The sequence below is a fragment of the Narcine bancroftii genome, chromosome 8 (genome assembly GCF_036971445.1).
Source record: "Narcine bancroftii isolate sNarBan1 chromosome 8, sNarBan1.hap1, whole genome shotgun sequence".
NCBI lineage: Eukaryota > Metazoa > Chordata > Chondrichthyes > Torpediniformes > Narcinidae > Narcine > Narcine bancroftii.
Window position 1 is genome coordinate 60,624,880 of NC_091476.1, and position 72,089 is coordinate 60,696,968.

At 40.8% G+C, this 72,089-nt stretch overlaps 2 long non-coding RNA genes across 4 annotated transcripts; one reads left to right on the forward strand and one right to left on the reverse strand.

The window, feature by feature from the left end:
• Positions 1-9,633: 9,633 nt before the first annotated feature.
• Positions 9,634-43,287, reverse strand: LOC138740753 (uncharacterized). Of its 2 annotated transcripts, none has more exons than XR_011343149.1 (5): positions 43,147-43,287; positions 16,700-16,763; positions 14,987-15,129; positions 13,859-13,899; positions 9,634-10,776 (listed from the first exon to the last, which is right to left on the reverse strand). It is a non-coding gene; the product is annotated as an uncharacterized lncRNA (long non-coding RNA). The 2 variants fall into 2 exon arrangements; XR_011343150.1 differs by having other exon boundaries at positions 9,634-11,445.
• Positions 43,288-43,811: 524 nt separating this feature from the next.
• LOC138740757 (uncharacterized) lies at positions 43,812-57,462 on the forward strand. 2 transcript variants are annotated; one of them, XR_011343155.1, is made up of 3 exons: positions 43,812-44,019; positions 44,946-44,989; positions 54,933-57,462. It is a non-coding gene; the product is annotated as an uncharacterized lncRNA (long non-coding RNA). The 2 variants fall into 2 exon arrangements; XR_011343154.1 differs by lacking the exon at positions 54,933-57,462 and adding an exon at positions 53,177-53,319.
• The last annotated feature ends 14,627 nt before the right edge of the window (positions 57,463-72,089 follow it).

Genomic DNA, 72,089 nt, shown 5'->3' on the forward strand with positions numbered 1-72,089 from the left:
AGATCTTCCCAAAATATTTTCACTTTCTCACATGTCCAAATTGCATGAATTGTTGTTCCTGTTTCCTTTTTACAGCGAAAACATCTGTCTGATACTGTTGGGTCCCATTTATTTAACTTTTGAGGTGTGATGTATAGCCTGTGTATCCAGTTATATTGTATCATGCGTAACCTTGTGTTTATTGTATTTCTCATAGTTCCGGAGCATAGCTTCTCCCATGTTTCATTCTTTATCTTTATGTTTAGATCTTGTTCCCATTTTTGTTTAGGTTTACCATTTGTTTCCTCGTTCTCCTTGTCTTGCAGTTTGATGTACATGTTTGTTATAACTTTTTAAATTATCATTGTGTCTGTAATCACATATTCAAAATTGCTTCCTTCTGGTAACCTCAGACTGTTTCCCAATTTGTCCTTCAAGTAGGTTTTCAGTTGGTGGTATGCAAACATTATATTGTGAGTTATATTATATTTATCCTTCATTTGTTCAAAGGATAATAATTTATTTCCCGAAAAACAATTTTCTATTCTTTTGATCCCTATTTCTCTCCCATTCTCTGAAGGAAAGGTTATCTATTGTGAATGGGATTAGTTGATTTTACGTCAATATTAGTTTTGGTAGTTGGTAATTTGTTTTATTCCTTTCTACGTGAATCATCTTCCAAGTGTTGAGCAGATGATGCAATACTGATGAATTCCTACGTTGCACCAATTTTTCATCCCACTTATATAGTATATGTTCAGGTATCTTCTCCCCTATTTTATCTAGTTCTAATCTGGTTTTTGCCTTGTTTGATAAAAATCTGATAGGTATCTTAATTGTGCGGCTCTATAATAATTCTTAAAGTTTGGTAGTTGTAAGCCTTCTTGTTTGTACCATTCTGTTAATTTATCTAGTGCTATCCTCGGTTTCCCCCCTTTCCATAAGAATTTCCTTATTATTTTCTTTAGCTCCTTGAAGAATTTCTCTGTTAGGTGAATTGGTAATGACTGAAATAGGTATTGTATCCTTGGGAAGATGTTCATTTTAATACAGTTTATCCTTCCTATCAGTGTTAGTGGTAAGTCTTTCCAATGCTCTAAGTTGTCTTGTAATTTTTTCATTAATGGATGATAATTTAGTTTATAGATGGCCGAGATTTTTATTTAGTTGTATACCTAGGTATCGCATTGCTTGTGTTTGCCATGTAAATGGTGATTCTTTCTTAAACTTTGTGAAATCCGCATTATTCATTGGCATTGCTTCACTTTTATTTGCGTTGATGTTGTACCCCGATACTTCTCCATATTCCTTCAATTTCCGCTGTAATTCTTTTTGATATTTCTGGTTCTGTTAGGTATATTATAACGTCATGTGCAAATAGACTGATTTTATATTCATTCTCTTCTATTTTTATTCCTCTTATTTTATTTTCTGTTCTTATCAGTTCTGCTAGTGGTTCTATAGCTAACGCAAACAGTGAGGGAGATAGTGGACATCCCTGCCTTGTTGATCTGCTTAAGTTAAATTGTTTTGATATGTATCCATTTACTGTCACTTTCGCCAATGGCCCCTTATATAATGCTTTAATCCAATTAATATATTTCTCTGGTAGGCTGAATTTTTGTAGTACTTTGAATAAATAATTCCATTCTACTCTGTCAAAGGCCTTCTCTGCGTCTAAAGCAACCGCTACTGTTGGAGTTTTATTTCCTTCTACTGCATGAATTAAGTTAATAAATTTACAGATATTGTTCGTTGTTCATCTTTTTTTAATAAATCCAGTCTGGTCTAGATTTACTATTTTTGGTACATAGTCGGCCAATCTGTTTGCTAATAGTTTAGCTATTATCTTATAATCTGTGTTAAGTAGAGATATTGGTCTATATGATGCTGGTGCTAGTGAATTTTTCCCTGTCTTTGGTATTACTGTAATTATTGCTGTTTTGCATGAATCAGTTATGTTTTGTGTTTTATTAATCTGATTGATTACTTCCAGGAGGGGAGGAATTAATAAATCTTTAAATGTTTTATAGAATTCTATTGGGAGTCCATTCTCTCCTGGTGTTTTATTGTTCGGTAGTTTTTTTTAATATCTCCTGTAATTCTTCTATTTCAAATGGTTTTATTAATTTATTTTGCTCCTCTGTTCGTAATATCGGTAGTTCAATTTTAGTTAGAAATTCATCTGTTTTGTCTTCTTTCCCTTCGTTTTCAGTTTGATATAGTTGTTCGTAGAATTCCCTGAAGTTTTCATTGATCTCTGTTGGATTATATGTAATTTGTTTGTCCTTTTTCCCTAACGCCAAAACCATTCTTTTAGTTTGTTCTGTCTTAAGCTGCCACGCTAGAATTTTGTGCATTTATTCTCCTAGCTCATATTTCTGTTTTGTCTTCATTATGTTCTTCTCCACCTTATATGTTTGTAAAATATGTTTCATATTTTATTTTTTTGTCTGCCAATTCTCTTCTTTTAGTTGTATCTTCCTTTATTGCTAATTCTTTTTCTGTATTTGTTATTTCCCTTTCCAACTGTTGTTTCCCGATTGTAGTCCTTCTTCATCTTAGTTACATAACTTATTATTTGACCTCTGATGAACGCTTTCATTGCATCCCATAGTATAAACTTATCTTTCACTGATTCCGTTTTTATTTCAAAGTACATTTAAATTTGTCGTTCAATTAATTCTCTAAAATCCTGTCTTTTAAGTAGCATGGAGTTTAATCTCCATCTATACATTCTTGGTGGGATGTCCTCTAGCTCTATTGCCAATAACAGGGGTGAGTGATCTGATAATAGTCTAGCTTTATATTCCATTTTCCTAACTCTCCCTTGAATGTGGGCTGATAACAGGAATAGGTCTGTCCTTGAGTATGTTTTGTGTCTACCTGAATAATATGAATATTCCTTTTCCTTTGGGTGTTGTTTCTTCCATATATCCAAAGGTTGCATTTTTTGCATTGATTTAATTATAAATTTGGTTACTTTGTTCTTTCTGTTAGTCTATTTTCCAGTTTTATCCATGTTTGAGTCCAAATTAAGGTTAAAATCCCTTCCTATTAGTATGTTCCCCTGCATATCTGCTATCTTCAAAAAGATATCTTGCATAAATTTTTGATCTTCTTCATTAGGTGAGTATACATTGAGTAAATTCCAAAATTCTGAATATATCTGACATTTTATCATTACATATCTCCCTGCAGGATCTATTATTTCCTCTTCTATTCTGATTGGTACATTTTTCTTGATTAATATAGCTACTCCTCTGGCTTTTGAATTATATGATGCTGCTGTTACATGTCCTATCCAATCTCTCTTTAATTTCTTGTGTTCCACTTCAGTTAGATGTGTTTCTTGTACGAATGCTATATTAATTTTTTTTCTTTTTTCAGTAAATTTAAGTTTCTTCCTTTTGATTTAGTTATGTATTCCATTAATATTTAAAAGTCATATAGTTCAACATAATCATTTCATACTTTGTTTATTTTTCCTTTCCGTTTCCTCATCACCACCTTCCCTTCTTATCCATTTCTGCTTTCGTTTTTCGAACACATTATAAGCAACATTTCTAAAACATAAAATATTTCCACTATTCTCATATCTAAAATTCCTTTAACCCCAATAGTCCCTCCCCTTTCTGAATTGCCCTTTGTCCCTTGTCGGGCAACCACATCTCCCCTCTCCATTTGGATTTGCGAATCCGCTCGCAAGCGTCAACTGATTTCGCAGTGCTGTTATTCTTCCCCACCCAGCCCCCCCAGAAAAGATTTTAATCTTCATATATAACAAAGGTCACTCTCTTAATTCCCTCCTTACTTCCTTTCTTCCCTTTCTTTCCCATCTTTATATATATAGTTTGTTGCCATTTTTGTTCTTGTTACATCTCTTCATCTCTGTCTGTTTTGTAGTTGTTCTGCAAATTTTTTTTAAACTTTATTTAAGATTTTATAACATGAATAACATATAGGATTACATTTAAAAAAATTAGGAATAAAATAATAAAATTACAATACAGTATCTAAATAAACTATACCCTCCCCAATAATTATTACACATTAATAACCCAAATCAAATTAGTCCAACCCCCCTTTTCCCACCCCAAAATAAAGAGTGAAGAATTAATAAAGTTAATAATATATGTGAGAAAAAAACCCACTTACAAAAAAAAACAAAAACATAACCGATTAAAATACTAACAAAAAGAAAAGTAATTAATACTAAGATATCAGACTTAAAAAACATATTTAAATCAAACTTAAATGCATATATTTAACAGAGTTAAGATGAAACATATATTTAACTCAAACTTAATATAAAAAATTAGTAAAGTTAGTAACATTATCTATCAAAAATTCTTAAACAATAATCAATTCTTAAAAAAAATTGTAGCATGAAAAAAAAGATGGAAAAAAAACTTTCTCTACAGAGATAAACCTTCACCAAATATCAACTAACTTCACATCTATCATCATATTAGTCACATAAACCACCATCTTAAAACAAAATTCAAACCTCATTAAGCATTGTACAATTCAATTTTAGTACTCTTCCACCATTTTTCCCTTTTACTCTTGAATAGTTATCCAATAAAAGCTCCAATACCACATTTAAATATCCCCAATCATTACGTTAAAATTCAGATATCCAAATAATAAAAACACATCTACAACAAAATTAATATCTTCAACAAATGGAGCATAAACCAAACAAAATTCAAGCCTCATTAAGAATTGTACAATTCAATTTATAACTTTCACCATTATTCCCTTCGTTCTATAACTAAAATAGCAAAATAATATACATTTATAACTTTCACCTTAAAGAAAAAAAAGAAAAAAAGCTTATCCATCCCATTCACATTTAAATTCAGATATTCCTTATCTACTGAATAAACTTTACCAAAAAAAACCACATCAATTTTTAGTTTTTTAAACAATCAAATACTTTCTTATGCTTTTTTTTATATTACAAAAAAAAACCCTTCACTCTTTAATCTCATAATACAAAAAAAAGGAAAAAAAATGGGTAGGAGGTTAAAAATACACCCTCCCGTCTAAACCGCACAATGCGGTAACTCCCAAAAAAAAATGGGTGTGAGATAACTCACACGTAGCAGATGACTTTCAGAAAATAGTGCCTATCCAGTTCTCTCCCCCAACTCTCACTTCATCTTAAACTAACATCATCATTATTTAATATCCCTTTTTTAAAAAAAAAACATTAGAAAAATGTTTGATCATCTGTTGAGAATGTTTGGTCTGATCAGGAGCACTCAACATGGATTTGTGGGAGGAAGGTCATGTTTGACCAATCTGATTGAATTTTTTGAAGAGGTGATTAGGAATGTGGATGAGGGTAGCGCAGTGGATATTGTCTATATGGACTTCAGTAAGGCCTTCGATAAGGTACCACATGGAAGGTTAGTTAGGAAGGTGCAGTCTTTAGGTATAAATTTTAAGATAGTCAAATGGATTGAACATTGGCTGAAAGGGAGAGGCCAGAGAGTGGTAGATTGGAGGCCAGTGACCTCAAGGATCTGTATTGGGCCCATTGTTGTTCGTTATATACATTAATGATCTAGATGATGGGGTGGTGAATTGGATTAGTAAATATGCAGACGATACTAAGATAGGTGGAATAGTGGATAATGAAGGTTTTCAAGGATTGCAGAGGGATTTGGGCTGCTTAGAAAAGTGGGCTGAAAAATGGCAGATGGAATTTAATGCTGATAAGTGTGAGGTGCTTCATTTTGGTAAGAAGAATCAGAATAGGACATACGTGGTAAATGGGAGAGCATTGAGGAATACAGAAGAGCAGAAAGATTTAGGAGTAACGGTACATCGTTCCCTGAAGGTAGAAACTCATGTGAATAGGGTGGTGAAGAAGGCTTTTAGTATGCTGGCCTTTATCAATCATTGCATGGAATATAGGAGTTGGGAGGTGATGTTGAGATTGTATAAGACGTTGGTGCGGCCTAATTTGGAGTTCTGTGTGCAGTTCTGGTCGCCTAATTATAGGAAGGAAATAAACAGAGTGGAGACAGTGCAGAGAAGGTTTACCAGAATGTTACCTGGGTTTAAGCATCTAGAGTATAGGGAGAGATTGGACAGATTAGGTCTTTATTCTTTGGAGCGTAGAAGGTTGAGAGGGGATTTGATAGAAGTATTTAAGATTATGAAAGGGATAGACAGAGTGGATGTGGATAGACTATTTCCGTTAAGAGGAGGAAAGATTAAAACAAGAGGACATGAGTTAAGAATTAAGGGGCAGAGGTTTAGAGATAACATGAGGGGGAACTTCTTTACTCAGAGAGTGGTAGCCGTGTGGAATGATCTTCCGGGAGAAATAGTGGCGGCGGAGTCAATTGTATTATTTAAGAAAAGGTTGGACAGGTATATGGATGAGAAGAAGATGGAGGGTTATGGGCATTGTGCAGGGAGGTGGGACTAGAAAGGGGTGTTTGGTTCGGTGCGGACTAGAAGGGCCTAATGGCCTGTTTCCGTGCTGTAATTGTTATGTTATGTTAAAAAAAGGACAACTCTTCTTTTAATCAGCTCCAACTGCCGAGTCACCATTACAACCATTCCTTCTTGGAGCACGGCTCTTTTCTTCCATCTCTTGTCTCCTTAGAGATCGCGGCGGACTATGTCTCTGTTGAAACTGAGTAATTGGCAGCTCTTGAGCAAATGCTATAGCTTCCTTTGGAGAATCAAAGATGGTTGATCTTGAAAAACCTTCAAAAGAGCTGGATATCTAAAGGTTGCCTTGTAACCTTTCTTCCACAACAACTCTTTAGCAGGATTGAATTCCCGTCGTTAGAACATAACTTCTTGACTCAAATCCGCAAAGAAAACTCAATTATTTTGAATAATCAAGGGTGATTTTCTCTGTTGTGCATTTGTAATAGCCACTCGTAAAATTATTTCTCTGTCGTAATAATTCAAGCAATGAACCAAAACAGGTCTTGGACTTTGACCTGAAATAGGCCTTCTACGCAAGGCTCTGTGAGCACGTTCCAGTATTATACCTTCCGGGAAATGTTCTTGACCCAGCACCTGTGGAATCCATTCAGTAAAAAAATTTCTTGGGTCTGGTCCCTCCATACCTTCCGGCAAACCAATAATCTTTATATTGTTCTGTCTGGATTGGTTTTCCAAATAATCAATCTTTTTCACCAAATTTTTATTTTGAGTTTGTAAGTCTTCGACCATTTTGGTCACATCAAAAACTTGATCCCGTATTTCATCTATATCTTCTTCACACGATTTAAATTTATCTCTCACTTCAAGCTTAAAAGCTCCAAACTCAGCCATCTGTTGAGAATGTATTTTCACCAGAGTATTAAACCTAGTACCGAGTTCAGTCATAATCTTGGATAATCCCTGCATTGGATAAGATAATTTAGATTCAAGATTCACAAAAATCTTTTCAATTGGAAACGATTTTGGCTCAACAGATTCCTGCTTCTTCTGCATAACCAAAGGATCTTCTGTTCCTTCCTTCATTCTGGTTGCCTTCCTTGTAGTATGACTGCATGTGGAAACCCCAGCCACAGCCTCTCCAGCAGTGACTGGAGGACGCTGGCCGGGGTTTTCTCCAGTCCATAATGTTTTAAGTTCTCCCAGTACATCAAGTTGTATAGGTTCTTCTATCTCAAGAGGTGCAGTTTGCAGCGCCACCTCTACAGTTGACAAATGCCTTTGAGTAACTCTTTGTTCTAAAGGCTGTTTGGCGCCCTCTTTAGGGGGCTATACCGATGTAACATAGAGCTCTGCATCCAAACACTGTACCTCTCTCCATTTCACGCTGTACCTCTCTCCATTTCACGCTGTACCTCTCTCCATTTCACGCTGAGTCCCAGTGTCTTTCCTGCAGGTAAGCTCCAAAACTTGAACTTTTGGAAAATGTAGTGTTTTGATGATCTGTTGTCATTTTTTTTTTGCTCTTTTTCACCAATTGTACCGTCATAAGTTAAATTAACAGCACTGAAATTATCTAAACTTTTAAAGAATTTTAACGGGCATTTCTAGACAAAACAATAAGATAGAGTCAGGAGAGGACTGGAAGGTACGTCTGATCCTTACGCCATCTTGCCACGTCCCGTTCTGCAAATTTTTGTGCTTTTTCCGGATCCGAGAATAGTTTGCTTTGCTGTCCCGGGATAACTATTTTAAGTACCGCTGGGTATTTTAACATAAATTTATAACCTTTTTTCCATAGGGTCATTTTTGCTGCATTAAACTCCTTCCTCTTCTTCAGGAGTTCAAAACTTGTATCTGGATAGAAAAAAAAATTTTGACCCTTGTATTCCAGTGGTTTTTTTGTCTTCTCTTACTTTTTTCATTGCCTTCTCCAATATATTTTCTCTTGTTGTATAGCTTAGGAATTTTACTAGAATGGATCTTGGTTTTTGTTGTGGTTTAGGGGCTAATGTTCTGTGTACCCTTTCTATTTCCATTTCCTCCTGTAATTCTGGCCTTCCTAGGACCCTGGGGATCCATTCTTTTATAACTTCTTTCATATTTTTGCCTTCTTCATCTTCCTTAAGGCCCACTATCTTTATATTGTTTCTTCTATTATAATTTTCCATTATATCTATCTTCTGAGCTAACAGCTCCTGTGTTTATTTAACTTTTTTTAATCAGATTCTTCTAATTTCTTTTTTAAGTCATCTACCTCAATTTCTATGGCTGTTTCTCGTTCTTCCATCTTGTCTACTCTTTTTCCTATTTCTGTCATGATCATCTCTAATCTATTCACTTTTTCTTCTGTACTTTTTATTCTTCTTTTTATTTCACTGAATTCTTGTGTCTGCCATTCTTTTAATGTTTCCAGATATCTTTAAAAAAAATATCCATGTACTTGCCCTTCCCTTCACCTTCCATTTCTCTGTGTTCTCCCTCCTCTTCTTCTGAGTCCACTCCAGGATCTGTGTCTTTTACCTCTGTCTCTTCTGATTTTCTTGTTGGGTTGTTTATTTTATTTTGTTGGGTATTTTTGTTCTTATTTTTATTAAAAGTGTCTTGGTGTTGGTCTTCTTCCTATGAGTTGGTCATCTGTTGTTTCTTTGATTTCCTATTTTTATTCTCTTCCTTCTTGTTCCCGTTATTTTCTGTTTTCCTGTTGAGAGTCTTGTTGTCGTGTTATACTTGTTTGTTTCATCTGTGGAGATTTACTCCTCAGCTGGTCCCCCCTCCCATCGGTGTTGCTTTTGTCTTGTTTTTGGTTTTTCTTTCTTTGCTGCCATTTTCTCCACACATTCACTTTCAATTTGTTATGGTTTCTGTGTTAGTGACTTTGTTTTTTCTCTACCTTTTTTTAATTTTCTGGAGAGGGCTGGTATTTTCTTACCGGTCACTACTCCATCACATAACTTCCTCTCCCAGAGGTGCACTTGTCTAACTTCTCATCCCAATTAATGGGTGGTCCCAACAAAGACAAGGTATTGGCCAACATGCCAAACCCATCGTCTTTGGAAGTCCATCCTGGAATCAAGAACTGCTCAGGGTTCACCTCTTTCTTTCGGCGAAACATCTTGAGACCAACCTTGCTCACAGTGCCAGTTGTCTTGGGTAAACTTATACCTCTCATTTTGTTCATTTTAGATTGGTCAATGTTTGAGCTTCCGAAAGAAAATAGACACATACTGAGAGCAGTTCAGTTTATACAAGTCTTTATTACTAAATCTAAAGCTGAATTCACACTACAACATGCAAGCCCTTCCCAATTATATTCATCAATGCCTGGACTGGTCCCAACTGCCAAAGCGAGGTGATGACTGCACACTTTTAGTAGGTTGTGTGGGTGCCGGTAGCAGCTTCTCCACCTCCCCAGACCGGGACGTTGGTTTGGAATCTTGAAGTTCTTCTTCTTGCTGAGAGATGTTGCCACCTCTTGGAGAGTCTCAAATTTTAGCAGTGGGACCATGGCTTATATTCCCAGATCTTATCTCTTTGAACAAATGATTTAATTATCTTCAAGGTGTCCTGACAGTCTGCGACCAATAAAAGAAAAACTGCATCTCTGGGCCTCATGGTGGAAGTTGGATAATGTCTATTGATTCATATGCATCCCTGGGCCCCATGGTGGAATTTAGGTGTGTCTACTAAATTTGCATCCTGGGCCTCATGGTGTAAATTAGATTATATCTGCTGATTCTAAATAACAAGCAGGTTCTCAGCCTTGCAGAAGCAAAGGCTGCAAAAGTAAGAAACGGTTTAAATCTTCCATTACACACCTACATGTGAAATATGCATAGCATTCTCCATAGTTTCTGTAAAGTTACTGAATATGAATTCAATATTTCAAATAAGATCTGTTTTTAAGTGCGTGTGTATATAACCTACTCTAATTTTACCAATTTATCTTCCAAATATTCCATTACACTGGCCACTGCCAATGTGATTAAAACAAATTGGATTTGAAATCTGAACAGCTTCATTATAAGCCTTATGTCCATTATGTTTCCTAACAGGAACAACTCTGGGTCCTGCAGAAATCATTCAGCTATGATTTTCTCTTGGACTTGGCACATGACCAGATTACATGCATGAACGTCCCAGTCACCATGCCGCATCTGAAACATTGGTCTAAGAGCTCTGGTTTTGATCTGTTCATTTTCTGCTGCACTGGATTCAGCTGGTGTAGAAAATATATGGCACCAACCTGTACCTTGCATTGATGACTGTGGTCATGCTGTCCCAGCATAAAGAGGACCAGCATTCCTCATCAATTACAATACCCAAGTTCGACTCCCATCTTTCTATCGGTCTGTGGAGTCACAGTTTGAGTCCATCTGACTGGAGCAGGAAAAACATTGCAGAAATTAATTTCTTTCCACTTCCCCCTTCGAATCATGGTCTCTATGGCACAGCATCGAGCTAGGACCATTCGTGGACCATTCGAGGTAGGGCCATTCACAAAAAAGATCTTATTTGAAGATAGTAGTGGAATGTCTGATTTGGAAAACCATATTTATTTTTGAGTTGCTCAAACGACATTAATTGCCCCTGCTTGTAACAGTCCTCTATGCACTTAATGCCATTACAGTGCTAGGTGTCCGGGATCTCATTAATGGTATTATTTATTAGGAGTGATGGGCATTTTTGGGAACCCAACTTTCAAATATTGGTTAATTTTGTTCCATATATTAATCATTTGTTTTAATGTGGTGCTTCCCTTCTTTCCTGACAGCAATTCAGCATCCCATTTATAAATAAAGTCCTCTGCCATCTTCTCGCCTACCAGGTACTCATAAATTTGTGTCCAGGATGGTACACCTCCTCCCCAGAAGAGAGAGGCAATGTATCTCGACTGGTCTACCTAACAATATTTTTTCAAGTCTGGCATCCTTAATCTGCCTAGACTGTAGTCCCATGTTCTTTTTTCCATAGAGAACCTTGCCACCTTAGCATTCCAGTGAAGCATCTGACGTTATGTTGCAATTGTTTGAACGGCACAGGCAATGTCTGAAAAAGATACCGGAATCTTGGCCACACATTCATTTTGATGCTGTTTACCCTGCCCACTAATGTTATGGGCAGGGACATCCATCTATTTAAATCCTCTTCGACTCTCTCTAGCAAAGGGGCATAATTTAACTTGTATACATTGTTCAAGTTGCCATCAATATTAATTCCTAGGTATTTGATCCCCTTCTGTGGCTACTTTAAATTGCTAATTTCTTTAAGTTGGCTATAATGCCCCTCGGTGAGGGGCATCATCTCACTTTTTCCCCAATTGATCTTGTACTCCAATACCACATGCAGTCGAGCCAAAGAGGTTGCAGGGTTGATTTTGTGCTCCTACTGGCCCACTCTATAATGTCTCAATCCTGGTGAATGGCCTCAGCCAGTGGTTCCATCACTAGCACAAAAAAAGCCAGTGATAGCAGGCACCCTTGTCTACTATATCTGGTAAGTGGGAAAGCTGAAGAGATTTGTCCATTGGTTGTAACCTTTGCCTTGGGTGCCTCATCCAATTTCGAAAAGTTGCCCCTAACCCCACTTCTTCAGCACTTTAAATAAAAATTCCCACTCCAGTCTATCAAAAGCCTTCTCTGCATCCAAGGAAACAGCCAATCCTTTCTCATTTCTGATTTGAGCCAGATGCATTAAACTCAACAGCCTGCTAATGTTATCCACTGCTTGCCTCTCCTGCACAAAGCCTGTCTGGTCTTTGTTTATTAATTTTAGTAAATGCACTGCCAATCTGTTTGCCAGGGCCTTGGGATATATCTTATAATCAGTATTCATCAAGGAAATTGGTCTATAAGAAGGCAAAAGTGGACCTTTACCCTTCTTTAAGATTGTCGTAACAATCACCATTGTGAAAGATTCCAGGAGGGTCTGCATTGCCTTTGCCTTTGCCTGGTCCATCACCTCCATATAGAGAGGCATTAGTGAATCTTTAAATTCTCGATAGAATTCAGGTGGGAATTCATCCTCCCCTGGAGACTTTCCAGCTTGTAGTGCACTCAATACTTTCCCCACTTCTTCCTCTGTAAGAGGAAGGTCTCGTCCCTCCTGCTCTTTCGGGCTTAAAATTTGGGAGATCTAATCTGGCCAGAAACTCGTCCATTTGATTAGAATCCCCAGTCAATTCATATTTATACAGTCTTTCATAAAATTCTCTGATGGTCTCATTAATTTCCTTCGGTTTATACGAGATCTGGCCCTGCTTGTATTCCATTGATTGTTCTAGAGGCTTGTTCTGCCCTTAACTGGCAGGCGAGGACCTTCTGAGCTCTTTCCTCCAACTCATATTTTTGCCTCAACCACTTAAGGGCCTTCTCCATACTATATGTCTGAAGAGTATTGCATTCTAAATTCTTGTTTGTAAGAGCTCTATAGTAGTCCTCTAAGCCTGATTTCTGAAAATCCTTCTCTAATGCTGGTCTTTTTCCAATTCCTCCACATCCCTCATATAATTTTTCTTGACCGTCTTTGTGTACATAATTATCTGGCCCCTCAAGTATGCCTTAAGGGTTGCCCTCAGAAGGAATTTATCTGGAGTAGAGGGGCAGTTGGCCTCACAAAACATGGCTATTTCAGCTCTTATGAAACTACAAAACTTCAGCTTTTTTAACAACAGTGTTAAGATGCCACCTGTATGCCGTGTCCTGCTTATCTCGCACTTCCAAAACCAGGGGAAATTGATCTAATAGAAGCCTTGCCCCATACTCAGCTTCCATCATCCAACTCTCTATATGGGCTGAAGGCTATTCTAAGGTAGGAATCATGTTGCTTTGAGTAAAATGAGTAATCCCTCCCTCTTGGATGCTTTTTTTTTGCCATGCATTTATCAAATTCAGCTCTCTAATGCAGTCAATGGTGGCTTTTACTGCTCTAGTCTTAGTTATTTGAATTGTGAACTTATCCAGCACCAGATCTAGACATAAATTAAAGTCACCCTCCCCCCATTAGAATATTTTCATTTGCCTCTGCCAATCGTAGGGAAATGTCCCGTATAAATTTTTCATCGTTATAATTGGGGGCATAGACATTCATTATGACAGTGCATCATAACAGATCTTCCTGTTTTGTCTGTAATCACCCTCTGCACCTGCACTCTTCCTCACTAGAATTGCTACCCCCTTGCCTTTCAGCCAAATGAGGAGGATGTGACCTAACCCACCCATCCCCTTTTTAGCCTCTGATGCTCCCGCTCTGTTAAATGCATCTCTTGGAGGAAGGCCAGATCTATTCCCATTTTTGTTAATGTGTGCCAAGACCCTTTTTAATTTCACTGTTCCATTTAAGCCGTTAAAATTGAAAGTAGCCCACTTTACACTTTTAGCCATTACACCAGGGCTCCCTCCCTATATGTTCTCCCTCAATGTCCACCACACCCACCCCACCCCCTGCAGACCCAATCTCTTACCTTCAGCCTGTTGCTCCACTCCATCCAAGCCGCAATGGGCCCTGGGGAAAAGAAGGATGCCACAAACCCATTTGCCCACACCACCACAATATATATCCCCACTCACAACCATAAACCCCCAAATAAAAAAGGGAACACTTACTCCTACACGCATCATACATAAGTCTTCCGCTCACACCTCTGGCGGTCACTCTCCTCCTCACACCGCCATTACCCTTTACCATGACTCTCCACTCTCACCCTCTGCACCCTCCACCCGTCAGTCCCAGAAACCACCCCCAGACCCTTACAATATAACATCTTTTATCATCATTTTTTTAAAATTGAAATCAGAAAACAGCCAAAAGCCCATTCTTTATATAACACAGAAATCCAAGTCCTCCCAGTCTATTAGTTTTAAGTCTTATTTCCCCTTTTACTCTTTTCCACTTGGTGCACCATTTACTAACGTGCTCTCATTTTCTGTAAAAAATTTCCTTTTCTCACTTCCCCACACCCCCTGCAACATAATTTTCAAGGGAAGAACACAATCATAGTCCTTTTCCTTTGCTGATTGCTTAACTGGTTCAAGGTCTTTCCACTTCTTGAGCAGAGCTGCACTAATATCTGGATAAAAGAACATTGTCGACACCCTGTACTCCAATGGAGCTCCCCTCTGAATTGCCCCTTTTGCAGCTACCCCTAATATTTTTTCACGATCTAGAAAATATTTTAACTTTATAAGGATCAACCAGGGTCTTTGTCCCAGTCCTGGCTTAGGAATTTGGGCTCTAAATCCTCTTTCTATTTTAATGGGGGCTCACAGCGCCTGCTTTCAGAGTATTTGGGGGATTCATTTAGATAGGAACTCTATAAGATTCCACCCCCCACCACCCCCCTTGTCTCCTTTCAGTCCTGCTAATTTACTGTTGCAGCGTTTTCAGAAGTTCTCCGGGAAGTCCAACTTCCCCCATACCTCATCCCTTTCTTTAAGGAGACCTTTAATTTTCTTGTTCCATTGTGACAATTCTATCCTCCCCTGTCTCAAATCTCTCCTCTTATCTCTGTAACCCTGCCTGTTATATTCACCAGGGTCTCCTCCATCCTGTCTAATTTTTCTGACATATCTCTGCCCATTCTGTCCACTACCTTCTCTGTCTTCCATTTGGGCCAGAGTCTGTAAAATGGCCCATAAGGAGGGCTCCGGGCACTCCTCCTCTCTTTTCTGTAGTAAGCCGGCCTTCCAACTTCTCCTGGCCTCGTGGCAGTGTCCCTCACTTTGTCAGCCACCACTGTTGCAGAGTATATAGATATGTTTTTGGGAGATAAATTGGGAGAGGTTCGTTAGTGTAGGTCATATACAAACATTTTAAAACTAATTCTATTTGAAATACTTGAGCTCTGCTAATGCTGGACATATCAGCCCCACAGATTTTGCAAGAGCTTTGGAAAGTGGCCAGGAGATTTCATTAATGGATTGTTGTTTACAAAAAGGCAACAGATGAAAGAGCTTGACCGAGCCACAGAGCTGTTCTAAGAGGGTCATGTGGTTTTGCAAGCAGAGTGTCAAACAGGCATTTTTACTGTGAGTGTGTGTGTGAGAGAGAGACACACACACAGATCAGTTCTACAGCCAGCAACAGCAGCTAGTACTGGAACAGGACAAGCTGGCAAGCTTGTGGAAAGCCCCATTTGGAAGACGGGTTGTGAGTTCTTGGTTTGGCCTGGTTAAAGCCCTTGTGGTTCATGCAAGAGGAGAGGACTGGCTGTCTAATGTTTCACTTGGAATAATTAAAAGGAACTCTGTGGTGACCCGAAAGAAAGAGGTTATCATCTGGAGAACCCTGAGGGGGCATATTTCTTAATCAAGACACTGGAGTGGCTGGTGGAAGTACATCAATTGTGGTTGTCCTGGAATAACAAATCTGGAATAACAAATGATAAAACCATTTATCATTCTAGCACCAAAGCCTGGTGAACTTTATAAATGTTAAATTCTGTGCAAAGTATAAGAATTGCCTGCAACCAGTGAATTTAGAGGAATGTGAACCAAATAACTTTTCTGAACTTACATAAACACTACACACACATGAGCTTAGAATTATAAGGGAGTTGTTAAAGTTAATTAAGTCAATCGTGATAAGTTAAAGTGTGATTCTGTTTTCATGTTTAAAGATAATTAAAAGCTACTTTTGTTTAAGTAATCATTTGTCTTGGTGAATATCTATTGCTGCCGAGTTTATGGGTCCTTTGGGCTCGTAACATTGCAGACCCACGTCTCCGACTCGACGGTCTTCTCCAGTACCACCATCACTGTCCCGGTCAGGCTGCTCTGCAAGCTCATCTGAGCTCGTCAATCCTGAGCTCACGTTGGCTCCACTCAAGCCCACCGTCTCTCAACTTGACGCCCTGTCAGCGGATCCCGGCCGTCAGAGAGCCCACCGATTATAGAGCAAACTTATGATTTGTGAGTGGGGAGCTGCTGACCCTCTCACTCCCCTTCTCCTGTCCCAGGGCTCTCACTGACTTCTCGGCCACACGGGACTACTCCTCCATTCTGGGTGCAGCCTGATTGCAGGACTCCATTTGGTGTCTGGATCGGGAGGACTTTGTCCTCGCCCGCCGTTCTCGGGTCAGCACCGCCATTGTTCCCGACACGAGACACCTCCACTTGCCTTAGATCTTTGTCAGGCTGCCCATTTCCTCGCTGTGCTTTCCCTTATTTTGTAATTGAAGCCTCCTCTTCCTTCAATCGGGCAGGATTTTGTTTTCCTTTTTATTTCCGATTTTAGGACTTTTTAAATGCTGTTTTCTGGTCTACATCTGGGAGCTCATAGAATCGACGACCTCCCAGACACTCACCATCATGTGACTTCGGAGAGGCCGCACTTTCCTCAAGTCGGGATCCCAATTGTGGCCAGGTTTTCTGTCATGATAAAAAAAAATATTTACACGGGTAATTATATAATGGGTTGTTATTTCCCCTGAGCTAGAGCCTTAGAAAGCATAGTGGACACATCCCAGGTCATCATAGGCAAAACATTCCCCATCATCGAGAACAATGGTTCTGAACCTTTTCCTTTGCACCCACATACCACTTTAAGTATTCCGTATGCTATGGGTGCTCTGTGATAAGGAATTGCTTAAAGTGGTATGTGGGTGGAAAGATAAAGGTTGTTGACCACTGTTTTAATCGTCCCTAATTGACTCATTATATGCACAGTTTCATAACTCCAGAGGAAATGGTCCAATTACAATTTTTCTCAAGCAAAATATTTCGGTAACAATTGTGTCTAGAGCAATGATTCTCAACCTACCCTTCCCACTCATATACCATTTTATTTAACAAGCCAAGTGAAATAATTGGATATATAAAGAGGAGAAATCCAGGTCATCTGGAGGCAGAGGGGGTGATGGACAGGGGTTACAGGGACACCATCACACCTAGGAGGCAGGAAGAGGGTACATGGGTGACAGTCAGGAGAGGGAAATGGACAGGCAGGCAGTGGAAGGCACCCCTGTGGCCGTTCCCCTCAATAATAAGTATACCATTTTAGATACTTTTGTGGGGTATGACCTACTTGGGAGGAGTCATGATGATCAGGTTTCTGGCATGAACTCTGGCCCTGTGGCTAAGAAGGGAAGGGAGGAGAAAAGACCAGCTGTAGTGATAAGTAGGTCCATAGTTAGGGAGGCAGATATGTGTTTCAGTGGATGAAATTAAGTATCCTGGATGGTATGTTGCCTCCCTGGTGACATGGTCCGAGTTATTTCAGATCCAGTTCAGGACATTCCCAGGAGGGAGGATGAGCAGCCAGATGTTGTGGTCCATGTTGGGACCGATGACATAGGTAGGAAGTCATGCAAGGAGAATTCAGGGATTTAGGTGCTAGGTTGAAGGACAGGACCTCCAGGGTTGTAATCTCAGGATTGCTCCCCATGCCACGAGCTAGTGAGGTTAGAATTAGGAGAATATTGCAGGTTAACCTGTGGATAAAAATCATGGTGCAGGAAGGAGGGTTTCAGTTTTCTGGATCATTGGGCTCTCTTCCAGAGAAGGTGGGACCTGTTCCAATGGGATGGTTTGTGTCTGAACTGGAGGGGTGTAATATCCTTGCAGGAGCTGTACCAGGGGTTGAAATTAGTTTTGCAGGGGGTATGGGAACCAGAATGCCAGAGCAGATAGAGGAGTGGAATAGGGAAACAATGATGTGTAAATTGCATGTAATGTGAAAAGTCAACTGGTTGGATGTAGAGGAAATGTTTTCAGGTGCATCTATTTAAATGCAAGAAGTATTGCAGGAAAGTCCGACGAGCTTGGAGTGTGGATTGGCATGTGGAATTGTGGCCATTAGTAAAATTGATTGCAGGTGGTGCAGGTTTTTCAGCTCAATATTCCGGCCTTCCATTGCTTCAGGCGTGATATAACAGGGTGGGAGGTTGATATGGGGAGGGGGGATATTGCTTGTCATGGAAAATATAATAATTATGCTCAGGCAGGACCGATGAGAGGGGTCATCCACTGAGGCTATATGGGTAGAGCTGAAGAACGGGAAAGGTTTCTCCACACTCATGAGGTTGCTCAATAGTCAACGAGAATTGAAAATCTGTAGAAAGACAGCAGACAGCTGAGGGAAACTTAAGTTTGTAAAAATAGTTGATTTTAATTTTCCACATATTGACTGGGACTCCCATACTGTAAAAGGCTGGATGGCTTAGAGTTTGTCAAATATGTTCAGGTCAGTTTTCTAAATCAATATATAGTTACCAACAAGAGAAATGCTATGCCGGATTTTCTATTAGGGAACGAGACAGGTCGGGTGATAGAAGACCATGTTAGGTCATGATGCCATTAGTTTCAAGTTAATTATGGAGAAGGATGGGTCTGGGCCTCGGGTTGAGACTCTAAATTGGAAAAAGGCTAATTTTGAGGAAATGTGAAAGGATTGAGGAAGCGTGAATTGCTCTATAATGTTTTCTGGCAAGATGTGCTCAGTATGTGGTAGACCTTCAAAGGTGAAATTTTGTGAGTACATAGTTTGTATGTTCGTGTAAGGATTAAAGGCAAAGTTAGTAGGCACAGGGAATCTTGGTTTTGATGGATATTAGAGAACTGCTCAGAAGAATAAAGAGAGAGGTATAGGCAATACAGAGAAAATGAGGTACTTGAAGAGTATGTTACAGGCCCAGAAGACTCCAAAACCCAGCAGTAATAGAAATTCACCAAAACAAATGGTTACTTAAACAAAAGTCATTTTTAATTTTCTTTAAAAATAAAAATGGGATCTAACTTTAACTTATTACTATTAACTTGCCTAACTTAACCCCTTCTTAATTCTAAGTGCAGTGTAGGTAATGCGTATAAATTCAGAAAAGTTATTTGATTCACAGTCCAATCTCACTTCTCCCCTCCAAGTTCACCAGTATCAGGCATTTCTTATACTGTGTACAGAATTTAACATTTATGAATTTTCACTAAGCTTAAAGGTAATTATTACCGCTCTCAAAGGTTCTTGTTTTTCGAGAGAGAGATTTGTTACTCATTGGACAGAAACATAAGCTAATTTCCTCTGAACAGCCACTTCTGTTGAAGAAACTTGCCCCATCATGGGTTTTCCAAATGATAACCTCTTCTTCTGCAGGTCAACACAGAGTTCCATTTTTCCCTATTTCAGATGAAACACTCTAGCCAGCAATTTCCTCTTGTATGGACCACCTCTTCTGGTCGCCTCATTACAGGAGGCATGTGGAAACTGTGGAGAGGGTGCTGCGACAGAGTATTTAGAGGTGGTTTTTGAATTATTAGAGCAGCTTACACACACGCACACATACATTTTAAAACACAGAATATTTGCAGGACTTTTGCAGAATGCTTTTTGCAGGAGGCAACAAAGTATCGACAGCAGCTTGCCTGGGAGACCATGTAACCTTTGCAGGAAGAAGAGAACTGTTTTGCTCTCAGAGAGGGAGGGTGTGAAACAGAGAAAGAGAACACAGAAATCAGTTCCAGAAGGACAAGCTGGCAAACTTTGGAAGGCTGTCTGGTCAAAGGAGAAGACTGGCAGTGTGAAAAGTGACCTGAAAGAAAGAGGATCATCTGGAGAAGCCTGAAGGGGGCAAGTTTCGTCAGCAAGACTGATTGAGAAGGAATCAGTTGTGGATGTCCTGGAAAAGGAATCTCTCCGAAAACCAGCAAGAACCCTCCTGAGTGGTAACCATTTGCCTGTTAAGGACCAAAGACTGGTGAACTTTGTTAATTTTGTACAAGAATTCCCTGCAACCAGTGTGATTGGACTGTGATCCAACGAACTTTTCTAATCTTAAATATACATTACACACACCTGCACTTACCTAACTTAGGTAGTGAGGTAGATTAATAAGTGTCGGACTCTGGCTTTACCCTACCCTCAATTTGGTCTATATGTCATCTGAGACCAGCGTGCTCGTTGAATGAAATGATAGGAGAAGGTATTCGGTTTCACAATCAGTTTATTACATAGCACAAGAATAAAGCTTAACAGAGCTCTGGTTCAGTCGTTAGTTCATAGGTCACCTGCTCGGTGAGCTATTCCCCAAGACTGACCCTTACCGTCCAGTCTCTTCTGTTTATATAGATCAACATTGTTACACTGAACAAAAGTTGGCTTTCTTTGATAGGCTCCTTGACTAAGATTTATCTCAAGCAATTTCCTGCTCTGCAATTATCTATGGTGTAGCCCTCCCATCTTAATCTCCCAGGCCAGAACATTCTGTTGTTTCAATCAACACCTCCTGTGTACCCTTATGACTCCTCATTTTACTCTGACATTCTCAATCATGGTACACTTATCACTTATCCTTGCAATACACTTTATCTTCCTGTCCCTGGCCTGTTTCAGAATAAATCACTGTCCCTATTGTGAGGGATACTGGAATGTTAGGAGTCCAGAGATACTGGAAGCAAGTGCCAATTAAGAATAAAGTATTATGGGTTAACTTAAGGTGAAGGGATACTGGAATGTTAGGAGTCAAGCAAGTGCCAATTAAGAATAAAGTATTATGGGTTAACTTAAGGTGAAGGGATACTGGAATGTGAGGAGTCAAGCAAGTGCTCATTAGAGATTAAGTATTATGGGTTAAATCAGGGTGAAGGGATGCTGGAATGAGAGGAAGGGTTGTAAAAGTGTAATAAACTAAGGATCTTCAAAACAGGATAACAAGTAGATAGCTTTAGCAAGTCTTGGGGATTGATTAATGAGTGAAGAACAAAGACATGATACTTCTCTAGCTAACAAGTTTGCAGGAAGACACATAAACTGATAAGAAGTTAGAATCCACGTGGGCAGAATTACCTAATGCTAAACCAATCCAGGAGGCAGAAGAATGTTGGGTGGAAGGTATCTCTGTACTGAAATGAAATGTATAAAAGTTGGGTCAGCCCCAGTATCTGTGTGTATTCCCAGGGTAAGGGGAAGCACCCAACTTTGCATTGTTGTAATAGTATAATAAAAGTTCTTTGTTCTCAATTTTTGTCTCGAGCAAATTCTGTGAAGGTACTTCTGTTTCTCACACTATAGTTCCTCCAACCTCATCCTGTTTAACTTCTCCTACCTGCTATCCTGTTACTCCCATGTGTGCTTTTGATGTTTTCTCTCTGGACTTGTGCTTTACAATTAGCAGTTTAACCTTGGGGATGAAAGTAGTTTCTCTCTTTGTATTTGGAGTCAGTAAATTCTACACATACTATAATCAGCCAACTTTTCTACATACTGTGGCTGTTACTTAATTGCATTAATATTTCCCCTAAACAGTATAATTGAAGTACATAGTAAATTGTTACATAGCAATGGATTAATGAATACATAATGAATAGTACAAAGGCATATTTTCCATGATTACTTAACCCCTTGGTTCCAACATAAGTTAAAGTTCAAATCTATTTTCTCGTTCAAATATAATTATTTTGTTGAAGTATCCCTGTGTTGTGGTGCATACCTATTGCTGCTGGTTTTTGGGGTCCTCTGAACTCCACAACATTTTATGGGGGATCGTCATTTAGGATTTGAACATTGCAATTTGATGATTTATTAGTTGGGATTTTTGTTTGTAAGCTACTGTGTCTGGAATTTTTGCAAGCTAACTTAAAGCTGGTGCCTGGAAAAATAGCAGAAATGGAAGTTGATACATTTTTGTTACAACTGTGAGAGATGGGAAAATTGATCTAAAATTATGAACATGGAAGAAACTAAAGTTCATCAGTTAATGGCTGTAACCAGTACAAACAGGATAAGCTTGGGGGTTAGGATGCAGGAAAGCAGAGTCAGCACGATTAACATAAGAATCTTCTAGTCTTTGTGACAAGACCATAAGACTAAGATAAGGAATGGTAGGGTACAATAGAATGTAGGAAGTTGAGGTAGTCTGGATCAGATAAGGGTCTCCTAGCCCTGGACAGAAGTACCAAGTCATACATTTCTAATTAGCTAACCATACACAGATTTATACATATGAAATTAGCCAACCCTAGATAGAATGAGTCAACTCTGCATATCAAGAGACTGTAGCCCCGAGAATCAGGAAGGTGTGAATAAGGACAATGACATGATGGGGCACCCACAGGATACCCCCTGGTCCTCCAAGTGTACTGAAACTGCACGTAGGCAGGAAGGATTACCTATGCCAAACCCATCCAGGGGGCAGAAGAATGTAAGGGGGAGGGCATTCTGATACTGAAATTGACTGTATAAAAGTTGGGTGAGCCCCAGTATGTGTGTGTATTCCCAGGGTAAGGGGAAGCACCCAACTTTGCATTGTTGTAAAATAAATGTTCTTTGTTCTCAATTTTTGTCTCGAGCAATTTATTTAAAGGTACTTTAATTTCTAACAAATGGGGGCTCGTCCGGGATCACACTCCCTCCACTGACAGAGTACCCCGACGACGAGAGTAGGTGCACCCCGGTTGATTCAGCTGGACTCACGGGCGACGGGTGGCTGGTCAGTGGAAGAAGCGAGTGATATCCGAGAAGAGGCATTGAGAACAAACGACGGAAGGAAGCGCACTAGAGCAGTACTACTAGAACTCGGTAAGAGTATTTTACTTGTTTATAAGCATGGGAATAATGGGTAGCAAGGAGGAGAGTCCTGGTACAGGATGTGAACACCAGATAGCTACGTACAGCCCGCTTGGGTTGATGTTATCTGAGTGGGGCACAGGAAAGACCCGTGGTAAAGAGAAACTGACAATGGTCAGGTATTGTTGTATTGAATGGGTTAAATACCCGGTTAAAGGGAGCTCCTTGTACTGGCCAAAATTCGGATCCGAGGATGAATGGATGTGTAAAGCTTTGAACCTATGGCTCTATCAAAACCAGAAAGACAATGTTGAGAGCAGGGAATGTGCAGCCTGCTGGCTCAAGGGATCCATTGAACAGCTGGTTTTGAATGAGAAAGAATTCAGGGATAAGAGAGAGGAGGAACCTTTTGTCCCTGAATCACAGGGTTGGGATGTGTTACATTCCCTCCCTCCACCTTATGTTCCTCCTATGCCGGCTCCTATCTTTCCTTCCCCTCCTATGACCTACCCTTCTGCACCTTCCCCACCTCCCCCACCACTAGAGAAGAGAGAAGAGAGCAGGAGTGGTATGATAACTTGCTCACAAAGCACTCGATTACCACCTCTGTTGACAGGAGAGAGAGGTAACTTTAATTCAGAACAGCGTGAGACTCTTCAGGAAGAAAGGGCAGAACCCTTTGATTCATTTCCCAGGGAGCAGGAACCCAGACCTAATAAGCCAGAAACCAATTGGATGAGACCACTGCGGGAAGTTCCCATGGGAGAGGGTCTCGGTTTCGTAAATGTGCCCCTGACCAGTACTGAAGTGCGTAACTTTAAGAAAGAACTGACCTCCCTGATAGAAGATCCCCAGGGATGTGCCGAACAGTTAGACCAATTTTTGGGACCAAATATATATACAATATGGGGGTCTCGACATAGAATCCCCAGCAGGGGAACAATTGGTACTAACAGGTTTTGTTACCAACTCAGCCCCAGACATTAGGAGAAAATTACAAAAGACAGAAAATTGGCATGAGCAGGGAATAACCCAGCTTCTACAGATCACACAAAAAGCATTTGTCCAGACATCTGAGGATAAGCAGAAAGCAAAGGCTAACATTTTGATGCAAGCAGTTAAAGTAATAGTAGATGAGTAACATGGAAAAGGCAGGGACTGTGTGCCAGCTCCTGAATGTTGGGAGAAGCGTCGGGAGTGGGAGAGTAGAGACCAGAGATAATTTCATAAATCACGACTTCCCACTTCAGTCACTGACCAATGTTGATTAAAATTCATGCTAAAAATTAAATGTCATAAATGATCGTTTTTCAATACTGTAGAATTAGCGAATTTAACTACCAGTTAATTCCAATTTATGAAATAAATTGTATTCAAATGTGATTTTGCACAGGGAGTACCTGAGAGTTGTGATGTTATAACATTTGCAGGGAGAAATGTTTGCGCAAAGAGGGTGAGTTCTACACGTCTTATTTTAAGTGTATGTAAGATAAAGAAAGGATCTGATGTGTAAAGTGGCTGGATCAGCCAGTTGAAGGGGGAGTGTGCATGTCCCTTTAAGTGCACTGTGGCACTTGAAATTGAGGCTTCAGGCTCTTGTCTTGCAGTTAGAGGTATGGAGTCCTATCAATACATTTAGTACATTTCTTCTACACATTCAGCAGTCAAGGTCCGTGAGTTTAAAGATCACCCACCTCTGGAGAATAAAGATACCTCTGGGGATTCCTATGGGGATTCCTATAAGTTTAATCATTTCTCTGGTGCATTTTCCTCTGGAGTGAAATTAATGCCTCAGCACAATTTCTCTGTATTGCCGCTGTTATTTAATTCATGATAACTTTCCCCCATTCATCAGGTTTATATTTAAATCCGGTAGTGCGGAAGTTACATTGTAAATAATCACGGAGGTAAACCCTGCGCAACTGGATTCAGCTTTATGGAGAAATAAACCTGCGAACTGGTCTATGGTGCTGTGTGAGTACTGCAATAGGTGGAATATGATTTAAATTGGTGGCATAGTTCAGAACAATTGGGTGCATAAGAATAATATCATTAAGAACTCACAGATCTTGTACCAGATGCTATTCAGTACATCTTGACTTAAGGACTGGAGAAATTGGCATGTTAGAATGAGATTGGCATGGCACCAATATTTCTTGATTCAATAATGACTCCACAAGCTCCAGGATTCATGCAGCAGAACTTTTAAGTGGAATATAATAGAAACTAGCCTGTACTTAAATTATTGTGTGTGCAATCTTCATAAGAACATCTTTTAACTTTTTTTGGTGCCTGTTGTTGGAATCTAGGGGTTAAAACAGTATGAAATAAATGATTAATCAATAAGTTTATTTGTACTGCATGAGTCAGGGAAAGAGGAATGTGGCTAAGTGGCTGTCACAGCATGGAGCAAAGTTGGCTGAACAAAACTGGCTGCTCCCAAGATACAGGGAGAGGATATGCATAAAACGATTTAGGAGGAATGCTCAACTGAAGGAGGTGGGAAGTAGCACAGGAGACACAGGCCAGATCAGAACAAAGAATGGCCCGCAAGAATCAAAGGGAATGGAAAACCAGTCTAGGAGGAAGATTAAGGCACGAGGAGGTGTTAAAGAGAACAGCAGAAATTGGCCAGACAGGGACCGAATGGTGATTAGAAATATCTGGGGATGAATTAATTTCAGATCTAAACAACAGGATAGTCTGGCCTGGAGGATTAACATGGGAATGCTACACCCCAGAAATCTGCAAAACAGGAGATGACTTGTGATAACCCTTATGCAAAAAGATCTAGCAGGGAAAACAACTTTTGTTCTGTGTGATAAGATTGACCTATATAAACTGTGCCAACTGGACAATAGGGGTCAGTCTCGGGGAGTAGCTCACTGGCAGGTGACCTATGAACTAACAGACTGACCCAGAGCTCTGTTAAGTTTTATTCTTGTGCTGTGTAATAAATTGACTGTTGAACCGAATACCTTCTCCTATCACTTCATTCAAAGAACGCGCTGGACTCAGACTACACAGACTAAATTAAGAGTAAGTTAAAGCCAGAGTCCAACACTGTTTTACAGACTGTTTTAAATAAGGCCAGCTCCTGTGAGCTGTGGCACAAGGCATTTTACTTAAGGCAGAACTAAAGGTTGAATATGTTTCAAGTTCTCTTGCAGGGGCTCTTGTGCTGCAATGTCTGTTATGTACCCACTCTAACAAGTTGGAGGGTTGTGCCCCATACAGACAAGCAGCTCCAACTGCATTTTAATAAGGTCTAACATATTCAAAACCCATGCAAATATGGTTTGTGTTTCATTTTACAATTTTTACACTAACACAAAGGAAAGTCAGATTGTTATTCATTTTATTAAAATCTAGTGATTGGTTATATGTAAAAGCATGGCAAGAGGATCAACTAAAACCTGCCTGGGATGGTCCCTGCTGTGTACTTTTAATTACAGACACCGCAGTAAGAACAAGAGAGAAAAGCTGGACCCACATTCAAAGAATTAAACCAGCTTCTGAACCACAACATCACGACACACAGATTCAACCCTCAACCTGGCGTGCAGTTCCTCATCCTTCAGACCTGAAACTTACACTGCGCCGTGACAAAGTGCCGTAATGTTACATTTATTGTTGTATTTTTTTACTGTTTATACATTTATTGTTGTATTTTTAACTGTTTATTTTTTTAACTGTTTATTCATTTATTGGGGTATTGTTTGTTAACTGTTTATGTCACTTCATTACTCGCTATGTTTTAAGTCCTCCTGGAATAGGGGCAGCAGAGGTTACAATTGTGCTCCTTTAGAATGTAGACAGGGCATAGATTTAATGTATAGTCATAGTGGGATATGGGTTAACAAGGGATTCCAATACGGACCAGGGGAACTGAACAGCTTTAGTGGAGTACATTTAATTTGTATCTTAGCCTACACAGGTATTAAAGACAGGAGTTTTGAGGCGATAGCACAAAAGACATGGTGGGACAAAGACAGACAGAATGTTAGTCAGGATTGTACATGTAGCAGAGAGAGAGAGTTAATACATATGCTAATGTACACAGACAGGCTGCAACTCACAAGTTCAATGATACATATGCTAATGTTAGCAGACAAGCTGCAACACACAGTTAAATCACAAGAAACAATCCTTACCCAGCTTGGTCACTTTTCATCATCCCGTGAATGGGAGCACCAGTTACCAACAACGTGAGCTGCTTGACACTTTAATATCAGGCTCCAGACAGCCTTCGGAGATCGGTGGCCCTAGGGTTCGGGGCTGAAGAGGACATCAGATACTAGCCACAATTCAACGGAACCGCCTGACTACTGCTACTTGTTGCTGCTGAAGGCAGCGTTTCTCACAGACTTCGTCAGGACAATGCTTACAAAAGTCGGGTGGTTAAAAGACACTGCTTCAATGTTTCAACGTGAATCTGCCCATGCCCATGTTCAGACGTGGCAACTTCGGACTGATGTGGGATGGACTAGACTCTTTACTGAGAACTGGAGCCTGATACTCACAACCCTAATAAGCAGCTGGACTCGCTACTCTGACCTTCATGGTGCTCCCCTACCTAAAGACTTTACACAGGTGTTACATTTCGGTTATTGACCAGCTGGGTAAAACTACACCTTACACTTGAAAGATCAGTATTACTGATCTAAAAGAAAAGTGAGGAAGGGGGGGGGGGATCAGTCACACTGACACTAGTAACCAAAGATCAGTAACACTGATCATGGTGAAAGATCAGTATTACTGATCTAAAAGAAAAGTGAGGATTGTGAGAGATGGGAAAATTGATCTAAAATTATGAACATGGAAGAAACTAAAGTTCATCAGTTAATGGCTGTAACCAGTACAAACAGGATAAGCTTGGGGGTTAGGATGCAGGAAAGCAGAGTCAGCACGATTAACATAAGAATCTTCTAGTCTTTGTGACAAGACCATAAGACTAAGATAAGGAATGGTAAGGTACAATAGAATGTAGGAAGTTGAGGTAGTCTGGATCAGATAAGGGTCTCCTAGCCCTGGACAGAAGTACCAAGTCATACATTTCTAATTAGCTAACCATACACAGATTTATACATATGAAATTAGCCAACCCTAGATAGAATGAGTCAACTCTGCATATCAAGAGACTAGCCCCGAGAATCAGGAAGGTGTGAATAAGGACAATGACATGATGGGGCACCCACAGGATACCCCCTGGTCCTCCAAGTGTACTGAAACTGCACGTAGGCAGGAAGGATTACCTATGCCAAACCCATCCAGGGGGCAGAAGAATGTAAGGGGGAGGGCATTCTGATACTGAAATTGACTGTATAAAAGTTGGGTGAGCCCCAGTATGTGTGTGTATTCCCAGGGTAAGGGGAAGCACCCAACTTTGCATTGTTGTAAAATAAATGTTCTTTGTTCTCAATTTTTGTCTCGAGCAATTTCTTTAAAGGTACTTTAATTTCTAACACAACCATCACCTGCAGAGCAAGAGAAGAGGAACTAATAGCTATTACCAAGGCATTGAAAATTGCTGAAGTTAAAATATTGGATGAGACAAGTACAAATGCAGAGGATTATAGTGAAATATATGTGAAGGAAAATTTGATGAGGAAGACTAAAAATTTTTTCCAGAGAATAGATCTTTTGAATTGCAATTGGAATTGGAGAAATTGAGGGTGCAAGAACAAGGAGCAAAACTGAGGGTGCAAGAAGAAAAAGAGAACAGTAATTTTGAGATGCAGCGACAACACTTTGAAGTTGAAAAGCAAAGAGCAGAGGCTGAAAAGCAAAGAGCAGAGGCTGAAAAGCAAAGAGCAGAGGCTGAAAAGCAAAGAGCAGAGGCTGAAAAGCAAAGAGCAGAGGCTGAAAAGCAAAGAGCAGAGGCTGAAAAGCAAAGAGCAGAGGCTGAAAAGCAAAGAGCAGAGGCTGAGAGAAAAGGGATACATGAGGCAGAATTAGATGAAAGTGCCACACAGTTTCAATGAGAGAAGTTAAGAATGGAGATAGAAAGAAGTACGAGAACTGAGGATGTAACTCCTGGAGAGATTTTTACCTAGTGGAGGTAAATCTATTGCCTCCTTTTGATGAGGGAGCTATAGATACCTATTTTCAGCTTTTTGAAAAAGAATGGCTCAAGATGGCCAAAAGAAAAATAGCCTCTTATGCTTCAAAGTGTATTGAGGGGAAAAGCACAAATTGCATAGTCTAGCTTAACTGCACAGCAGGTGGCAAATTATGATACTGTTAAGCAAGCAGTATTGAAAGCTTATGAGTTGGTTCCAAAAGCATATAGGCAAAAATTTAGGAGTTTGGTGAATCAATCTAATATGGATTTTGCTCTGAAGAAATGTGTGTGTTTTGTTAGAAATTAAAGTACCTTTAAAGAAATTGCTCGAGACAAAAATTGAGAACAAAGAACATTTATTACTACAACAATGCAAAGTTGGGTGCTTCCCCTTACCCTGGGAATACACACACATACTGGGGCTCACCCAACTTTTATACAGTCAATTTCAGTATCAGAATGCCCTCCCCCTTACATTCTTCTGCCCCCCTGGATGGGTTTGGCATAGGTAATCCTTCCTGCCTACGTGCAGTTTCAGTACACTTGGAGGACCAGGGGGTATCCTGTGGGTGCCCCATCATGTCATTGTCCTTATTCACACCTTCCTGATTCTCTGGGCTACAGTCTCTTGATATGCAGAGTTGACTCATTCTATCTAGGGTTGGCTAATTTCATATGTATAAATCTGTGTATGGTTAGCTAATTAGAAATGTATGACTTGGTACTTCTGTCCAGGGCTAGGAGACCCTTATCTGATCCAGACTACCTCACTTCCTACATTCTATTGTACCTTACCATTCCTTATCTTAGTCCTATGGTCTTGTCACAAAGACTAGAAGATTCTTATGTTAATCGTGCTGACTCTGCTTTCCTGCATCCTAAGCCCCAAGCTTATCCTGTTTGAACTGGTTACAGCCATTTTACTGATGAACTTTATTTTCTTCCATGTTCATAATTTTAGATCAATTTTCCCATCTCTCACAATCCTCACTTTTCTTTTAGATCAGTAATACTGATCTTTCACCATGATCAGTGTTACTGATCTTTGGTTACTAGTATCAGTGTGACTGATTCCCCCCCCCCCCTTTCCTCACTTTTCTTTTAGATCAGTAACACTGATCTTTCAAGTGTAAGGTGTAGTTTTACCCAGCTGGTCAATAACCGAATTGTAATGTCTGTGTAAAGTCTTTAGGTAGGGGAGCACCATGAAGGTCAGAGTAGCGAGTCCAGCTGCTTATTAGGGTTTCGAGTATCAGGCTCCAGTTCTCAGTAAAGAGTCTAGTCCATCCCATACGTTGAAATATTGAAGCAGTGTCTTTGAAGCACACGACTTTTGTAAGTGTTGTCCCGACGAAGTCTGTGAGAGACGCTGCCTTCAGCAGCGAACGAGTAGCAGTCTGTGAGAAGCGCTGCCTTCAGCAGCGAACGAGTAGCAGTCTGTGAGAAGCGCTGCCTTCAGCAGCGAACGAGTAGCAGTGTGTGAGAAGCGCTGCCTTCAGCAGCGAACGAGTAGCAGTCTGTGAGAAGCGCTGCCTTCAGCAGCGAACGAGTAGCAGTCTGTGAGAAGCGCTGCCTTCAGCAGCGAATGAGTAGCAGTCTGTGAGAAGCGCTGCCTTCAGCAGCGAATGAGTAGCAGTAGTCAGGCGGTTCCGTTGAATTGTGGCTAGTATCTGATGTCCTCTTCAGCCCCGAACCCTAGGGCCACCGATCTCCGAAGGCTGTCTGGAGCCTGATATTAAAGTGTCAAGCAGCTCACATTGTTGGTAACTGGTGCTCCCTTTCATGGGGTGATGAAAAGTGACCAAGCTGGGGGGGGATTGTTTCTTGTGATTTAACTGTGTGTTGCAGCTTGTCTGCTAACATTAGCATATGTATCATTGATCTTGTGAGTTGCAGCCTGTCTGTGTACATTAGCATATGTGTCAACTCTCTCTCTCTCTGCTACATGTACAATCCTGACTACCATTCTGTCTGTCTTTTTCCCACCATGTCCTTTGTGCTATCGCCTCAAAACTCTTGTCTCTAATACCTGTGTAGGCTAAGATACAAATTAGATGTACTCCACTAAAGCTGTTCAGTTCCCCTGGTCCGTATTGGAATCCCTTGTATCCCACTATGACTATACATTAAATCTATGCCCTCTCTACATTCTAAAGGAGCCCAATTGTAACCTCTGCTGCCCCTATTCCAGGGGGGGACTTAAAACATTAACGAACAATATTCCAAAAAAATGAGTAAACAACAATGAACAATAACTGTAAAGCTCATTAAAAACAGCAATAAAATACAACAATAACTGAATAAACCACCATAACTGTAAAGCTCATTGAAAACAGCAATAAAATACAACAATAACTGAATAAACCACCATAACTGTAAAGCTCATTGAAAACAGCAAGCTCATTGAAAACAGCAATAAAATACAACAATAACTGAATAAACCACCATAACTGTAAAGCTCATTGAAAACAGCAATAAAATACAACAATAACTGAATAAACCACAATAAATGTAAAGCTCATTGAAAACAGCAATAAAATACAACCATAACTGAATAAACCAAAAAAAACGAGTAAAATTACGGCACTTTGTCACGGCGCAGTGTAAGTTTCAGGTCTGATGGATGAGGAACCGCACGCCAGGTTGGGGTTTGAATCTGTGTGTCGTGGTGTTGTGGTTCAGAAGCTGGTTTAACTCTTTGAATGTGGGTCCAGCCTTTCTCTCTTGTTCTTACTGCGGTGTCTGTAATTAAAAGTACACAGAAGGGACCATCCCAGGCAGGTTTTAGTTGATCCTCTTGCCATGCTTTTACATATAACCAATCACTAGATTTTAATAAAATGAATAACAATCTGACTTTCCTTTGTGTTAGTGTAAAAATTGTAAAATGAAACACAAACCATATTTGCATGGGTTTTGAATATGTTAGACCTTATTAAAATGCAGTTGGAGCTGCTTGTCTGTATGGGGCACAACCCTCCAATTTGTTAGAGTGAGTACATAACAGACATTGCAGCACAAGAGCCCCTGCAAGAGAACTTGAAACATATTCAACCTTTAGTTCTGCCTTAAGTAAAATGCCTTGTGCCACAACTCACAGGAGCTGGCCTTATTTAAAACAGTCTGTAAAACAGGCACCAAAAAAAGTTAAAAGATGTTCTTATGAAGATTGCACACACAATAATTTAAGTACAGGCTAGTTTCTATTATATTCCACTTAAAAGTTCTGCTGCATGAATCCTGGAGCTTGTGGAGTCATTATTGAATCAAGAAATATTGGTACCATGCCAATCTCATTCTAACATGCCAATTTCTCCAGTCCTTAAGTCAAGATGTACTGAATAGCATCTGGTACAAGATCTGTGAGTTCTTAATGATATTATTATTCTTATGCACCCAATTGTTCTGAACGATGCCGCCAATTTAAATCATATTCCACCTATTGCAGTACTCACACAGCACCATAGACCAGTTCGCAGGTTTATTTCTCCATTAAGCTGAATCCACTTGCGCAGGGTTTACCTCCGTGATCATTTACAATGTAACTTCCGCACTACCGGATTTAAATATAAACCTGATGATTGGGGAAAGTTATCATGAATTAAATAACAGCGGCAATACAGAGAAATTGTGCTGAGGCATTAATTTCACTCCAGAGGAAAATGCACCAGAGAAATGATTAAACTTATAGGAATCCCCATAGGAATCCCCAGAGGTATCTTTATTCTCCAGAGGTGGGTGATCTTTAAACTCACGGACCTTGACTGCTGAATGTGTAGAAGAAATGTATTAAATGTGTTGATAGGGCTCCATACCTCTAACTGCAAGACAAGAGCCTGAAGCCTCAATTTCAAGTGCCACAGTGCACTTAAAGGGACATGCACACTCCTGCTTCAACTGGCTGAACCAGCCACTTTACATCAGATCCTTTCTTTATCTTACATACACTTAAAATAAGACGTGTAGAACTCACCCTATTTGCGCAAACATTTCTCCCTGCAAATGTTATAACATCACAACTCTCAGGTACTCCCTGTGCAAAATCACATTTGAATACAATTTATTTCATAAATTGGAATTAACTGGTAGTTAAATTCGCTCATTCTACTGTATTGATAAACGATCCTTTATGACATTTAATTTTTAGCATGAATTTTAATTAATAATGGTCAGTGACTGAAGTGGGAAGTCGTGATTTATGAAATTATCTCTGGTCTCTACTCTCCCACTCCCTGCACTTCTCCCAACATTCAGGAGCTGGCACACAGTCCCTGCCTTTTTCCATGTTACTCATCTACTATTACTTTAACTGCTTGCATCAAAATGTTAGCCTTTGCTTTCTGCTTATCCTCAGATGTCTGGACAAATGCTTTTTGTGTGATCTGTAGAAGCTGGGTTATTCCCTGCTCATGCCAATTTTCTGTCTTTTGTAATTTTCTCCTAATGTCTGGGGCTGAGTTGGTAACAAAACCTGTTAGTACCAATTGTTCCCCTGCTGGGGATTCTATGTCGAGACCCCCATATTGTATATATATTTGGTCCCAAAAATTGGTCTAACTGTTCGGCACATCCCTGGGGATCTTCTATCAGGGAGGTCAGTTCTTTCTTAAAGTTACATACTTCAGTACTGGACAGGGGCACATTTACGAAACCGAGACCCTCTCCCATGGGAACTTCCCGCAGTGGTCTCATCCAATTGGTTTCTTAGCTTATTAGGTCTGGGTTCCTGCTCCCTGGGAAATGAATCAAAGGGTTCTGCCCTTTCTTCCTGAAGAGTCTCACACTGTTCTGAATTAAAGTTACCTCTCTCTCCTGTCAACAGAGGTGGTAATCGAGTGCTTTGTGAGCAAGTTATCATACCACTCCTGCTCTCTTCTCTCTTCTCTAGTGGTGGGGGAGGTGGGGAAGGTGCAGAAGGGTAGGTCATAGGAGGGGAAGGAAAGATAGGAGCCGGCATAGGAGGAACATAAGGTGAAGGGAGGGAATGTAACACATCCCAACCCTGTGATTCAGGGACAAAAGGTTCCTCCTCTCTCTTATCCCTGAATTCTTTCTCATTCAAAACCAGCTGTTCAATGGATCCCTTGAGCCAGCAGGCTGCATATTCCCTGCTCTCAACATTGTCTTTCTGGTTTTGATAGAGCCATAGGTTCAAAGCTTTACACATCCATTCTTCCTCGGATCCGAATTTTGGCCAGTACACGGAGCTCCCTTTAACCGGGTATTTTACCCCTTCATTACAACAATACCTGACCATCGTCAGTTTGTCTTTACCGCGGGTCTTTCCTGTGCCCCACTCAGATAACATCAACCCAAGCGGGCTGTACGTAGCTATCTGGTGGTCACGTCCTGTGTCAGGACTCTCATCTCTACTGCCCGCTATTCCCATGCTTAGGAACAAGTAAAATACTCTTACCGAGTTCTGGCAGTACTGCTCTAGCGCGCGTCCTTCCGCCGTTTGTTCTCAATGCCTCTTCTCGGATATCACTCGCTTCTTCCACTGACCAGCCACCCGTCGCCCGTGAGTCCAGCTGAATCAGCCGGGGTGCACCTACTCTCGTCGTCGGGGCACTCTGTCAGTGGAGGGAGTGTGATCCCGGACGAGCCCCCATTTGTTAGAAATTAAAGTACCTTTAAAGAAATTGCTCGAGACAAAAATTGAGAACAAAGAACATTTATTACTACAACAATGCAAAGTTGGGTGCTTCCCCTTACCCTGGGAATACACACACATACTGGGGCTCACCCAACTTTTATACAGTCAATTTCAGTATCAGAATGCCCTCCCCCTTACATTCTTCTGCCCCCCTGGATGGGTTTGGCATAGGTAATCCTTCCTGCCTACGTGCAGTTTCAGTACACTTGGAGGACCAGGGGGTATCCTGTGGGTGCCCCATCATGTCATTGTCCTTATTCACACCTTCCTGATTCTCTGGGCTACAGTCTCTTGATATGCAGAGTTGACTCATTCTATCTAGGGTTGGCTAATTTCATATGTATAAATCTGTGTATGGTTAGCTAATTAGAAATGTATGACTTGGTACTTCTGTCCAGGGCTAGGAGACCCTTATCTGATCCAGACTACCTCACTTCCTACATTCTATTGTACCTTACCATTCCTTATCTTAGTCCTATGGTCTTGTCACAAAGACTAGAAGATTCTTATGTTAATCGTGCTGACTCTGCTTTCCTGCATCCTAATCCCCAAGCTTATCCTGTTTGAACTGGTTACAGCCATTTTACTGATGAACTTTATTTTCTTCCATGTTCATAATTTTAGATCAATTTTCCCATCTCTCACAGTTTTGACCATTGGTGCGCCTCCAAAGGAATAAACAATGATTCAGACAGATTGAGAGAATTAATATTAAAAGAAGAAATTAAAAGGTGTGTCCCAGAGGAGATTAAATTATGTCTGGATGAGAGAGACGTGGGGACGTGACAACAGACGGCTAGATTAGCAGGCGAATTTGCTCTGATTCACAAAAGTACATTCCAGAATAATAGGCATTTTCAGAGAGCTAATATGGAACAGATTAATAAACCCATTCTTAAGGTTAGTGTGGAGCAGGAATAAAGTCTGGAGAAAATGTTAAAAGAAAAGATGAAGGAAAGGTAGGAAAGGACAGAATTTATGCATTTTTAATGTCATTTTTGTAAGAAACTTGGTGATGTGATTGCGAATCGTCTTGAAAAAGAGAAAAACAGGTTTTACCAGAACCATGTATTCAAACCATGGAATTTAAGGAGAGCAGAGGTGCCAAACCTGGTAAGGAGGTCATGGATGTTTTCAAGCCTTTTGTGTCGGAGGGCTTTGTCTCAATAAAGGAGGGAGAACCCACAGGTTCCAGTTAAAATTCTTAGAGATAATGGGGCTGCTCAGTCATTGTTGTTGGGAAGTGTTTTAACTGTGCATCAAAGGACTAACACAGGGGAGACAACTTTGATTAAAGGTGTTGGAGGTGAGGTAGAGTCAATATCGTTTCACAAGGTTGTGCTGAATTCAGAATTAGTCAAAGGATCTGTTGTAGTAGGAGTAATTTCAAAGTGACCCATGCAGGGTGTCTCATTTTTATTGGGGAATGATTTGGCAGAGGATAAAGTTGGATCAGTTTTAAGATTAAAAAATTGGCCTAGTAAGGACGTGGTTAGAGAGGATGGTGAGATAAATCCTGCATGTGATAAAGGAAATGATGACAACTAAAGAAAATCCAGTTGATAGAGATTTGCCCAGTACTTCTGAAGTATTTTTGAAAGAGCAGGGTCATTGTGAGAGTAAGGATTTCTCTTTGTCAAGAAAAGAGTTAATTCAGCAACAGAAAATAGATGCAGATCTTGTTAGTTTAAGGGAGAAAGTATTAACTGAACACGAGATTAAAGAAATGGCTTGTGACTTGGAGGGTGAATTGTTAATGAAACCATTATGAGGATAAGGGTCGTGGAGAATATATATCAGAGGTGTTGGCTGTTGAAAGAGTGGAGGAAGTGGTAGATCATAAGATTATGAAAACAGAATCTTGTGAGGGTAACCTTAAAGAAACCCATGGTTCCTGTGCGCCTGTCTAACTCAACAATTATGGAAAATTTTGGAAGAAAAGTTAGACCATCTTAAGTTACAAGAGCAGAGGCAGTTGAAAGAATTACTTTTGAAATACACAAATTTGTTCCCTGATGTTCCAAAAAGGACATCAGTGATTTACCATGATGTAGATGTCAGAGAGGCAAATCCCATAAAACCATATAGAATAAACATTAAAAAGAGTAAAATCATGGATCAGGAGGTGGAATATACGTTGAGGAATGACATTATTAAACTCAGATTGGAGTTCTCCTTGAATTCTGGAAGCAAAACCAGATGAAACTGTTAGGTTCTGTACTGATTATAGGAAGGTTAATTCAGTAGCTAAAACAGATGCTTATCCTATTCCAAGAATAGATGACTGTATTGATAAAATTGGCAAAGCTAAATTTCTTACTAAGTTGGATTTGTTGAACTGAGAGAGGAAAGAATATTTTAGCTTTTGTAACTCCACGTGGTTTATACGAATATAATGAAAAATGCCCCTGAAAATTCCAGAGGATGATTAATTCGGTTATCCAAGGGTTTACTCATACAGATGCTTATATTGATGACTTGATCACAAAAAGTGACACATGGGAAGAACATCTAAGGCAATTGGGCAAATTGTTTGCAAGATTATCCAATTTCTTCTTTTAATATTATCCAAAGCAAACTTGACTGTTAAATTAGCAAAGAATCAATTTGCAAATTCCATGGTAACATATTTGGAGTTGGTCATGGCAAAGTTGTACCTATTCATGCTAAGGTGAATGCAATTTCTGAGTTTCCTATTCCCCATGGCAAAAAAGCAGTGAGAAGATTTTTTTTTAGGAATGGCAGGATATTACAGGAAATATTGCTGAGGTTGGTCTTCCTTTAACCAATCTTTTGAAGAAAGGGGAAAGTTTGTGCGGACTAAAGATTGTCAGGCAGTGTTAGAAAATTTAAAGGAGAAGCCATGCCATTGCCCTGTGTTAAAATCTCCTGATTTTGACAGGCCATTTTCTGTAGCAGTGGACACCAGTGAGAGAGCAGCAGGTGCAGTTTTATTGCAAAAAAGTAATGAAATTGACCATCCAGATGCCTACTTTTCAAAAAATTCAATGTTCATCAAAAGAACTATTCCACTATTGAAAAAGAACTGTTGGCTATCATATTTGCTCTGCAGAATTTTGACGTGATTCTTGGTACCGCTTATAAACCAATTGTTATATTCACTGACCACAATCCTCTGGTGTTTTTGAATAAGATGAAGAATAAAAACATAAGATTGTAAAACTGGAGTTTGATATTACAAGAATATGATCTGCAAATTAACCATATCAGAGGTGTAAATAATGTGATTGCTGGTTATTTGTCAAGATGGTAAAATTAATAGTGTATAAAAGTACTTTCAAAATTGAATTACTGTATTATTACATGTTATATATTGTGTCTTCAGCAGCTGGGTAGGTCACGTCTCCAGAATGGAGGACCATCGCCTTCCCAAGATCGTGTTATATGGCAAGCTCTCCACTGGCCACCGAGACAGAGGTGCACCAAAGAAGAGGTACAAGGACTGCCTAAAGAAAGCTCTTGGTGCCTGTCACATTGGCCATCGCCAGTGGGCTGATATCGCCTCAAACCGTGCATCTTGGCGCCTCACAGTTCGGTGGGCAGCAATCTCCTTTGAAGAAGACCACAGAGCCCACCTCACTGTCAAAAGACAAAGGAGGAAAAACACAACACCCAACCCCAACCAACCAATTTTCCCTGCAACCGCTGCAACCGTGTCTGCCTGTCCCGCATCGGACTTGTCAGCCACAAACGAGCCTGCAGCTGACGTGGACATTATCCCTCCATAAATCTTCGTCCGCGAAGCCAAGCCAAAGAAAGAAAAGAAAGATATATTGTGTATTGTTATCTATTTAGTGATTTTAAGACAGTTTAGTAATAACTGAATTTTAACTCAAGAATTAAAATTCCTTTTAAAGGGGGAAGGTGTGACAGAGTATTTAGAGGTGGTTTGGGAAGAATTGTTAGAGAAGCTTACACACACACATTTTAAAACACAGAATATTTGCAGGATTTTTGCAGAATGCTTTTTGTAGGAGGCAACAAAATATCGACAGCAGCTTGCCTGGGATAGCATGTGATCTTTGCAGGCAGAAGAGAACTGTTTTGCTCTCAGAGAGGAAGGGTGTGAAACAGAGAGAGAGGAGACAGAAATCAGTTCCAGAAGGACAAGCTGGCAAACTTTTGAAAGCTGCCTAGTCAAAGGAGAAGACTGGCAGTGTGAAAGGTGACCTGAAAGAAAGAGGATCATCTGGGGAACCCTGAAGGGGGCAAGTTTTGACAGCAAGACTGATTGAGAAGGAATTAGTTGCGGATGTCATGGAAAAGGAATCTCTCTCTGAAAACCAGCAAGAACCCTCCTGAGTGGTAATAATTTGCCTGTTAAGGACCAAAGACTGGTGAACTTTGTTAATTCTAACTTCTGTGCACAGTACAAGAATTGCCTGCAACCAGTGAGATTGGACTATGATCCAAATAACTTTTCTAATCTTAAATATACATTACACACACCTGTGCTTAGTATTAGAGGGGGGGATTAGATAGTTAGGTATGTTAAGTAATATGTTAAAGTTCAATTCTTTTTTCTCTTTGGAATGAAGATAGATGAGAGGTGACCTAATAGAGGTCTGCAAAATTAGGTGAGGCACACATTGGGTGGCCTGCCAGCACATTTTACTGGGGCAAGAGGACATCTGTCCAAGGTGAGGGAAGGAAAGGTTAGGGAAGATGTTAGGATTACGTTTTTTTAAGACAGAGTAGAGGGTGGCTGGAATGCATTGCCAGTGGTAGTGGTGGAGGTTGGGACATTAGGGACATTTAAAAGACTATGCAACAGGCACGTGGATGAAATAAAAATAGAGGGTGATGGGGTAGGGAAAGTTTGAGTAAATTTATATCGATCAGGGTCTGTGGTGTGCTGTAATGTCCGATAGAAACATTAAATGGAAGGGGTCTGACAAGCATCAATGTGTAGAGGGATCATCGTTCATTGAGAGCATCACTCAAGTACATATCACAGTAAAGGAGAATCTTGGCTTCATTGCGCTGGGCATTGCGTTTATATGCCACGGAGTCATGTTGCACCTATTTATAGTAAAAATGCACCAAAATGCTGAAGGAACTCACCCGGTCTTTTCAGCATTCATTGGAGTCAAAGATAAACTGCTGAAATTTCTGGCCCGAGCCCTTCTTCAAGGAATAATTAGAGAGAGTCAAAGAAGGAAATGTCAGAAAAATCACAGAATTCAGACAATTCAGGCTGGGGAGGAATCCAGATGAACAACAGATGTTAATTGGAAATGATAAGGAACCAGGTAAGAATTTATCATGTTAATTGGAAATGATAAGGAACCAGGTAAGAATTTATCATGACTGAGGACAGGACTGAACCTGCTGCGGGGGATGTGACAGCTGCTCGGAGCTGTAATAGTGCTGGGCTACCACTAAGGAACATTGACAGTGGTCAAAGCATGGGAACCATGGGCTGGAAGTCTGTGGGCTTGTAGGAGAGTGAGCCTGTGGCTGTAAACCTCTCTCCACCAATGGCTAGAGCTGGAGGCTCTGGCTGGGCAGTTTAAAAAGCCCAGCATGCTGGTTTCAAAGAGGTTAGTTGGCGGATTGGGCTGCAGGCAGTCAGTGCTTACCTGGCAGCTTCAGCAAGCTTCACGTTGAGTTGCTTTGAGCACGGGTGCTAGTACTGCCATCTGGAACTGTATGTCAGTGTGCTCACCTAATAGTTTCAGTGGGAAAACAAAGGCTGAGCTACTTTGTTTATAGGTTGTTCCGACAGTAGTTTGGGAATCTCTGATACCCAGATGGTGTGTGGGGCTGACCAGTGCCTCTCCCGTCCCCTTTCATGAGGAGGGCTTTGTGTGGCAGGAGTCATGGGGCCACTCAAGCAAAGGAGACATTTGCATGACAGAAGGTCACTTGTTAACCTTAAGGAGAGCTTTGAAGGATTTGTGTGAAAGAAGATCACTTGTTAACCCTAAAGAAAGCTTTGGAAGTCACTGTGAAAATTCCCAGGTGAAGGAAGTAAAGGTGATGTTGCCACATTCGAAACTCAAGCAACTCTTGTATTCCCCTGTCAGGGCTGCAAGTTGATAGGGACAATGGTCTTCTTGATACAGCCTCAAACTAAAAGATATGTTGGCAAGGAAACAAAAAAATCCCAAGCCTGGAGACCAGATCCCTGAGCTGTTCCTTCTTGACATGACTGATGTGGGGGTTTTGTTTTGAGAATTTTATAGGTATTTTGGGGCATTTGAACTTGGACTGTAATAGTCTGGGTTTATTCCCCACAGATAATCTGTTGTTAGTATAGAGTTGCCATTAAGGCTGGTGTTTGGGTGTTAAGTTTATCGGGTTAATTCTATTATTGTTAGTTTGTTAATAAATTTTGTGTTAAACAACAGATTTGTTTGTGTCTCTCAGTTGCTGCTGGGGAGTGTAATAGTAGGGAAGGAGACAGGGAAGGGAGAGACAGGGCTGGGGAAAAATGACAGGAGATGAAGTAAGTGAGAGGGTATTTTAATGAAATCCAGAGGTCTATATTAATGCCATCATTTGGAGGGTCTCAAGATGAGGTAATATTGCACCAATTTGCATGTGGTCTCAGTCTGGCTGTGCAAGAGTCCACAGACAGGTATGCCAGCAAGGGAATAGAATGTGGCCACTGGGAGATCCACGCTAGTGCAGCGGACAGGGCCAAGATGCTCTACAAAGCGAACTCCTAGCCTGCGTCCAGTCTTTCTGATGGAGAGCATCCCTGAACGGGAGCATTGGATGCAGTAATTACAATGTTTCCTTGTTCCCTATGGACAGTGAAAAGACTGGCTGAGTTATCCCAGTATTTTGGTGTGTTTTTACTACAATCTCAGCATCTGCATTCTTTCATGTTTCATCAGCTATTTATACTTTTGTTTGGTCAAATTGAAGACTTCTGTGTGCAATTCTGGTCGACCCATTGTATGAAAGGGTTGGAATCATTGAAAAGGACCTCCTTCTGGGCACAACATTGTTTATTGCAGTTGAAAGTGATGCATAGAGCACATATTTCCAAACTTCAACAATCTCGCTTCTATTCTGATATTGATTCATTATGTGAGAAATGTAACATTTTCGAGGCTTCATTGATACATATGTTTTGGACTTGCCATAGTTCTGAAGATTTTTGGAAAAATTATCTTCGAAGTTTATCAGTTATTTTTAGGGGCAAATCAGAACAATCCCCCTTAATTGCTCTATTTGGTTTTACTCAAGAACAGGAAATAGAATTGACTTCATCTCAGAAGCGAATTTTAGCATTTACCTCGTTGATACCCAGATAGGCAATTTTGATGAAATGGAAAGACAGTCCCCCATCTACTCATATTCAATAGTTACAGGAGGTCATGTCTTTCCTAAGTGTAGGAAAACATTAGATACAATGTTAAAGAAGTAAAAGTGAATTTTTACAGAACATGGTGTCCGGGCATGGAGTATGACCACAATTTAACAAATTAGGGTGTTTTGATGCTCTCTGGTTTCCGAATGCCGTCTTTTGTATCTTAGCTATTTGATCAACAGGTTAACCTTGTTTAGAGGGAGGGGTTTGATTAATAGCGGGGTCTTCTTTTTTTTCTTCTTTTTTGTTTTCTTTTGAGATTTTTGTAAAATGGGTTTGATTGAGAGGAGTGCACACACTTTACCCTATATAAGGTTTAAGTATTTGAGAAATACAAATTGTCTTTCCTTGCATCTCAATATTTTATTTTTAATATATTATTAATTTGGAAGTGAGAAATATCACATGTTATACATTGAATGAACAATAATCGTAGATCTGAATTCAATAATATACAAAACACGAATTATAAGCAATTTACACATTGTTCATACATAACAAAAATTCTTTAGAAAAACTTTGGTTCATATTCTATAATTGAAATGTATTCCTGGTAATGTGATCTCTTATACATATAAAGAAAAGGGGAAAAAAAACATAATCAAAGAAAGATAAAGAAGAAAGGAAAAGAAAATGAGTAATACAAAAGAAAACCCTCCCCCCAAGCTAATCCTACCCCTCCCTCTTAACATGGTCACCAATAAAAATAAGCAAAAAATCGAATTTCATCCTCTGTTCCACTGGCAAGTAGCGCCCAGAGCACTCAAACCTATGTAGTCAAGTTATGATATTAGTCCGTAAACGGGCCCCATATCTTATAAAATTCAATCATAATTTCTTTAATGTTATATCTAATTTTCTCTAAGCTCAAACAAGACATGATAATCTTGAATCCAATGCATGTGAGGAAGTGGTAAACTATGTCCATTTTTTCAAAATTGCTCGTCAGTGAAGTAAAGGATACAACTCTTTGAATTAAATAGAAGGAAAAAAGGGGGCGTGGCGAAGAGACGTGGGGTGTCATCGCTCCTGACAGATTTGTATAAATACTTGTCTAAAAATACCCTTTCAAATATATGATCTTTAACAGTGCATTATTGGAGTAGTCAAAAATAATCATGAAAAAAATGAGAGCTCAAACTATGAAAAACCGACTTTGAAGCAATCGGTGAGCTTGGAAGAAGTTCGGCCTACCTTGGTGTTGGATTTAGGTGGCTCGGGTAATGTTCTTCCTCGCTCCCAGTGACGACAGCCGCCTACTCCAAGGGTAATGCCGGTGCCTGGGGTGCGGAGCCCCGGTCAAGATGGCACCGACGGGAAGCGAAGGGTTTCTGTGGAAACGTCTATGCGCACGCGCGGTATTCCGAGTATTTTCTCCGGGGAGGGGGGGCTGGAGCTAGCTGGTCTAGCGAGTCGGGATCGGTAGAGGATCGGTCCAAAACCCACGGGGGTGGAGGCGGGGGAAGTAAAAAAGCAACTGTAGTGGGAACAGGAGCAGTGGAAGAATTCCAAGAATCCAGTACTGAAGAAGGAATTATAGCTTAGTGAACAGGAAGAAATACAAGGGAAATCTGTTGCAGCCCAGAGGAGGCATTCATTTAAAAATAAAGACTCTTTTGAGTTATAATTCCAAGCAATGTCGCAGCAGATTTCTTTGGGCTTTACATCTGTTAATAATAAGCTTTCAAATGTGATGGAAGATATTTCAACTGTTAAAGCTGATGTTGCAATATGCAAAAATTGTGGATAAAATTCAAGTGAAGGTTAAGAAGATGGAAGATAAATTGGAAGATTGTGTTTGTGATATTGATCAGTGTCAACAAAAGTTGAATACTTTTGATGATTCTTTTACAGGATGGAGGATTGAGAAGAGTGATTTACTGAAGAAAATTGATTCATTGGAGAATCTGAGCCTGAGGAATAATCTGAAGATAATGGATTTACCAGAATATTTACCAGTTACATTTTTCCAAAAATGGATACCTGATGTCTTGGGAGTGGAAATGTTTCCAAATGGACTTCAATTGGACAGAGCTCATAGAGCACTGAGAAGGAAACCTTTGCCTGGTAAATCACCTCGATCTGTTTTGATTAGGTGCTTACACTATCAGGATAGGGAATTAATTTTAAGATGGCAGTTCAAAATATAGAGCAACACAGAGGTCGATAACAGAACAGTTTTTTTTAAATGTGGATCTCAGTCAAAATATTATTAAAAGATGTAAAGAATTTAATTTGGCGGAACAGTCCTCTGGCAGAAGGGTTATAAATTTGCTTTTAGATTCCCTACTGTCTTTAAAGGTTTTTTTATGGGGAACATGAATCTCAGGTTTTTTTTGAGGATGATGGAGAAGCATTGATTTTTGCTAATTCTTTGTCTGATCTTAAAAATGTCAGTCTTCATCTTCTCATGCACAAATATCAAATAGAGTTACTAAGTAGAATGGTAATGGCAATGTCGTTCAGAAGGAGAAAAAGAAGAAAGTGCAGAAAGATCAATTGGAAGAGATGCATAAGAAGGAATCAAGTGATTCCAAAGTGATCTTGATTGATGATGAGCAAATGAATAAAGATTTGGAAGAAGCTTATCATACTTAATGTTCTGGTTTATATATTTTCTTTGTTAATTTTGTTTGGGGAAGATGCAGAATCTCATTGAAGTCAACTGACACTGTCGCTCACTTAGTAGATTAGGCTTCTACCCATGTTTAAAGGAGAGTAGCACTTTAGTACTTAAAGGGGGAGGGACAGTTTTTTTTTCTTTATATATTGTTTAGAGTGTGCTTTTGTTTCTTTTCTTTTATTCTTTGAGGAGAGTTGATTATTAATTTTTATGTGGATAAAGTCTTGCTGCACAGATTGAGATTGCCATGAATCTGATGGATAATTTAAAATTTGATACATGTAATATAAATGGGTTTAATAACCCAATCAAATGAAAGAGGGTGTTTACTTATACTAAGAAATTAAAAGTTAATATTGCTTTTTTGCAGGAAAATCATTTAACTGAAATTGAACATCAAAAGTCAAAAAAGAGGTTGGTTGGGTCATATTTTTCTTCTTTTAATTCTAAAGCTAGAAGGGTGGCAATATTAGTTCATAAAAATGTGCCATTTATTTTGGAATTAGTCTATGAGTCAATTGGGAGGATTTTGTTAGTTATTTGTAAAATTTATTCTGAGTCTTGGACTTTGGTAAATATTTATACACTGAATGTAGATGATAAGATGTTGTTTTTCAGGATGGTTTACTTAATTTATCATATTCATATGATCAAAATTATGATAGGGGTGACTCTAATAGTTGCTTGAATACTTTAGTTGATAAATTTGAGAAAGTGACACCCAGAACTAAGATGACTAAAAAATTATTATTCTTGATGAAGGAATTCAATTTAATTCATATATGGAGGAAATTAAAACTGAAAGAGAGAGATTATCTCTATTATTCAGCTAAGTATTATACTTATTCTATTAATGATTTTTTATTGTCATTTCAATTATTGTAAAATGTAGTATTGACAATATAAATCTAGAAATTTGTCAGACATTCACGAGTTTTATTGACATATGCAGTAAAGGAAAGTATGGTTTCTACTTATCATTGGAGGTTTAATCCTTTATTGTTCAAAAATGAAAAATTTTATAAATATATTAAGGAGTCACATTATTAGTTTTACAGTTAAATGTAAAAAGCAATATTTAGCTGAAGTTGATAAGTTAGATAAAGATTTAAATATTTTGGAAAAAGGGTTACAGAGGAGTCCATTACATAAAGAGAAAAAAGTTAAATTAGATTCTATGAAACTGAGATATTATACATTACAAATTTATAGAGTTGAATGTTTATTTCAAAGATATAAACAAAAGTATTATGAGTTAGGGGAAAACACACCTAAACTTTTGGCTTGGCAATTGAAATCTGAACAAATATCTAGAAAGTTTAAAGCAGTTAGAAAAAAATCAAAAATTTTTTATAAACCTCAAGAAATCAATGAACAGTTTAAGGAATTTTATATAAAAATACTTCTGAAGTCCAACAGGACCAAAGAAAAATATATCGGTTTTTAAATAGGTTATAGTTACCTATACTGAATGATTGGATTAAGGAGCAAATAGACTTTAAGGAGATTATGTTAGTTCTTAATTCAATACCATATAACCACATAACCACTTACAGCACAGAACAGGCCAGTTCAGCCCTACTAGTCCATGCTGTAACAAATCCCCACCCTCCTAGTCCCACTGACCAGCACCCGGTCCATACCCCTCCAGTCCTCTCCTATCCATGTAACTATCCAGTCTTTCCTTAAATGTAACCAATGATCCCGCCTCCACCACGTCTGTCGGAAGCTCATTCCACATCCCTACCACCCTTTGCGTAAAGAAATTTCCCCTCATGTTCCCCTTATAATTTTCCCCCTTCAATCTTAAACCATGCCCTCTAGTTTGAATCTCGAATCTCCCCCACTCTTAATTGAAAAAGCCTATCCACGTTTACTCTGTCTGTCCCTTTTAAAATCTTAAACACCTCTATCAAGTCCCCTCTCAATCTTCTACGCTCCAGAGAAAAAAGCCCCAGTCTGCACAACCTTTCCCTGTAACTCAAACCTTGAAATTCTGTCAAAATTCTCGTGAACCTTCTCTGTACTCTCTCTATTTTGTTTATATCTTTCCTATAATTTGGTGACCAAAACTGTACACAGTACTCCAAATTTGGCCTCACCAATGCCTTGTACAATTTCATCATAACCTCCCTACTCTTGAATTCAATACTCCGATTTATGAAGGCCAACATTCCAAATGCCTTCTTCACCACACCATCTACCTGAGTATCACCCTTTAGGGTACTATTTACCACAACTCCTAAATCCCTTTGTTGCTCTGCACATCTCAATAGCCTACCATTTAATGCATATGACCTATTTAGATTTGCCTTTCCAAAATGTAACACCTAACACTTATCTGTATTAAATTCTATCAGCCATTTCTCAGCCCACACCTCCAGCCTTCATAAATCACCTTTTAATCTACGGTAATCTTTCTCACTGTCCACAACACCACCAATCTTTGTATCATCCGCAAACTTGCTTATCCAATTCTCCACCTCTACTTCCAGATCATTAATATATATAACAAACAATAGTGGACTGAGGACCGATCCCAGAGGAACTCCACTAGTCACCGGCCTCCAATTGGACAAACCATTTTCTACCACTACTCTCTGACACCTCCCATCCAACCTTGCTGAATCCATTTCAGTACCTCCTCATTTATAACTAATGCCCCCACCTTTTTTCCTAACCTCCTGTGGGGAACTTTGTCAAAAGCTTTACTAAAGTCCAAATAGACAACATCCACAGCTTTCCCTTCATCAACCTTTTTTGTAACCCCCTCGAAAAACTCAATCAGGTTTGTCAAGCATGATCTACCCCTGACAAAACTATGCTGATCACTCCCAAGCAATCCCTGTACCTCCAAATATTTATAAATACCATCCCTCAGAACACTTTCCATCAACTTGCCAACCACAGACGTCAGACTCATGGGCCTATAATTCCCAGGTTTACATTTAGACACTTTCTTAAACAGCAGAAGTACATGCGCCACCCTCCAATTCTTTGGCACTACCCCCGTGGCAAGTGACATCCTAAATATCTCTGTTAATGGCCCCACTATCTGTCCACTAGCCTCCCTGAGTGTCCTTGGGAATATTTGGTCCGGTCCCAGAGATATATCCACCTTTATCTTTTTCAACACAGCCATCACTACCTCCTCAGTTATCCTTATATGCTTCATGACCTCCCCACTATTTTTCTTTACCTCAACTGGTTCAATATTTTTTTCCCCAGTGAATACCGAGGCAAAGAAATCATTCAAAATTTCCCCCATTTCCTCTGACTTCTCACTCAGCCTACCCTCACTATCTACAAGGGGTCCAATTTTATCCCTCACTAAACTTTTACTTTTAATGTACTTAAACCCTTTGGATTTATTTTTACTCTGTCTGCCAAAGCCACTTCGTGCCTTTTTTTGGTCTTTCTAATTTCTTTCTTAAGATTCCTTCTACAATCCTTGTAGTCCTCCTTCAAATTGTCAGCTCCCTGTTCTTTATACCTCTTGTACACCTCCCTTTTTCTCCTAACCAAATTTCCAATATTCCTCGAAAACCAAGCCTCCCTATGACTTCCAGCCTTTCCTTTGATCCTCACTGGGACATAACTACTCTGGACCCTCAAAATTTCTTTTTTGAATATCCTCCATTTTTTTTTCTTTCAAAACTTTATTTATTAATTTTAACATATGAAGAAAGTAAGTAATTCACATACAGAAAAAATACTAAATAAAATATCCTCCATTTTTCAATTACACCCTCACCTGAAAATATCCTGTCCCACTCAATACTCCCCAAATCCCTTCTTATTCCTTCGAAATTTGCTCTTCTCCAATCCAGAACCTCAACTTTAGGGCCCTCCTTGCTCTTCCCTAAAACTACCTTAAAACTAACAGAATTATGATCACTAGACCCAATTGGATCTCCAACATTAATGACTGATACCTGACCTAGCTCGTTCCCTAATAGGAGATCCAGTATTACACCGTCTCGAGTCGGTTCTTCTACTAATTGATTCAGAAAACAATCTTGAACACATTTAATGAACATAGAAACAGAGAAGATAGGAGCAGGAGTAGGTCATTCAACCCTTCGAGCCTGCTCCGCCATTCAACGAGATCATGGCTGATCTTAAAGTTCAGTACACCGTCCCCGCTTTCTCTCCGTAACCTTTAATACCCTTATACTGAAGGAATATATCTAATTCCCTCTTAAATATATTTAATGAACCTGCCTCCACTGCCCTCTATGGCAATGAATTCCACAGATTCACCACCCTCTGGTATAGAAATTCCTCCTCATCTCGGTCCTAAATGGTTTGCCTATTATCCTCAAACCATGGCCCCGGGTTCTGGATTTTCCAATCATTGGAAACATCCCATCTGCATCCACTCTGTCCAGTCCTGCCAGAATTTTATGTCTCTATGAGATCCCCTCTCAATCTTCTAAACTCCAAGGAGTACAATCCCAATTTCTGCAATCTTTCCTCATAAGTCATTCCTGCCATTCCAGGTATCAGCCTGGTGAATCGCCTCTGCACTCCCTCCATTGCAAGAACATCCTTCCTTAGATAAGGTGACCAAAACTGCACACAATACTCCAGGTGTGGTCTCACCAAGGCCCTGTACAGCTGCAGTAAGGTATCCTTGTTCCTATACTCAAACCCTCTTGATATGAAGGCCAACATACCATTTGCCTTTTTAACTGCCTGCTGTACCTGCATGCTCGCCTTCAGAGACTGGTGTACAAGTACCCCTAGGTCTCTCTGCACTTCCCCATCTCTTAATCTATTGCCATTCAAATAGTAATCTGCCCTCCGGTTTGTATTACCAAAGTGGATAACCTCACATTTATCCACATTGTAGTGCATTTGCCATGTCTCTGCCCAGTCCCTCAATTTATCCAAATCACACTGGAGCTTCCTGACCCCCTCTTCCATGCACACAACCCCTCCTAGCTTAGTGTCATCTGCAAATTTGGAGATATTACATCCAATCCCCTCATCCAGATCATTAATGTAAATTGTGAACAGCTGGGGTCCCAGTACAGATCCCTGTGGTACCCCACTGGTCACTGCCTGCCACTCAGAAAATGAGCCATTTATCCCAATTCTCTGTCTTCTACCTGCCAGCCAGTTCTCAATCCACATCAATACTTTTCCCCCAATCCCATGAGCCTTGATTTTGGAACCCAGTCGTTTATGCGGGACCTTATTGAAGGCCTTTTGGAAGTCCATCCACTGGCTCTCCCCCATCTATTTTACCTGTCACCATCTCAAAGAATTCCAATAGATTTGTCAAGGACAATTTACCTTTTGTAAATCCATGTTGACTCCATCTGATCCCTTCTCTGCTAGTCATATGCTCCGCTATTACATCCTTAATAATGGATTCCATCATTTTGCCCACTACTGATGTAAGGCTCACAGGCCGATAATTCCCCACTTTTTCTCTACCCCCCTTTTTAAATAGTGGGGTAACATTAGCTACCCTCCAATCCATGGGTACTGATCCTGAGTCTATCGAGTTCTGGAAAATAATTCTTAAAGCATCTGCTATCTGAATGGCCACTTCCTTGACTACCCTAGGATGTAGATTATCTAGCCCATCCAGCCCTCTAACTATATGGGTATCCCAATCAATGTGAGGGAAGTTAAAATTTCCCATGATCACAGCCCTATGATTCTCACACATATACATTATCTCTCTACAAATTTGTTCCTCTAGTTTTCTTGACCCATTTGGTGGTCTGCAACTCCTCCCCCTTTTTTACTCCCTGATCTATCACATCTAAAACAAATGTATCCTGGAACGTTAAGTTGCCAGTCCTGCCCTTCTTGTAGCCAGGTCTCACTAATTGCCAAAATATTGTGACCCCAAGTATTTGTCCATGCTCTAAGCTCATCTACCTTGTTCACTATGCTTCTTGCATTAAAATATATGCATTTCAGAGAATGATCCTCACGTACATTCTCTTTTCTACCTTCTACCCTAATCTCCATCCTACCTTTGTTATCGTTTTTATTCTTATCTAGGTGGCCATGCTCCCTTGACACTGCTCTCACACTCTGTTCCCCAACTCCCTGCCAAACTAGTTTAAACCTTCCCCCACAGCTCTAGCAAATCTGCTTGCCACCACATTGGTCCCCCACCAGTTCAAGTGGAGTTCATCCCTTTTGTACAGGTCCGACTTTCCCCAGAAGAGATCCCAATGATCCAGAAATCTTATCCCTTGCCCCCTGCACCATCTCTTTAGCCATGCATTCATCCTCCACATCCTCCTATTTCTACCCTCTCTAGCTCGTGGCACGGGCAGCAATCCAGAGATTACTACCTTGGAGGTCCTGTTTTTTAACTTCCTACCTAATTCCACATAATCCTGTTTCAGGACCTTATCCCCACTTCTAGCTAAGTCATTGGTCCCCACATGGACCACGACTTCTGGCTGTTCTCCTTCCCCTTGCAGAATGCTATGTTCTCGATCAGAGATATCCCTGACCCTGGCACCAGGGAGGCAACATACCAACCTGGATCCCCGATCTCATCCCACAAACCTTCTCTCTGTCCCTCTGACTAATGAGTCCCCAACTACAAGTATCCTGTTCTTATCTCCCCTTCCCTTCTGAACCTCAGGGGCAGCCTCCGTGCCAGAGACCTGACCCTTACGACTCGTCCCTGATAGGCTGTTCCCCCCAGCAGTATCCAATGCAGATTACATATTGCTGAGTGGCACTTCCACAGGGGTACTCTGCACTGGCACTTTCCCTCCTTTCCTCACAGTCACCCAATTCCCTGACTCCTGCCCTCTAGGGGTGACTGTCTCCCTGTAACTCCTCTCTATCACTGCCTCTGCTTCCCTTATGATCCTCAGTTCATCCAACTGCAGCTCAAGCTCCTTAACACAGTCATTCAATATATGCAATTGGATGCACCTTTTGCAGGTGTAGTCATCAGAAACAGCTGTGCTGTCTCTGATTTCCCACATCCCACAATTGGAGCACTTAACTACCCCAACTGACTCCATTTCCTTCTTTCTTAATATAAATACCCTTCCCACACAAGTAGCTCCTTCTCGCCAAAGTCCCTCAAGCCAAAGTCCTAAGACCCCACTCCTTCACTGGGCCACTCACTCACTGTGCTGCTCCTCGCTGGCTGCTCCCTCCCTTTCTACTCCTTTTATTAGCCCTTACCAATTAACCCCAATTAATTCCCAGCTCCTCCTCCTCTCACCCGACACCAGGCACTGACTCACTGTCTCCTCCGACCCCGAGTCTGACCTTTCTGAGCCCAAGCCCCGGTAAGTCCAGCTATTTATTATACTCACCCTCTGATGCTGTCTCTTGGCTCCTCCTCCTCTCACCCGACACCAGGCACTGACTTACTGTCTCCTCCGACCCTGAGTCTGACCTTTCTGAGCCCAAGCCGCTGTAAGTACAGCTATTTATTATACTCACTGCCTCCTCCAACCCCGAGTCTGACCTTTCTGAGCCCAAGCCCCGGTAAGTCCAGCTATTTATTATACTCACTGCCTCCTCCAACCCTGAGTCTGACCTTTCTGAGCCCAAGCCCCAGTAACTCCAGCTATTTATTATACTTACCCTCTGATGCTGCTCTTGGCTCCTCCTCCTCTCACCCGACACCAGGCATTGACTCACTGTCTCCTCCAACCCCAAGTCTGACCTTTCTGAGCCCAAGCCCCGGTAAGTCCAGCTATTTATTATACTCACTGTCTTCTCCGACCCCGTGTCTGACCTTTCTGAGCCCAAGCCCCGGTAACTCCAGCTATTTATTATACTTACCCTCTGATGCTGTCTCTTGGCTCCTCCTCCTCTCACCCGACACCAGGCATTGACTCACTGTCTCCTCCGACCCCGAGTCTGACCTTTCTGAGCCCAAGCCCCGGTAAGTCCAGCTATTTATTATACTCACCCTCTGATGCTGTCTCTTGGTAAATCTCTAGGAGAAGATAGTTTTACTGTGGAATTTTATAAGAAATTCCAAAAATTGTTTCCAGTGTTTGTTGAAGTTTTACAGCAAGTTAGAAATAAACAATCTGCACTCGAATCTTTTTTTAACACACTATTATAACAGTAATTCTTTAAAAAAAAACCAAAAGATCCTTTAAATCCTGGGTCTCATAAGTCAATTTCATGAGTAATTGTTGATTATATTAGTGCAATACTTCCTGAAGTTGATTCATATTGATCAAACAGGTTTAATTAATGGAAAATATTCTGCTGATAATGTACTTAAACTAACCAGTTTAATTAATATGCCATGGAAGAAATTAAACTTACCAATGGTCTTATCATTGGATGCCGCAAAGGCATTTGATAGGGTGGAATGGTGTTTATATTTAAAGTATTGGAGAAATTTAAGTTTGGACCAATGTTTATGTTGGATTAAGGCAATATATAAACAACAAAAAGCTAGAGTAAGGATAAATGGGCTTCTATCTTATTCTTTTTATTTTATCCACTGGAGAGGGTTGCCCTCTATCACCAGCATTATTTGCATTGGTGATTGAACCATTACCTCAATTAATAAGGCAGGACAGGAATATAAAGGATATAACAGATTTTGATGAATTTAAGATTAGTTTTTTTTTGCAGATGACGTGTTGATTTATTTAACTGAACTACAGGAATCATTGAAAGTGATACAGGAAAGGTTAATACAATATGGAGAATTATCGGGTATAAAAGGAATTGTCTGAAGCCGATTATTCTGTTTGTAAAGAAGTAGTATATTTTACATGGACTGATCAAATTATGTATTTAAGTATTAAAAATAGATAGACATATAAATCATTGATACGATATAAATTATTGTTAATTTCTGTAATCAAGGAGGATTTAAATAAATGGAAAGATTTACCATTAATTTTAGTTGGTATGGTGAATTGTATAAAAAATGAACATATTTCCAGACTTCAGTATTTATTTTTAAAACTATTCCTTGTGATATTCCTAAAAAGTTTTTAAAAAAAGATTTGAATACAGTAGTTAGGAAATTTTTATGGAAGGGCAAATTAGCAAGAGTTTCTATTTATAAGTTAACGTGGAAATATGAATTTGGAAGATTAACCTTCCAAATTTAAAAAAAAATTATTATAAGGGTGCTCAATTAAAATTTATTAATAAAACAATTAATTTGGGCAGATATAGAACTAAAGATGGAAGAGATCAATTTGTTTATAAATGGAATGCTAAAATATTCAGTTTTTATAAATTGCCAATTATATCTCAATTGATAGGCATTTGGGATGAGATAAATAAAGAAATTGGTACTCAAGGTAAAATATCTAGATATACTCCTTTGTATCAGACTAAACTTTTTTCCCTTTTAATGTTAATAATTACCTTCTTAAGCTATGGGACAAAAAGGGATTAAGATGATATCTAATTGTTATGAATTAAGTCAGTTTCTTTCATTTGAAAGAATGAAAGAATGATTTCAAATACCAATGCAGACTCTTTTTTGTTGTGATCAAATTAAATCAATGTTACATGATTATTTTTGGAAGAATTTGCTTTTACAAATAGAGTCGAAATTTGGAATGTTAGTTCATGATGGCAGGAAGAAAGGTGTTATTTCTGAAATGTATAATTTATTGCAACAGAAATTCCTAAACTTGATCTGCATAAGTCAAGACTTAAATGGGAGAAAGATTTGGGAGTTGATTTTGATATGACCATTGGAAAATTATTTGTAATAATAATATGACAAAAATAATAAAAGTTAGATATTGGCTTGTAACTTTTAATTTATACATCAATTATATTTGACTTCTGGAGCATTTGAAAAGATATAATTTGAGTTTTAATGATTTGTGTTTTGATGTAATGTCAGAAAGGTACGTATGTACGTTCAGTATGGTCTTGTGATAAGGTTAAACCACTTTGGTCTTGGGTTAAGGATTGTTTACAAAATATTTTGAAAATAATATTTACTTTAGATCCAATTTTTTAAATTGGGGATGTTAGTGAGTTTTATTTGGTATATAAATTGGATAAATTTCAAATAGCTGTTTTGAGATTGGCATTGGCAGTGGTGAGGAAATGGATAGCAATTTTGTGGAAAGACAGATTGATCTTAATTTAAAGAGATGGCATTCGGAGAAGATAAAGTATATTTTGAGGGATAAATATTATGTTTTTTAAAAGATTTGACACCCATATTTGGATCATTTGAATTGGAAAATTTAAAGATTGCTCTTCTCGTTTTTCTTTTTTTTTCTTAACTTCTTTAGGAGTTAGGTGAGTTATAGTGGAAGGTTTGGAGGGTGCGATGTATTAGTAGGGGTTGGGGTGGGGGTTTAGTTATTTTTTTCAGCTTTTTTATGTTTTTTCTTCTCACATCCCGAAGATTAGATGTCACGAGGTGAATTGTACAGTGGAAATTAACCCGACTCCCGATGAATTCTCCCATATGGAAAGAGTTGATAAGTTGTTGGGAAATGGGATCAATGGAACTAACCACGAGGAATGAGTCGGGTCGAGATGCATCCAATGGAGAAAAAGAATGGTTCATGTTTGACAATAAACACTTAATCGAGGCTTCAACCACTGTTTGTTACGCACCTTCACCCGTTGAGTTACTCTCGCTGATCGCTTTTGGCTTTAGATGCCAATATCTCTGCAGCCGCCCGTCTACTTCTAGATCAAGGTCGAATTGGCGTTGGTGACGGTTCGATGGGCTGAAGGAAATGTTCCCGTGTTTAATCTTTCTACGTGTTTATGCTTCTAATTGGTGAGGTTGGATGATGGAGTCAGAAAGATTTTTTTTTAATCTGTGTTTGATCACTCGAACCAGCAGAGTAAAGGGATATTTAAACACATTGATCAGCTGGTCCCTGAACCTCGTCTGTGTCACCGCATAAATGTAGGTGTTGGTACAACAACTCAGCATCTGGAACATGAAGCCCATTGCTGATACAGAAGTGGGAATATAGACAGAGTAATATCCCAAATACAACATTCGTGACCATATTGAATGGAAGGTAACCAATGCCCATAAGAGAATGAAATTTCCGGAGATAAAGAACAGCAGCAAAACGGATTTCCTTCGGTTCTTGATCTCGGGATCTTTAGGACAATTGTGTGCCCGGAGTCTACCGCGTACTCGACTCGCCACTAAAATGTGTCTGATTGTTAAAGCATTCAGCAGAAGGATGGAAACAAAGGGGACACAGGGGGTGAGGATGTAATGTAAAAATTCAATGGCGGTCCAGGCAACTGAAGTCATAGTACGGGAACTAATGTAACAAAACCACGAGAAAGGCGCCAATTGGTACCAAGGTGTGTACATAAAGTACCAGAAAATGTTCTTTAAATTGCTCAGAACAGTCACTGCCCCGAGAACCGCAGTCGCTGTTCTCTCGGTACAATATCTAGGTTTCAGCGTTCGGCAAGAAATAGCAACAAATCGGTCAAGGGTGAACATGACGGTGAACCAGACAGAGCAGTCGGTCACTGCATGAAGCAGGACGGCGTGGATATTACACGCGGGGATTAACTTCACAAAACGCATATGATAAACAATCGGAATTCGTCTCAATATCAGATCGAAGATAATGACCAGGAAATCCGCCACGGCCATGACCACAAGGTAGCGGGTGACGCATCTGGACAGACCGCACTTTCCTCGAGACAAGATCTCAATCGACGCCAGATTCGCTGTCGTAAGAATGAATGAGGAAACTAGTTAACAAAAACAAGACGAGGAGAATAATCACCATTTCCACGGGAGGTCCACGGCACATGCAGACTGCTGATGGTTCCACTCAGCCACGAAACACCTACAATTCATTCACCGTAGCTCAGTATCCAACACAATAATACCAAACAGTCTCATCCGGAACTCAATTATATTGGCCTTTTTGCATTGGAATCCATGACTTCCTACCGCACTGGTCAGAAGGAATTGAACATTGGTGACAGCGCCTCATCCAGGATCTTCCTCAACGCGTGGCAGCCGCTCCTCCACGCCTCTGAGCACTGAAAACTACAGCCCTCCAAATCCGACTGTAAATTCGTGGATGCCACGGCTGTTTTCGAAAGAGAGGGACTCGTGGCTGGGTAACAGGACAACCTCAACTCCAATATCAGCAGGACCAAGTTACTGGGTGAAGATACCAGGAGGAGGAGAGGGGCTCGCACACCGATCCTCATCAATGACCATGAGGTGGAGACTGGAGACAGTGCGAAGTTTCTCGGAGTAAACATCTCGATTGTCTTGTCTTTGTGTACCCATATAACAATGCAAAAGAAGGTGCACCTGCGCCATAGTTCCTCAGAAACGAGAGGAAATCTAGCATGTCATCTGTATTACGGAATAACATCGACAGATGAGCCATTGAAAGATCCTGTCAGGGTGCATCACGGCGTGATATGGGAACTGCTACGCTGTCGACTGCAACCAAATGCATGGTGGTAAATACGGCTCGGTCTGTTATATATAGAGAATTTAGGTTAAAATGGCTTAAGTTAAAATGTGATGATTAATCATAAAAAGGGAAGCCAGAACGGACAGGGAGCTTACTAGCAGCCAAGGACAAAAGGTTCAGCTGGATATGTTTTTTTAAACCTATCTTTTCATGGTCATAGTGAGAGACATGCAGGAGACAAAAGATTGATAAGAAGGGTGAGAAACAGAATTTAGTGTATGTAGAGTTCGCAGCGTACGTAACGAACGTGATAATTAAAAATGCAGTTGTACTTAGAATGCTTTTGCAATACTAACCAATTAAAACAGTATTAATAAGTAGGGGAAGGGCAAACAACAAGGGTATAAAAATCAATGCACTGTATGTATCGGGGCTTAACTGGTGAGAAGCCAGTTGAGTCCAACTCTGCAGACTTGTAAATAAAGCTTGTCGTGTCATCAGTTTTAAAAAGACTCATGTGTGAGAAGTTTTATTTCTGACAGGTCTATTGCGCAAACTTTACTCCAACCCATCCACTCCATTCATACTTTCTGCTGCCGTTGTAACACTAGCAACAGATTAAAATTCCCCGCCACACCCTCTTCACCAGCCTCTGCCCGCCTGGAATCGTCTTCACGGATGTGAGATAATGCAATATCTGATCCAACGATATTTCATTCCCGCTGTAATCAGATTCCTGAATAATCCCAACAATTGCGAAATCATGCTTCCTTCGATCTGTACCAACTAAACAATCTCTCTCTTCCTCTTTCCCGCATCTCTCGCTCTATCCATATCAATCTATCTATCTCTACCTCTGTTCAATTGTCTTTCTCTTTCAGTTTTGAATTTCAGATTTATTGTCAGACCTACAACCTGAGATGCATTCCTTCGGGAGAGGCAGAATTATTGGCAGTACAAAAAAAACGGACTCAACATTTAAAAAATGTAAACAAAATGATGGTTCACAACAGAGAAAGAGAAATCAATAAAGTGCAAAAGTAAGAGTCCTTAAATAAGTCCCTGATAGAGTTTCTTGTTGAGGAGTCTGATGGTGGAGAGGAAGCAGTTATTCAGAACCTGGTGACACGAGTCTTGTGGCGTCTATACCTCTTTCCTAATGGGAGCAGCGAGAACAGTCCGTGTGCTGCCGCGTGTGGATCTTTGATGATTGTTGCTGCTCTCCGTCGGCAGCATTTCCCGGAGATGTTCTCGATGGTGGGGAGGGTGTTATTCGTGATGCCCTTCCCTGGGTCCACTACCCTTTGCAGGGATTTATGCTCAGGGCCTTAGGTGTCCCCATAGTATACCGTTATGCAGCCGGTCTGCACTCTTTCCCCCATATATCTGTCGACAATTTCCAGGGTTTCCATGTCATGCTAAACCTCCGCAAAATCTTAAGGAATTAGAGACGCCGACGTGCTTTCTTCCCAATCCAGTTAGTGTGCTGGGTCCAGAACAGATCCTCTGAAATAGTCACTCACATGAATGTCAATTTGATAACCTCCACCCCTGATTGCCCTAATGATTACTGGACTGTACATCTCTGATTTTACCTTCCTGGAGTCATTCCTTGATTTGGTGACATTTAGTATGAAGTTATTGGTGCACATTTCAGCCAAATTTTAATTCTGCCTCCTATGTGCTCCTGGAGGTTGCTAGTCAATTTTAAAGGGATGATGTTAAATGCAGAACTGTGGACTATAAGGCGTATCCTGATGTGAGCATCTTTGCTGTCGTTGTGTTCCAGGTCTTTGTGTAGAGGCCATTAGATGGTATCCGCTGCAGACTTACTGCTATGATAGAGAATTTGAACGGATCCGTCTCACCTCTCAGACAGGAGCTGATATTCTTCAACACCAGGGTTTCAAAATACTTCATCACTCTCGATATGATTACCACTGGTCGATAATCATTTAGGAAGGTTACCGCACTCATCCTGGGCACCGGTACGATTGAAGCTTCCTTGAAACAGACGAGTACCCCACCCTGCCTGAGTGAGATGTTGAAGATATCCGTGAATACATTATCTCTCTCCCTCCCCATCTCTCCATCTTTCTCTCTCCTTTATCTCTCTCTCTTTCTCTCTCTCTCTCTCCCCCTCCCCATCTCTCCACACATACTCTCTCTGCCTGCCTGTCTGTCTGTCTCTCTCTCTCTCTCTCTCTCTCTCTCTCCCACTCTCTCACTCTGTAACTCTGCAGTCCTTCGCCTGTACCTTTCTCGCCTTTCTCAGGTGTTGCGCCGTCTGCTTGAAATACAATTTCTATCTGCGCCTTGGTGCATATGACAATAATCTTGAGCATGAATAAACCAGGTAGAAAACAGTGCTTCGAACTGATCAAACTTTCAGTGCATTCGAATGTCAAGTAAAAGCAGCAGGTTGCAGCGACATGCGGGAGGAGTTGCTGTCGGAGCAGTTGAATCATCGTCTTTGTAAAACACACATCATCTATATCTCGGTTTGTTGATCCTAATTCATTAGATGGACGAGTGGAAATCAATCAGATGAGAAATTCTGTGCATATGGAACCAAATCTAAAATGCAGATTGCAATTCCTCGGAAACCGCCCGGCGCAGCAAATGACGTAAACGCATGTGAAAGGGAACAACTGTGTCAGTGCATGAACAAGTTACATATTATTCATTAGCTATTGATAGGGGATGGTTCGCTCTGCTCCACAATTCTCCACCGCATCCTCATTGAACTTAAGGGCGCAAGCGATTACCGAGGATCAAGGATCAATGAACTGACGCTTTGAACAATTACAAGCGCTGCCATCACGGGCGGCGCATTTAGGTGTCACGTGATGGACCCAAAAGAGAACTCGCTGCCTTCTGTCAACCTGTACAACTCACTCGAAGCGGAGATTTATGTCTTTCACCACCTCCGATGCAACCCGTCAACATGACCGCCGCAACAAGACGTGTCAGCGCGTGAACGGGAAAGATAGATTATTTCTAAAATTAGTCATTGGAGCACATCGGGATGGGATAATCTCATTCACAACACAGACGGCCGCTCCGCGGACTTACCGGGGATTCCAAATACAGCCAAGGCAGAATAATATATCCTCTCGATCTCAGGAACGGCAGCAAATATCTTCCAGATTAGACCCATCTTCTTGCTCCGGCGCTGAATCAAATTCGCCTCATCGTCAGCGTCAATTATCTGCCTGAATGTGAAATGACGCATTGCAAAGAACTTTTAACTGGAAAATTAATCTCTCCTGTGGGACTATTAGGTCTTATTTTTCTGGTGTTGATCACAGAGCAAACTTCATTAATTAATCGGGTTCAACCCAGCGTGAGGGTTGTGTGATATGTTGAAGTAAACACGATGCGGTTTTTCGGGGTGAGACTTGCCAATCAGCGGTGCAGTTTCAAATCACCAAGTAAATATCTGCCGGTACTGAACATCATGTCGATTTCTTCAAATTCTAATCTGCCATATATAGGTCAAATTTAACCCTTTGGACTCCATCCATTCTTCATCTTTCACAATATACACTCTGGTCTGGGCCCATGGAAAAGCTAAAGTACGAAAGGCTGAAAATCAATATGACTGAATCTAAAACCAGTCCCGAAAAACAGGGACACGGGGTATATGCGCTTGTTGTTGTCCATGAAAAAAGGGACACGGAGTTCAAAGGATTAAATCAAAGCCACTAATTTTCTGACCGTCCCGGGAAGAATGTGGAATCGATGGAGAGGGTTCAGAGGAGATTTACAGGAGGTTGCCTAAATTAGAGAATGTGTCTTATGAGGGAAGGTTGACAGAGCTTGATCTTTACTCTTTGGAGGAAAGTTGAGCGGTGACTTAATTGAGGTTGTACAAGATGATACGAGGCCTGCATAGGGCCTGCATACGAGGTCTGCACATTTCCCTGGGGCAAAATGGAGAAAAGCCAGAGGACACCTGCACAAGATGAGGACAGGAAAGTTTAGGGACGACGTTAGCAGTAAATTTTCAGACCTAGGTTTATATATATAGTGGGAGGTGGGAATGCATTGCCAGGGTAGTGGAGGAGGGTGGGACAATGAGGGCTCTTAGACAGTCAGGCGAATGAAAGATAATTAGAGGCTTCTAAGATCAGAAACCCTTACTTTTGAGAAGATTGACATCGATCGGTAAAATATCCTGGGCCGAGGAACCTGTACTTTGCTGTGATGTTCTATGTATGCATTTGAAGGGCTCATAAAAACGTTAATGTGCAGACGTGTTCCAGGTACATCTTTCACTGAGACTAACGCTCAAGTACATGTTTGTGATGCTCAGTTTCATTGTGCTGCGCATGGCGTAATATCTGTCGGGAAGTCATGTTCCGACTATGTACACTCCTGTTAGATCAAATGTACGAAATTCTGGTCGTCTCATTGGACGAAGGGTGTGGAGGCATTGAAGGTGGCGATGGACAAGTTTACCAGGTGCTGCCAGATTTGGGACAGCAAGGGGATATTTTAAGCAATCTGGGTTGCTTTCTTTGTAGCGGAGGGGAATCCGGGGAGACTTGATAGTGATGGTTAAAATTACAAGAGTTATTATGGGTGCACAGTCAGATTTCATTTCATCAGGGCAAAAGTACAACACACACGACGACATTCTATCAAGGTGAGAGGGAGAAAAGTATTAATCAGAGTATAGGGGGGCGGGAGTGGGGGCTGAAATGGCTGCCAGAATCGTGGAAAAGCAGATACATTAGTAGCATTTCAGTGACTTTGAGGTAGAGAGTCGGGAATATGTAGGGAATGGAATAATATCCATTTGTCCAATCAGCAGAGTATGGGGATGCTTTAGACATCAAGACCTCATGGATATGTGGACCGAAGGTCCTGTTCCCTGCTGTCAGTTTCCGACATACAAGTGTAAAGAGGATGAATGTGTGGCTGTGGGGATGGCGCATGTGGTCGCAATTCTAATTCCCGAGCTGCTGGAATCCCTTCCTGGGAAGATGTCACCCGGACTGGAGGGACTGGCTGCATCTGATTGGGAGGGGGAAACCTATTGGGGAATATTGAGCATGAATGTCGTGTGGATCAAATGATCCAAATTTGTAGCGGGTCAATTGGGGGCTTCGGCAAATATAGAAGTTAAACCGAAGTCGTGCAGTGGAGGCGACAGGAATTAAAGCATCTATGAGTGGGGACTTGTTGGACTGAAACGTGTTTCCTTTAATAAAACATTCGTGAAGATGAGGTAGATGATCTCTGACAAGAGTATTGTCGCAATTGAAGGAACATGACCGTAGGAGAGGAAGGTTTACATCTCAACGTATGAATTCAGTGGGCGTGAAAGTGGGGTATATATTCGATTGGAGAGAACTTAAAACATGGAAATCTACAGTATCTAACCCTAACCCTAACCCTCACATCCGCTTTACCATTGGCGCTTTCGTTGCTTTCCTTCCCCACTTCAGATTTCCATCATCTGCAGCGTATTTTTGTGTCACACGATAGATGCCGATGCAACCCGTCATTTGACCGTGTAAAGCTGGATATTTTATAAGATCTGAAATTGGAGCACGGACGTGTAGATAAAACAGCATTGGGCTCATCTCATCACAATCCAGACTGCCGCTCTGCTCACTGTGGGGCTATTGATGTTAATAAATGTGACAGAAGAAACTTCATTAATTGATCGTTTTCAACCCAGCGTGAGTGTTGTGTGACACGTTGGCACAAGACGTGGTTGTTCGAGTGAGACTCTCCTATCAGTGATGTCATCGCCAATAAATATCTGCCCGCACTAAACATCACGTCGATTTGTTCAAATTCTAATCGGCGCTGAACCCGTCTACCGCAATAAATCGGTCAAATTTAAGTCAAAGCCTCACTAATCGTCTCAAGATAGAGGAGATGTTTATAAATTTGTTTATAAATGGAATGTGAAATTATTGCGTTTTTATTAATGACAATTTTATCTCAATTGATGGGCACTTTGGATGAGATAAATAAAGAAATTTGTACTCAAGGTAAAATATCTCGATATAATAATTTAAGATAACATATAATTTGTATGATAATCACCGGTTTTTGTACAGATGTGGTCGCTTTATTTGAAATTTATGGGTCTGGAAATATTTTAAATTTTTTATATTGTAAGTTTGACACATCCCATGGATGATATATGTTTTTGCACCTCTTGAGGGATTATTTGGGGTTGGGGGAGGGAGGGTGGTGGTTGTTTTGTTTGTTTTTGTATGGATCTTAAAATTATAGTTTTCAAAAAAGAGAAGAGTTTTACGACTTTTATCACTGTTTACAGTTTTGAATTAGCAGAAACACTATTTTAATCAAACAGGCTTACAGCAAAACAATGACTAAGCGGACAAGGTCTCTGAAATATGGCAGCTGCCATTTCAAAGGATTGTGTGTGTGTGTGTGTGTGTGTGTGTGTGTGTGTGTGTGTGTGTGTGTGTGTGTGTGTGTGTGTGTGTGTGTGTGTGTGTGTGTGTGTACCCACAAAATTATTTTACTTAAGTATATATTATAACTAAACATTGAGTAATAACACAATTCAATCACAGACGAAGTTTTGAGAAACAGAAGTACCTTCACAGATTTCGCTCGAGACAAAAATTGAGAACAAAGAACATTTATTGTACAACAGTGCAAAGTTGGGTGCTTCCCCTTACCATGGGAATACACACATACATACTGAGGCTCACCCAACTTTTATACAGGTTTATTTCAATGTAGAGATAACCCCCCACCCTTAACATTCTTCTGCCTCCTGGATTGGTTTGGCAGTTGGTAATTCTGTCTGCCTACGTGCAGTTTCTGTAAACTTGAAAGACCATGGGGTATCCTGTCTAGGTCCCATCATGTCATTGTCCTTATTCACACCTCTCAACCCCCAGGACTTACTAATTCTATTATGCAGAACCTGCTAATTCTTTCTATCACTATAAGACCTTTCTTCTATTGTACTTGCGTAACCCTTCCTCACACTCTTATCGGAATTCATCCCTATTCAGCACTGACTTAACTTCCTCTCGTCTAGTCTATTATTCTTTATTTTATTCATACTAACTTTACTTCCTATAATCTATTTTCTCTCACAATCCCCACTTTTTCTTTAGCTATGCTTAGTAAATTCTCAACTGGAAACTTGGTGTTTTTCCCAGCGAGTCAGTAAACGAACTGTAATCTCAGCATCATCAGACGGAGTTTGGGAAACATACATCCTTTGGGTTGTAGTGATCTGACGAAGGGTCCGTTGAATTAAACACTGCACACAAGTCATTAGGCAGGGAAGTTTCATGATGGCTAAAGTAATGAGTCCAACTGCTATAAGGGCTGTGTGTATCCACCTCCAGTCACCAGTAAAAAGTTCAACCACGTAACCATTGTGACCGTTGTCATCAATCGACCTTCCACAAACGCTGCCCTCAGCAGCTAACAAGTAATCGAGAGCCAGGCAGTTTTGAGAAGATGTAGCTCGTATCTGTCGTTGTTCTTCAGCCAAAAAATCCAAGGCAATTGCTGTCTGTTTGGTGATAATCTTCAAAACTGCCTGAAGTCTGGTTAAACGGTTTAAATGCCAAACAGCTGTGGTATTCTGGAGCAGCTTGAGCCATTTACAACTCGAATCACCCTTATAGTGATTGCCTTTAGCCTTGCCTTTAGCCTTCCGAATGTATTCGTGACCCAAAGGATGATTTACAAGATGCCAAGTTGGGGGGGGAGAGCGTTTATTGTTACCTAACCTGTGAGTAGCAGCTTGTCTGTGAGCATTAGCATATATACCCCCTTTATCCCTACTCCAGGTACAGCCCTGACTAATGTTCTGCCTATCATTTTCCCACCTTCTCCTTTGTACCATATTTTTAGTACCCATCTCTTTACTATCTGTAGAGGTCGGGACGCAAACCCAATTCACTCCCCTAGGGCAGTTCTGTTTCCATGGTCCATGTTGGGATCCTAAATTAAACCATACTAAATAAAGTACCCCACTATGCATACACTCTATACCTGTGCCCTGTCTGCATTCTAAAGGTAAACCTGTCCATTCCTCAAAGTAATTATCACCTCTGCTGCCCCTATTCCAGGAGGACTTAATAGATTGGGTGGTTTCCCAAAAATTGGCAACCAGCAGAAAAACAGCACAGCAAATAATAAAAATAATATTACAGCACTTTTTCCCAGCGTAGTGTAACTTTCAGGCCAGAGGGATGCAAGACTGCATGCCAGGTGAAGGGTGTATTATCAACGTCTTTAGTTCGTGGGTTAGCTTGTTTAATGTGTTGTATGTGAGTCTACCCCTTTTCTTTTGTTCGCACTGCAGTATCTGTAATCAGAAGTACACAATAAGGGCCGTCCCATATCGGTTTTAGTTTATGGTCTTGCCACGCTTTTACATATACCCAATCATCAGGTTTAACAGAATGAATAGAATAGTCCAGGGTGGGTTTTGAGCTAAGAAACCCTTCTGTCGTAAGTCATACAGAGAAGTAGAAAGTCCCTGTAAATATTTAGATATGTACTAGTCATTAGCCTCAGGGATAGGGGTATCAGTGTGGAATCCCATGTAAGGAAGACCAAACATCATTTCATATGGTGAGACAGCAAGGTCCTTACGAGGAGCTGTGCAAATCCTGATTAAAGCTAAGGGTAAGCATTTAATCCAGGAGAGGCCAGTTTCCTCATGAAGTCGAGTGAGTTGATTTTTCAGGGTCTGATTCATCCGTTCAACACGGCCTGAACTCTGGGGGTGCCATGGGGTATGTAGCTGCCAATCTATTCCCAGAATTTTACACACACTCTGGAGTACCTGAGAGGTAAAATGTGTACCTCGATCTGAGTCAGTGGTTTGAATAATGCCATAACGTGGGATAACAGACTCTAGTAATATCCGGATAACGGTGCCAGCATGATAATTAGGGGTCGGGATAGCCTCAACCCATCGAGTAAAATGATCCACCATCACCAGGAGGTATTTATAAACCCCTATCTTAGGTAGTTCTGTGAAGTCAATCTGTAGTCGTTGAAACGGGCGTACGGCTATATTGCGACCGCCAGGCATTACCTGGTGCATGACTTTCTTATTCACTCGCTGAGATTGGGCTCCCCCAAGTATTTTGCTTGGCTATGGTGTATATTCCCGAGCAATTAAAGGACCGTACAAAAGCATCAACAAGTGCCTGTGTTCCCCAATGTGTCTACTGGTGGAGCTGATCAATAATCTGACGAGCCAAGGCTTTGTTCATTACTTGGCGTCCCTCTGCCGTCCACCACAACCCATCGGCAGTTTGACACATTCCCTGGTCTTTCATATAAACCTCCTCTTCCTGTGAAAAGATCGGAGTCTTTGAACCTCATGTGGGGTGGGGAGTAACAGCTGCATGTCTATTTTTTCTGTGAGTGCAGCCTGTTTGGTAGCTTCATCTGCCTGTCTGTTCCCCTGTGCTTCAGAACTGTCAATAAGTTGATGGCCCCATACATGAACTACAGCTATCTCCTCAGGCAACATAAGAGCATCTAAGGATTGAATAATTAAGTTTTCATGGATCAACTTTTCTCCTTTCCCAGTTATCATTCCCCACTCTTTCCAAATCTTTCCAAAGGTGTCCAAAAGCATACTTTGAGTTGGTATAGATTGTGCCCACCTTTCCCTCTAATTCCTGGAGAGCTCTGCGGAGGGCATATAATTCACAGGATTGTGGTGACCAATGACCGGGAAGCCGACCGGCTTCAATCACAACTCCTTCATTCCCATCCACTATACTATACCCGCTATAATGAATGCCATCAATGCAGCAGGAAGATCCATCAATAAACCATCTTTCACCCTCCGTAAAGGTTCATCACTTAAATCATCTCTAATTTTTGTCTGTAAATCTATCACTTCTAAACATACATGCTCTAAAACATTGGGGACAGTCTCAGAATCTGGAGAAACCAAGAAGGCAGCTGGATTATGTTCTTTGTTCATAATCAGTGTCAAATCATCCCTATCCATGAGAATCGCTTCATACTTTAAAATTCTAGAATCAGTAAGCCACCTTCTAGCACATTGTAAGAGAATGGTGTGGACTGTGTGAGGGGTATGAACTAACATCGGGGCACCAAACGTAATCTTTCATCCTTCTTTGACTAAAATAGCAGTGGCTGCAATTGCTTGCACACATTCTGGCCAACCACGATAAACAGGATCTAAAATTTTTGAAAGAAAGGCCACTGGTTGTCTAAAGCCTGCCCTCTCTTGTGTTAATACTCCCATGGCCACACCATCTTTCGCATTGGTATATAGATCAAATGGCTTATTTAGGTCTGGTAAAGCCAAAACTGCGGCACTAATAAGACACTGTTTCACCAAGGTAAAATCTTTAATCTCCTCCTCCGTCCAGACAACAGTTTCACCCCCTAGAGTCGCAAGTTTATCATAAAGAAATTTGACCAGGCTAGAATAGTTCTCAATCCAAATTCTACAGTATCCCACCAAACCAAGGAATTTTTTAAGTTCTCGAGCACTCTTTGTAGGCGGGATCTGCAGAATACCGCATGTTCTCTCTGGACTTATCTTCCTAATCCCTTGATATCTAAATACCAAAGTATTTAACTTCAGATTGAACAAATTGTAACTTTGACTCGCTCACTCTAAGACCCTTATTCCCTAGGAAATTGAGAAATTCAACAGTGTCTTGTTTAACCACATCATACATTTTTCCCATGATTAATAAGTCATCAACATATTGTATTAATTGACAATTCTCTCTCTGAGATGCCTCATCTAGTACCTGTTTTAAAACCTGGCCAAACAAATTTGGAGATTCTGTAAAACCTTGGGGAAGGACCGTCCACCGGTATTGATTTTTCCGTCCTGTAAAAGGATTCTCCCATTCAAATGCAAACATGTCCCTACTGTCTATTGCCAACGGACAGGTCCAGAAGGCATCTTTGAGGTCAATTGCACTAAACCACTTACTATGGGGATCAATTTTACCCATTATTGTATAGGGGTTAGGTACGACCAGATAACGGGTGAGAATGATTTTGTTTAACTCTCTCAAATCCTGCACTAATCGATAGGTACCGTCTGGTTTTTGGACAGGTAAAATTGGGGTATTAAAAGGTGACATACAAGGTTTGAGTATACCATCTTTCACCAATTGGTCAATTACTGCTGCAGCCCCTTTCGGCCAGCCATAGGAATTGGGTACTGTTTTTGTCTAATTACTTGGTCAGGGTCTTTTAAAGTAACTTGCAGGGGAGGAACATCTAATCCTCCTCTATTGCTTCTTTTTGCCCATACCCTAGGATTTATTAGTTCCCGATCCTCCTCTGTTAGTACATAAAATTGAACCCCAATACCTGATCCCTGTGGTCTGGTACCAATAGCCAATTGGTCTTGTAAATCTCGTCCCAACAGGCTTGAGGAACTAGAAAAATATCCTCTGTTATTATCTTTTCTCCCATTTGTATCCTTACATTCTTTAGTATAGGGACCGTAAAATCTCTTCGTCCCACTCCCAAAACCAGCACTGTCCCTTCTGTTTTAACACCCTCGGGCCATTGTAAAATACTAAACCGGGCTGCCCCAGAATCAACTAGAAAAGTCATCTCGTTACCGTGGGGTCCTATGCTTAAATTTACCAATGGTTCTCCGTACAGCCCTACGGTGTGTATTGACTGAGAGATCACGTCTCCCTGGCTCGCATTGGGCATTCCCTCTTAAAGTGTCCCTCCTTTTTACAATAATAGCAAACTAATGCTCCTGTTTCCCAATTTCTACCAGGGTCTCCATGGGGTCCCGGGGATGGTCGTCATCCCCGGAATTCTCCTCTACCCCTGCCTCTGCTCTGGTCTCTACTTCCCCACCCCTGCCGCACCTCCCAACATCCAGGAGCTGGCACACAGCTCCTAACATTTCCCTGCTGTCCCTCCACAACTTCCTTGACTGCCTTCATCCAAATCTTAGCCTTTCCTTTCTGTTTATCTTCAGACCTCTGGATGTATGCCCTTTGTGCGATCTGTAAAAGCTCAAACCGTGCATCTTGGCGCCTCACAGTTTGGCGGGCAGCAACCTCCTTTGAAGAAGACCGCAGAGCCCACCTCACTGACAAAAGGCAAAGGAGGAAAAACCCAACACCCAACCCCAACCAACCAATTTTCCCTTGCAACCGCTGCAATCGTGTCTGCCTGTCCCGCATCGGACTTGTCAGCCACAAACGAGCCTGCAGCTGACGTGGACTTTTTACCCCCTCCATAAATCTTCGTCCGCGAAGCAAAGCAAAAGAAAAAAAAAAAAAAAAAGCTGTGTTATTCCCTGTTCATACCAATTCTCTGTCTTTTGTAATTTCTTCCTGATATCTGGGTCTGAATTAGTAACAAAGCCCGTCAATACCAACGGTTCACCTGCTGGGGATCCTATATCCAACCCCCCATATTGCTGTATGGCCGCACGCAATCTATTCAGAAATGCAGAGGGGGTCTCCTCGGGACCTTGGGAGAACCTCAAATGCCTTCTTAAAGTTCTGTCCTTTTGGAAGACTCCTTCATTCCTTTTATTAGATTAACCCTGTACTCATCCATTTGCGTGTGACCATCATTAGTAGTCTTATCCCAATTTGGGTTTGCCAGGGGAAATTTAGCTTCTCCAGGTATCGCCTCTGGTCCCCCTTGGTGTTCCCTATCCCAGACTCTAATGCCTGCCTGGCGAATCATTCCATGCTCATCCAAAGTAAACAGACTCTTAAAGATAGACATTAATTCATCCCAGGTATATCCCTAACATATATTGTTAGGTCCCAAAAATTGATCTAATTGTTCTGCACATTCCTGAGGGTTTTCTATCAGAGAGGTCATTTACTCTTAAAATTGTGCACCTCCGTACTGGTCAAAGGCACATTTATGAACCTAGACCCCCCACATCCCCTCCCAAGGGAATCTCTCATAAAGGTCTCATCCAGTTAATTTCTGGCTTATCCCCTCCTCTATGATGCTCTGAATGACCCTCATAATCAAAGTCTCCTTCCTCTCATGTCAATTGAGGTGGTAATCTTGTACTCTGTGAGCGGGTCACCATACCACCCCTACTTTCTTTTTATTTCTCTCACTGTGGAGGAAGAAGGGAAGGTGAAAAAGGGTAAAGTGTAGGTGAGAGGGGGAAGATAGGAGCCAGCACAGGGGGAGCGTAAGATGGAGGAAGGAAATGTAACACATCCCATCCTTGTATTTCAGGGGCAGAAGGTTCCTCATCCTTCTTGTTCTTACAATCCTCTTCGCTCAAAATCATTTGATCAAACGATCCACTGAGCCAACAGGCTGCATATTCTTTGCTCTCGGTATTACCTCCTTGATTTTGGTAGAGGCAGATGTTCAACGCCTGACACATCCAGTCCTAGTCGGATCCGAACTTTGGCCAATATACCGAACTCCCTCTTATCGGATTCTTAACCCATTCCTGATAGCAATACCTGACCATGGTCTGTTTATCTTTCCCACGGGTTCTCCCCGCACCCCAATCAGATAACATTAATCCTAACGGACTATGTTTATGTATCTGATCTTCCCATCCTTCTTCAGGACTGTTTCCCTTGCTACTTACTCCTCCCATACTAGCAGCTAAATAAATTCCTCTTACCAGGATCCAGTAACTATTCCTAGCGCACTTCCTTAACGTCATCCCGTCTTTTGTTCTCAATGCCTCCTCTCAGATATCACTCGCTTCATCCACTGACCAGTCACCCTTCATCCAGGAGTCGAGCTGAATCAGCCGGGGTGCACCTACCCCCGTCGTGGGGCACTCTGTTAGTGGAGGGAGTGTGAACCCGGATGAGCCCCCATTTGTGTGAAACAGAAGTATCTTCACAGATTTCGCTCGAGACAAAAATTGAGAACAAAGAACATTTATTGTACAACAGTTCAAAGTTGGGTGCTTCCCCTTACCATGGGAATACACACACATACTGGGGCTCACCCAACTTTTATACAGTTCATTTCAGTGTAGAGATACCCCCCCCCCCTTAACATTCTTCTGCCTCCTGGATTGGTTTTGCAGTTGGTAATTCTGTCTGCCTATGTGCAGTTTCTTGTCAACTTGAAAGACCATGGGGTATCCTGTCTGGGTCCTATCATGTCATTGTCCTTATTCATGAAACTGCCTTTGTCTTTATTCACACATCTCAACCCCCAGGACTTACTAATTCTATATGCAGAACTTGCTAATTCTTTCTATCACTATAAGATATCACTCACGAAAACCAACAAGGTCGGGTCAGATACAGCAATGAGCTCTCTGAACCCTTCTCCATTAACAATGGCGTGAAGCAAGGCTGTGTTCTCGCACCAACCCTCTTTTCAATCTTCTTCAGCATGATGCTGAACCAAGCCATGAAAGACCCCAACAATGAAGACGCTGTTTACATCAGGTACCGCACGGATGGCAGTCTCTTCAATCTGAGGCGCCTGCAAGCTCACACCAAGACACAAGAGAAACTTGTCCGTGAACTACTCTTTGCAGACGATGCCGCTTTAGTTGCCCATTCAGAGCCAGCTCTTCAGCGCTTGACGTCCTGCTTTGCGGAAACTGCCAAAATGTTTGGCCTGGAAGTCAGCCTGAGGAAAACTGAGGTCCTCCATCAGCCAGCTCCGCACCATGACTACCAGCCCCCCCCCCCCCCCCCACCCACATCTCCATCGGGCACACAAAACTCAAAACGGTCAACCAGTTTACCTATCTCGGCTGCACCATTTCATCAGATGCAAGGATTGACAATGAGATAGACAACAGACTCGCCAAGGCAAATAGCACCTTTGGGAGACTACACAAAAGAGTCTGGAAAAACAACCAACTGAAAAACCTCACAAAGATAAGCGTATACAGAGCCGTTGTCATACCCACACTCCTGTTCGGCTCCGAATAATGGGTCCTCTACCGGCATCACCTACGGCTCCTAGAACGCTTCCACCAGCGTTGTCTCCGCTCCATCCTCAACATCCATTGGAGCGCTTTCATCCCTAACATCGAAGTACTCAAGATGGCAGAGGTCGACAGCATCGAGTCCACGCTGCTGAAGATCCAGCTGCGCTGGATGGGTCACGTCTCCAGAATGGAGGTCCATCGCCTTCCCAAGATCGTGTTATATGGCGAGCTC